The 62,547-nt window shown below is 49.7% G+C and overlaps 2 protein-coding genes across 2 annotated transcripts; both read left to right on the top strand.

Moving 5' to 3' along the window:
* The first annotated feature begins 26,462 nt into the window (after positions 1–26,462).
* On the top strand, positions 26,463–29,111 carry LOC119462416 (endothelin-converting enzyme 2). Its single transcript, XM_037723764.2, has one exon. The coding sequence runs from the start codon at positions 26,463–26,465 to the stop codon at positions 29,109–29,111; it is 2,649 nt and encodes an 882-aa protein (XP_037579692.2).
* A 12,186-nt stretch (positions 29,112–41,297) lies between these two features.
* On the top strand, positions 41,298–42,054 carry LOC125947785 (uncharacterized). The gene has a single exon (XM_049673080.1). The coding sequence runs from the start codon at positions 41,358–41,360 to the stop codon at positions 42,030–42,032; it is 675 nt and encodes a 224-aa protein (XP_049529037.1). The 5' UTR covers positions 41,298–41,357; the 3' UTR covers positions 42,033–42,054.
* Positions 42,055–62,547: the final 20,493 nt, after the last annotated feature.

Genomic DNA, 62,547 nt, shown 5'->3' with positions numbered 1-62,547 from the left:
GCGTGAAGGAAAGGTACAATACACATTGCAGAATGACCAGTTCCCTTAAACCAGCTTTGCCGCAGTGAGGCCTTGTTATGCGGTGAAAAATATTAGGAGCGGAAAGGGGCCACTGTCACGGGACATGTAGTACGTGTTCATTACGCATGTACGTGTACAAGCGTGCATGCACCGTCTCCGGTCACAATACAAGCACCAATACGTCTAATAACTGTACTGGCAGCCATTCAGAGCTGTTTCTGACATTGCTGTGGCCCAGAATAAAAAAAATGGAATGTTTTTATCCTATTGTCATCGTCTTCTCGTGTTCAGGCCAATTTTGGAGGAAGGTGGCAGCTAAGTAGCTAGCTTGGGTTTTGTTAACTTCATCCTCCTGCAGGATATGTCCCCAGAGTGGTCTAGTCTCGCGCAATTATGGCTTGCGTTCGAGTGCATTCACTTGCGATAATGCGTGACCATATTAGCGTGTCCGCAAAACCGTGTTGTGTTTTGTGGAGGACCCATGAGTTGCATATTATTACAAAGTTAATAAACAACCTTGCCGAACGATGGTCTCTCTTTGAAGGGGCTAACAACCTATTTCTATGGTATCCATATTTTTTTTTGTGTAGTGAAAAGCTTTACCGGTCAGTGACCAATCGTGCAGTGGTAATGCGGAAAACGGCGCGGAACAGTGATTAGAACATGTGGTAAACCTCAGCAGAGATTTTATCTCTGCTGCAACGTAACTGGCTTGATGCTTTTATAAACTTAAAGAGTGCATTCTTAATTGCCCTGTGGCTGCGGCCAAACTGCACAGCTTCAAATTATAATAAATTTGCAACGGTTAATGAGAATGCAAAATGAGGAAGTTAAAGGAAAGTTTTGCGCTAGGAGGTGAAACAGCGGCAAGAAAGTAAATGATGTATGGTTTTGTCTTCAGTACAATAGAAGCAAAGTTTAGGAGTTGAGAGCCCAGACCAACAATGATAAAAATTAAGGGCGGGGCTCTGCATAGGAAGCTGGTTAACGTAACCTCACAATGACGCGAGAGGCATCGAATCGCATTCCATTGATATTATAAAAGCGGGAAGTCAGCCTTTGACAGAAGTGTGGAAGATGTCTCACTTGGCATCTTATTTGGCATTTGCGCACAAAACAGAATAAATAAGGCAGAATTCTTAAGGGAGCTAAGCTCGTACAAACTTAAAGGGATTCAGTCACAATGATTGTATTAACATGCTGCGGACTCTACTCTTTTAAAGCCAAGACAATTGCCAGGAATTCAGCTTTGAAATTCAGCGTATAGTCAGGCAAGCGAAGGGCAAAAGCCCAGTCGAGCTGAGCAGAAAGAATGCCAACTCCAGCTTTTTTTCCTTATGTTGCATCTATGGCAATCACTACAGTCGGGTGGAAATTCATTAAGGTGATATTGCAGAAGGCTATTCAAAATACGTAACGGGAGCGAATTGGTGTTCTTAGCATATATATGCTGTCGAAAATGACATCAATGCATGTTTACTTGAAGTAAGGCCAACAGCGTATGTGTACCATACCAAGACAACCTGCGGGAGCCGATGACGGGGCCAATGAACAAAGTAGAATGAACTTGGGTTAGATATGAACACTGCTTGGGCCCTAGATAATCTTGTGTCGTATAATCTAAGGCAAGTCCTAAATGTAAACGATTGGAATCTTGACTGTAATGGAAGAATTCTGGAATCAAGGTATAACACCAAGTTATATCTCGGAAGACCGTCGAGGCAGCTTTAGGTGCCGGTTTTATTAAAACTGTGTTTTCCAAACCTTCTCGTGGTTCAGTTCTTTGCTGGAAACGGTCGCTTTTTTGTTGGCCCTCTAATAGCTGCGGAGCGAAGCATGCTTAGCTTGCTCTGCAGCCGTTAGAGGGCTGACAAGACATTGCACCGTAGCAGGCTGGATGGAGTGCCGTAGCGCCATCTTGCGGATTGCTTCAAGCGGACAAAGAACTTGGAAGTATTGTGACGACTCATCGCATTTGGTGAGCCTTCTGTAAAACTGCTTGCCAAAATTTCTGTTGTTAGTTAGCAAGGTGAAGCTGGGAACAGTGGCCGCATAGGCGACGAAAAATGGCTGGAACAGTTGCGTTCATATCTTAGCAGTGCTACCGCAATGCAATCTATATGACTTTATATTGACTTAAGCTGTCATTTATGTTGTTAAATTGCTAATACCTGAAGTAGACATCGGCCGTTGCGGGGGAAGCTGTGCAATTTCAACACGAATTGTGTAGATTTTGCTGCCGATGGCCACATTTTATAGCTTCCCGGAAATGAATGCTCTTGCCTGGCTGTGCTTGTGGCCTGGTGCAACCGTTCTGTTGACCTACGTCAGATGTCCTCATAGTCGGAGAGAAGGGGAAGGGGCTTCGCTCAGGGGCACTAGCACACACACAGACGCCGATAGGCGCAGACACGGCCGTTCCCGCTTCCTGTAAGCACTGGGTTTTTGACGCATTTCACCGTCAGAATTGTCGCCGCTGTCCGAGCGATAGCTTGGTGAATTGGCCATAGCGCCGCGCCTGCAAGTAGAACCCCACGCGAGCGACGACTTTCAGCGACGTCTCCCCGGTGTTGCCTGTATGAGAACAGCAAATGCGCGTCGAAACTGGCGTGACACATGCTTTATTAATTTAAGTTGATGTGTTTTTACTGTTAAGAGCAGTACAAAACATTTCTGAAGGTCTCGCAGTAAGTTCCTATTCTTGCACGTGTCAAAATTTAGTCGTTAGTTGCTCGTTCTGTGCGACAACGGCCCACATACTCAATGACCCAAGTTCATCCGATGCATGACGTTTAACAGCGCGAACTAAAGGACGGCGAAAGAGACTGACATAGACAAGCGCTTACTTCCAACTGAATTTTTATTCCAGAAAAAGCAAACATATTTACGGGGTGCACAAGCGCGATTTTACACCATCGCTGGCTCATATCTATAACAAAAGAAATCGAAACATCAGAGCATGGCACCAGTCATTGTCAAGGAGCATTGTCAAGATTTGTTTTGTGATTGTGTGAGTCAGCGCTGGTGTAAAAAAGCTTGCATCTGCACCCTGTGTATGTGTTTTTTTTTCTGGAATAAAAATTCACTTGGAAGTTAGCGCTTGTCTATGTCTGCCTCTTTCACTAAGGTCACTGTTTGGGCATGTTGGTATAAGACATGAAAGAACCTGAACCGTGTGTCATCTTTGTCCTCGTCCTTGTCTTTGTCCAAGTTTGCGCTGTTAAACGTCATGGACGAACACCAACTAGCCCTGTCGCATACCTTACTTCGTCCGATGGTTGGATTCAAACCCTGTTCCCTCAGCACAGCAACCTGATGCGCTACCCATTCGACCGCGGACTATTCAGCGACTCGGGCAGGCGGGAAGTGGTTAGATACAAACGTTAGACAGATAGCCCCAGAAAGTCCGTGAAGTACCCCAAGAATGATAATGCATTAAAAAGGAAAAGAGGCCTAGTTGTTGAGGAATTCAGCAGGTTGTGTTGAAACTCTAGTTACTGATTTAAGCGTTATTACAAGAGCGTTGCAAGAGCTCGTAAATACAACGAGGAACATGCTTATTCACAGTGAAAAATAGACATCTATGTATATGCTGAGACTGCAATTTTACACTCTTACAAATCTGGGATGAACACACACACACACGCAAAAAGAAAGGGTCATGGCATCACTTGGTGAAGGCAGCACACAGCTTAGGGCAAATGCGATTCACCTGGCAACATAGCAAAATTTATGACTTACACATTCCTTTGCCCAATTGCAAAGAAAATCGTGCACACTGATCGCGATCAAGTAAAATAGATAAGCAGGGCGTTAGAACTGAATTCAGGAATTGACCTCACGTAAAGGAGTTCCAGCAATTTTAACGCAACAATGTTAAAAGACCCCCGCCGCAGAAATTCCGGTGTCAGTGTCGGCGGCGTTGTCCACTAGAAAAAAATTAAATTATGGGGTTTTACGTGCCAAAACCACGATCTGATTATGAGGCACGCCGTAGTGGGGGACTCCGGAAATTTAGACCACCTGGGGTTCTTTAACGTGCACCTAACTAGAGAAAAATAATGCCGAACCACGCATCCCGAACTGCGCAGGCCCTCCTCGTGGCGCATAGGCGTTACTGAATTAATTAAATTTCTCGAAGTAAGATGCGTGAGAAAATTCTTAAAGTACGACTTACACGCAACCTACAGACATTGTATAGCGTCGGATTGCAATTTGAATATACGAGAAAACATAATTCTGTTACGGCGGAAACTCAAACACAAACCCCCTTTCCAGCTGCCGTTTGAGGTCTGTCTTAGTCATGGTGTAAGAATACCGTGGTCTTAGTTAAGGTCCCTGTATGTTCCAAAGGTAGCGCAAACCATTGTTCAAATAGGAAAGGAGAATTTCCTCCCCGCCCTCTACCATTCTCCCGACTTCTTTGCCGTTTTCCGCTCTCCCATTGGACGAGGCTTGACACATGACGAATAACCCGCGCGGCTTTCGTTATCGCGGTAGGTAGGTAGGTACAACTTTATTCGACAATAGGTGTCGTTCAAGGGGGGAGGTAGTCTGTCAGGTCATGCCTGACAGCCACCTCCCCGGCTCTGTCCACGGCCCGCAGCTGATCCTCCAGGCTGGTCCCGGCGAGGATATTATTCCATGTCCGGGATGAGGGAGTGGCCATGAGAGAGTGGGGGGGAGGGTCCTTCCGGCAGTCCCAGATAATGTGGTTGAGAGTGGCGATCTCTCCACATAGCTTACAGTGGGGGTCTATTAGCTCCGGGTATATGTAGGAGAGGATCTGGGGGCAAGGAAACGAATGCGTCTGTAGGCGACGCCAGGTCATTTCTTGACACTTGGTCAATTTAGGGTGAGGTGGTGGTCTCGATCGTCTCGTGATTCTATAGTAGGTGGTGATGTCACTGTAGGAGGTCAAAGGTTCCCTATTCGAGTCCTCCAGGTCGGAGGCCTGTCCCGCCGCTCGGTGGACGAATCCTCGAGCAGCATGTTGGTGGGCAGCCTCGTTCCCCGGGTTCCCCGAATGGGCCGGGACCCATACAAGTTCGATGGGGCAAGCGAAAACCTCTGCGTCGTCATCGTCCTCCCCGCTTCCATACTCGGGGGGAAATTGAGAACGAGAAGAGAGAAGGGGGTGAAGTTGTCGTAGCGTTGTAGGAGCTACGATGCCACGAGTGAAGTTGTTGATGGCGGCCTTGGAGTCGCTCAGAATTGTGGTGAAGCCTGCCGCTGCTGCAAGTGCGATGGCGACCTCTTCGGCTTCAACTGCGTTGGGGGCTCTCAGCGAGCATGCTGTGCGTAGACGGGACTCGCAGTCCCGGTTGTTGGGAAGAGAGACCACACTGATGGCGAAGTTGTTATTGGTTGGGTATTTGGCGGCATCTACGTAAGCCGCTTCCGGGTTAGACCCGTGAGTTTTATGGAGAGTCCTTGCTCTCGCTTTTCTTCTTTCATCGTGGTGGCCGGCCAACATGTTCTTTGGCATTGGCTTGATGAGGAATTTCCTCCTAATTTCTGGCGGAATCGTGGCAGGGTCATTGCGCGTGGGAGAAACCCTGTGGCCAATGCGGTCCAGGATCCAACGACCCGTCCTGCTTCCTTGAAGCCGGTATACTTGCGCAGTCCTTTGCGCTTCTAGGAGTTCCTCCAGGGTGTTGTGTAGGCCCAAACTGAGGAGGCGTTCTGTTGAGGTATTACGGGGAAGTCCCAGAGCGGTCTTATAAGCCTTGCGTATCAGGCGGTCTAGGCGATCGCGTTCGGTTTGTCGGAGTTGTAGGTATGGCAAAGCGTACGTGAAACGCGGCACGACAAAGGCCTGAATGATCTGGAGTAATTCCTTCTCCTTCATGCCCTGCCTGCGTGCGCTTACCCTGTGTATCAAGCGAGCCGTCTGATTTACCGATATGGCAAGGCGGTCTAGTGTGATATTGTTGGAGTGGTTTTTCTGCACGATGAGGCCAAGTATCCTAATGTGCTCCACTTGGGGTATTGGTGTACCATTAACCAGTACGTTGATAATCGGTAGCGGAGATTTCATTCTTCGTAGGTCGGGAGGTCGGAGGATCATCAATTCAGACTTGCTTTGTGAACACTTGAGGCCTGCGTCACCCACATGTTGGACGACAACGTCCGCGGCCCTCTGGAGGGTCTCCTCTATCTGCCCGTCGGAACCGGTGGTCGTCCATAGCGCGATGTCGTCCGCATAAAGTGTGTGGCGCAGGCCCGGGATTGCATCCAGCTTGTGGAGTAGTGACCTCATTGCGAGGTTGAAGAGAAATGGTGAGAGAACGGCTCCCTGAGGGGTGCCACGGTCGCCGAGTTTGATCAGCTGGGAAGTGAGGCAGCCCACCGATAGCTCAACCGTTCTGTCGGAGAGAAAGGTACTAATATAATTGTATGTGCGCTCTCCAGGTTGTAGCGCGGCTAGACTGCTGACAATGGAGGAGTGCTTCACGTTGTCGAAGGCCTTGTGAAGGTCGAGTCCCAATAGAGCTTTGGTGTTTTTGCCACTGTCTGGTTTGATGATGTCATAGTGCAGCTGGATGAGGGCATCCTGGGTAGAAAGATGTGCACGGAAGCCCAGCATCGTGGGGGGAAGAAGGTTGTGCTCTTCTGCGTAATTTTGTAGGCGACAGAGCACAACGTGCTCCATCAGCTTACCCAGGCAAGAGGTAAGGGAGATGGGTCGGAGGTTGCCGAGCTCGAGTTTCTTGCCCGGTTTCGGAATGAAGGAGACCCTGGCGTGCTTCCACTCTGCAGGTATTTGGCCGGATCTCCAGCATTTATTCATGTATTTGGTGATAGCCCCCACTGATTTCGAGTCGAGGTTGCGGAGCATTTTGTTGGTCACTCCATCTGGACCTGGTGCCGATGTTGTGCGCAGCCTATGGAGTGCCGCGCAAACCTCGGTCTCTGAAAAATCAGCATCGAGTTGGGGGTTAGGGTTTCCCCGGTATTCTGGTAGCGTTGTTCTGGTGTTACTACCGCCATTTAAATTGGCTTGGGTATTGATATAGATATTGGCCAGTTCGTCAAGCAACTCCTCGTCCGAGCCCGGGTATTGGTGAATGATGCGTTCAAGACGTTTTCGGGTCTCGGATTTGGTGCTGTTAGGGTCGAGGAGATGGCGTAATAGATGCCACGTTTTTTTGGCGCCCATTTGACCATTCAGACTGCTACATGTTTGTTCCCACTGCTGACGTTCAAGCGTGGTACCATGAGTTTCAATGTCGCGTTCTAACTTCGCGATTCGTCGTCGGAGTTTCTTATTGTGCCGTTGCCGCCTCCACCTTCGCATGAGGCCTTCTCGTGCCTCCCACATATGTAGGAGACGAGAATCTGTAGACGCCAGATTCTCCACACTCATTTCCTGCGTTGAGGTTGTGACGTCGCTCTTTAGGGTCTTAATCCATTCTCCGAGGTCAAGAATTGTGTCGGGGGCTGTTTCCCCCCGATACTGGCGGAAATGATCCCATTTGGTTATGCGTGCCGCCGTGCGGGTTCGTTTGTTAGGTGAGGTGAACACTGTTGTGACCAGGATGTTATGGTCACTGCCTACCGTTAATCCAATATTTTCCCACTTGGCTCCCGTCACATTTCTGACCAGGGTAAGATCAGGGGATGTGTCCTTACATACGCTGTTTCCGACCCTTGTCGGAGGTTGCTGTGGATCGTTGAGGATAGTAAACCTTGTATCTTGAATGATTCCCCATAGTCTGGTCCCTTTAGGGTCCGACTTGGGGTAACCCCAATCGGGATGTTTGGCATTAAAATCTGCGGTGACGAGTAGTTGAGCGTCTTTGGCCATGCAAGATGCTTTCTTTCCTATGGGAGAGAAGTCGGCTCCCCTGTCTCTGGGTGAGCTGTAAATGTTAAGGATGAAGAGAGCCATGTCCCCTCGTTTCTTGGGCAGGATTTCAACGAGAGTGTGTTGAATGCTGGTACATTCAATTTCATGCTGCACAGCTGTCAGTTTACGATGCACCAAGATGGCTGTGCAGGGGGGGGAAGAGGCTCCCAGCTGGTTATATTCTTTGTAGCCAGGGAGCTTTACGTTGCAATTTGTCTCTTGTAGCGCTATGATATCAGGAAAATGTGTGGGTTGGTTGTTGCCCACGTGTTGAATAAGTAGCTGCAGATGGCCTTTCTTTTTTTGGAAGCCTCTGCAGTTCCACTGCCACACCATAAGTTTGGTATGTTCAGTATCCATGATGGTTATTTCTCTTGTATGGGCTGGGAGCCCGGCTGAGCCGAGGCGGTCCGGCTAGGTTGAGTGTCTGGCATTCTGGCCAGCAGAGTTTCTTGTAAACCATTAATTTGGGCTACTATCTTGGCTTCCAGCCTTTTTTCAAGGGAGATAATAGCCTCCTGCACCGCCTCGTGTACCGCGGTGGTGATGTCGGCTTCTGCATGTAGTGACGCTGTGGTAGAGGCGGCTTTGCGTTTACTGGCCGCTTTCTGCGCCGACCCTGACTCGCTATTGCTGGTCGAGGGAATGGTGCAGGTTTCAGTTTGCATCGGGGTAGGGGGGGGGGGTGCATTGAAAGAGGGGGATGTGGGGGACATAGCGTTATTAACTTTTGTTTCTAGTGTTTGAATATAGCCTGTTAATCGCGCTATCTGGGACTGCAAGGAGGTGATATTGCTCTTAAGAAGGGCATTCTCTTTGGCCAGCTCCCTCACCTGGGGGTCCGTTGATGGGGCCGCTGGTTGTCCCGTCGGTTTGGTAGAGCCCGGGGACCCCTGGTCCCAGGCCACTCTCTTGGGCTGCTGTTGGCTGCTGGACGACTGCGGCTGTGTCGTAGTGGCTGGCCTCCCGGTGGAACGAGATCTTCGACGTCGGGCCGAGCGGGATCTCGAACGTCTCTCGGAAGGAGAACGCGAGCTTCTCCGCGAGTCCCGGGATCTTGATCTGGATCTGCTGGCGTGTGCTTGGTGTCGGTCCCCTCCTCCATCTCCCGTATTTGGCAGTGGCGGAAAGGAGATTGACCGGTCCTTGGAGATCGAGCGGTTACCACAACCACTCTGTTGAGACCCGGTGTTGGTAGAGGTGGGCGTAGAGGTGGTGATGGAGTTGGCCGATGTCAATGAAACGCGGGCTTGTCCTGCGGTGTGCTTACTGGTTGCGTTGTTTGCAGAGGGGTTCTTGCGCTTCTTAACGAAACGATATTTGCAGTTAGAGCTGTACGTGGAGTGCTGTCCGTTGCAAATTATGCAATGGGGAGTGCAGGTGGGTGTTGATCCTTCGGGTGGTGGGGGATGGTCACCTCCGCAGCGTTGGCAGCGGTCTTGTCGTGGTTTGGGGCAGACATCAGTCCGGTGGCCTGTTGAACGGCAGTTGAAGCAGGCCTCAACCTTGTTGTGAAAGGGTAGAAGGCGAAGTTGGACCCCGTGATAGCATATCCATCGAGGTAGTTTAGTGTCGATGAGGGTGACCAAAATATGGGGCGTTTTTCCCATGCGTCGACCGTTCACGACGGATAGCGTGGGATTGCTTGCCTGGAGATCTTCCAGAATGGCTTGGTCCGTGAAGTCGTCAAAGGCATGGTATAGTATGCCCCACAGAGCATCATCCGGAGGCGGGGCGTAGATATGGACGGCGAAGGCTTTGCCGGAGACTGTGAGAGAAGTGATCCGCAGATAGGCTTGTGCACGAGCCGACTCCGCTACGCTGAGCGTGAAGGTGTTGTTGGTTGGGTGAATACGCACCATGTCACGCGATGCAGGTGGGAGATCTTGTAGGTTCGCTGCTTGTAATAGTGCGGTGTAAAGATGCCAAGGTTGAGACTTGGTGAGGTCCACGGGGGCTTTTGGACGACCCACAATGTGAATCGTATCGGCTGGAAGGCGCGGGAGTGGAACATGACGCCGTAGTGATGGAGGCGAAGCCTTTGTTTGCTTCGGTGGCCGTGCCGACGAAGGTGAGGAAGCCGCCGCGTCGTTTGGCGTTGCTGCGGCGGCAGCGGCGAGACGCAACGCTGCGCGGCGTTTCTCTTGGGCGCGAAGGCCTGGTGATTGCCAGGATTCCTCCAAGAGCTCTTCCTGGGTGGCCTTTCGTCCTTCGACAACGTACGCCATGTAGGGTAGGCGGCCGAAAGGTAGGAAGGCAGGGCGGCGGCAGGTAGCCGAGTGCTTCTCCGTCAGCGGGTTAGCGTGCAGGCAGGCGCACTCCAACTAAGCCTGGTCGGCCTAGGTTGGCGCGCGGCGTGGACGCTGGCGTCCGAAAACTCTCCTGAGGCTTCCCGGGCAGGTATCGGGTTGAGGTTGGTGTCAAAATGAACCTGACGATTTGCTGCATCCACTAGTAGCACAAACATCAAGGTGTGGCCTAAAGGACCGGCACAGAAAGGGGAAATCAACGGAGCCGATGTGATCTGCGACCATTCGCGTCGGCGACCGCAGCGCCTCCTCGTTATCGCGGGAAAACGGCACCATTAGTGAGCGTAGAAACACCGGGACACATGCGCGCTGTGCGTGAGCGTAGGCATTTTACATTTTTGAAAACGCGCTCGGCTGCAGCACGATGCCAACTTGCTGTGCTGTTGGATGTTCGAATAGCATTGCCAAGGGGGGCAAGCTTTTTGCGGTTCCTCGTGGCAAACGAAATCTCAAACGGCGAGCGATATGGCTCCACCATATGCGACTGACTGGCTTCAAAAAAGTCTGGTAGCAGGAGTACTGCAATGAGGGACGCCGTTACAAATGTGCAATAGTTTTGTTTCAAGTTTTCACTATAATAATGTGCAAGTATGTAATGTGCAACGATTGCTGTGTTGCAATGTCTCTATCTTATTATCTATATATCAGGATTTCATAAAGGTGATCTTATCTCTATGTAATGCTGATATTATGTGCAATAATTGTTTTGTTTGAATGTTTCGTCTTATTATGAATATATTTATGTTGTGAAAGAGTGCCTTTATCTTTATGTATACGCTTAGAAATGCGCGAAGATGCAATGTGCAATGATTGCTTTGTTTCAATGTGTTATCATATTTGGAAAATTGTGAACGAGAAAGAGTGCTCTTTATTCGCTAAAATAATCGGGTTTATGCGTTTCAGCTACGTGTAAATGGTTGTTCATTTGAAATATTAACAAGTTCTTGGCATTTCGAGGCGTTTCTAAGGGAGGTTCTGATCGCTGTTCTCACCCAGTTAGTGATGAACGCGGGAAGGTGGGTGCGTTCGCGAGTTCACCATCAGCCAACGACTGAGTAAAAAAGAATCAGTTCCGATTTATGCTCTGCGGCGAACAAAAGGGCGCATTCTGGCAATATGAATACCAGCACGACTTCTCATAAATGAGCATAATGGAAGAGCCGCCAATTAAAGAGCAAAAACGCAGAAAGCGCGCGCACACACCCGGGAACCAAGGCCTGAGGGGGAAAGAAAGTGCGTGGATGCATTTTGGAAAAAATAAAAAAAAACACGTTGAGGGTATTTAGCACATAAATGTCTCCGCCGTGGTGTGTTTGCATAGTTTGATGTAGCTATTTGTTTTCGTAAACGCGTCAGGTGAACAGAACACCATTCGATTCTGAGAAACAATCCGCAGTAGTAAAGACTGCATAGGATTGTGTTTTATTGCGATAGCAATTATATGGACACTCCAAAGCAGATTTCTGCCGTCGGCGTCGCCGTCGTCGTCGCCGTCGCCGTCGCCGTTACGTGAGGTTCCGTATGACGTCAGTGGAGATGAAATCGTCGCCGCGCGCCGAACGCTGTATGTGCGAGTGAAAGGGCGCGAGGGACGCGCGCTTTCACGGGGAGTGAACGCACGGCGGAGAAAAAACGCGCGTTCTGCGCCGTGCTCCCTTAAGGGCTGCAGAAGTAGGCGTCTCTTTCCTCCTTTACAATCACCATATATGTAGAACAAACTCGCCTTCTTCCGACGCGCGAAAGGCCGTGGCGGGTAGGGGGGGGAGGGGGAGGGAAGGGAGGCGACGTTTAGCTGCGGCATCAAGTGCCTATTTATATCAGAGGCTCCGGCAACAGTCACCAACGCCGTACGCATTTTGTGCGAACGCGGGCAAAACGCCGACGGCGTCGACAACAGTTCTGCGTGTTGCCGGTGCTGCTGCATGTCCAAGATAGCGTCAACCTTTCCCTTTCCTCATGAACCACTTACTACTACTACTGTCCAAGGTTATACACCTGATAAAGCTACTATCATTACTCCGTATAGCTCTCTACAAATTTGCTATCGCAATTGATGCTTCGCCTTTCAGGTGAAACTGCGACAACTTTTTCTTCTACCTTTCGTTTTCCTCGTCTGAGCGACGCAGATTCTACTAATAATTGAAGGTACTACATATCTTACGCAGATATCTTACGTACGAAGAGCCTTGTGAAAATGCGCCCAGAAGAGTCGCCTTTCAAGCAAGCGCTTCAACGCGCCGCATGCGATGAAGCGGGCGGTAGCGGCCGCGCGCTTCGCTCGCCAAGAGGGAGGGGCGAGGAGGAAACGGCGCGAAGAGGAGTTTGCGCTACCTTTGAAAAATACTGGGACCTTAACAGTGGGAGCGGCGCGCCCCGCTCGGTTCCTTGAAACACCATCCAGATGGCGCTCGCCTCCGCGCATGTGCGGAGCGGCGGCGCCCGCCGTGTGGGGGAAAGAACAAAAAATGTAAGCAGCTTGCACTAGTGGTGTAAGGCTGGAGTAAACAGCGGAGCTGGTGATCGACCTAGCTTCTTCCAGGTTTCACTAGGCTTGGCTAAGTTTTGCTAGAAAATGCAAAGTGCTGCTGGCACGGTATTCCGAATCGGCTCGCCGCCGACGCGGAGATTCTCGCTTGGCCGCGCGACGTGCTTCAAGATGAGTGGCTTTTTCTTCGGGTGTCCGGATCTTCTTTGGTCGTTCCATGTCAAGGCTACATGTGCTCGCCACAGAGTCAACGCGAGTTCTGCCGCCGTCGCGGCGACTCCGAGCTTTATCTGCCCGGTGACGTCACGGCCAAGCTGCGCCTCCACACTTGCCGCAGCGTGGCTTGTCGAAACCTGCCGAGCCGCCGCCAGAGGCGCCGGCTGCAGTCACGGACACCGCACGCGTTCAGCGCAAACGCGGGGAAACGCGGTCGGCGTCGGCAGCAGCTCTGCGCGTTGCCTCGTTGGTGCTGCTACAATTTCTTTCTCGCTCTCATTTTCTCTTTCTCTCTCCCGAGCATTGCGCGCGCCGCGCGCATGCTCTCCTTCCCTCTCCTTAACGTCCCATGTCAAGGCAACATGTGCACGGCACGGAGAGGAGGTGAAGCACACGGTGCTCCGCGAGGTGGTTTCTAGGCAACGCGCGGTGACGTCATCGCCAGGTGCAGTTTTTTGTTCGCACTACGCGGCCTAACCAAGAGCTTAAAGAGCTCTGCTGTTAAAAAGAACCAGAAAGCTCGCCTTCGTGCATGTTGTTCGCCACCAGCGTTTCCAGGTAAACAAAACGGTAAAGCTGTAGTTGCCGGGAAGCGTGACAAGCAGTTAGGTATCTTTGAATGCTGTCGCATTTCACTCTTAAAGGCGAAGCTTAAGCGTCCTCCAAGTCTTTTTTCATGAATTTTCAGCAGTTTCAAGGATTTCAAGCATGAGACACAACTATGCTACATCTATCATTTCTACACCGAATGAAAATTTTGCACTGCAGCTGATTCCTGTAGTCTGAGATGATAGGAGTGAAAAGTAAATATTTCATACGCATGCTGACAAATGATTGGAAGATGCCTATAGGCTTAGAAGGCAGCTCATACACGGAGAAAGAACTTGCACTTGGCCCGGAAAAAAGTGAAAACATGACTTCAAAACAAGGAAGGAAGGAAGGAAAGAGTGGAGAAGGAAAGGCAGGGAGGTTAACCAGTTCAGCACAACCGGTTTGCTACCCTACACATGGGAGCGGGATGAGGGGGAATGAAAGATGGGGAGGAGAGAGAGAGAGAGCACATAACACAGCACACTCATCATCAGTCACAGTCCGTCATTGTTGCGTAGTACGTGACATCACTGTCACAGCCGCTTGTCCAAGCCCGTTTCCTTTAAAAAGCTGCGATGACTTCAAAAGAAAACTAAAAGCATCAGTTACGAGGGCACATCTATATATCCGCTTGGGTTATCCTGTTTTCTGCACCAAGTAGTACCATGCAGCCATGCTTACTTTCGCGCCTTTTGGTTCTACTGACAGTTCCTGTACATGGATTTAGATCTCAGTCTATCACGACAGTGCGTTTTCATCAGGTTGGGTTGTCTGCAGTACTTTCCCTGCGTTATGCATCAATTTAATTTGATATTCAATTTTCAGTGTTCACCCTGGTTAGTGGAATAGTCATCAACACCCTAATATCTACGTCTTGAATCCAAATTTACAAAGGCCATTAAAGTTTCAAGATGCAGGGCCAATGACTATACTACCTTGCACTTCATATATTGTGTTGATTTCCGCCAAACTCATTTACCCTATCTTGGCATTGTATTGAGGTTGAGGAACTGGAGGTTCTAAAAACCTGATGAATCTTTTAATAGACAGCCGCACGTACACCGCATGCGCTATGGTTGCAAACTCTAGTTTGATTGATCAAAAGTAATATCCAGAAACACGGATGAAGTGACTAGGAAGTTTGTCGAGGTGCTCGAAATGAATAGAAGCAATAACTCTGTAAGCTGCCCATCTGTTTCACTGTCGAAAAAAAAAAAAAAAACACTGTTACTATTGTGGCGGCGGCCTGTGACAGATGATTATGCCAGAAAGTAATCTATGTAGGGACGGTGACCTTTTTCTCCTGTTTTCTTCCTGTTGTACTGTGCTATATAATGTATTAACCATGTGCAAAAAAAAAAAAAAAAAACAATCGGTTGTTAGCAGCGCTGCCTTCGTCACCTCTGTCGTCCTGCGTGCTCTTTTGCGCTTCACCTCAAGTTATGCAAGACCAACTAGCCCACCAGTCTGATCTTTTGGGCTGTATTTGTATAGCTCCTTTCTGACAAGAGCAAGTGCACTTACCATGCGAATGAATTTCCTTCATTCTCCTGATTCTAGACATCACATGAAGCAGTCAAATGGAGAATGAAAGCCTCATCAGACGGCTTGCGTTCTTGAATTATCGCAGCGTTAACATTTCAAGCTTGACTATAGACCGTCACCCAAGCATTAAACATAAATGAGATTGTACCAAGGAAGCATAAAACACTATTGACCCTCTTCGCGCCGCTCCCGTGGGCACTGCCATGTCTGATCACGTGGCGATGCGTTTTTTTTTTGTTGCTTGCGTCCATTGCTTGCCTCAGCTGCCTCCACTGCCTCTGCGTTTACAATGCAAGCGCGTGACGCCGGTGCGGCCCAGCAAACCTCCGTTTCGATGCATATCGTAGACGGTGACTTTGTGCACGACACGAAGCTTTGGCCACAGCTTTAGAGGACATGTAAGTGTTTTCAGAGCTAATTACGCCTTGTCCAAACGTTGCAAGTAGCCTATACGGTGCTTGTACCAAAAGCGGGTCTAGAAGTGTATTTCAAGCGGTCCTAACTTTCCGCTTATGAATTAAATCGGGATCAGTGTGTTCTTCGTTCTTTATTTGGCAAACATTTTGAAGCAGAGGCTTGTCATGTTTCTGACTCAGTAAAGTTCCTCGATTCCTCGGTGGATACCAGGCCATTGCGGTATCATTGGAAATGATGACGCAGATAAGGCAACCAAGAAGACCGCCGCGTCCCCATTCCTCTCTCAACGACCGACGCTGCGAGACAGCTTCACATTCTAGCACTCACACTCTCGTTAGCTGAGTGGAATACTGCACACACAAGGCGCACCAGACTGCACAGACTGAACCGTTCGCTGCAACTCGGACCTCCGACCGGACTGCACCGACGTGAGGCGTCTCTTCTGTGTCGCTTGTGGTGGGGAGTTGCCTTTACGAAAGCTTATTCAACACTAATTGGAATGGCTGCCAGTCCTGCATGTGATGTCTGCGGTGGCGAGGAGAACATTGACACTTATTGTGCCGCTGCCCTCAATTTTAAGCAGAAAGACAGTCTATGATTAACGCATTCAGGAAACTAGATGTTCGTTGTCTGAGTGAACTAATTATACTAAGCACCGTCCCCACCGATCATCGCCTCAGAAGGCAGTGAAGGCGCTTTTGTGCTTTCTGAGAACGTCTGGTTTGCATGAGCGCCTTTGACTCTGTAGTACGGTCCGTGCCAGTGTTGCCAGGTTTGGCTATATATAGCCAAATTGCGCTACGGGAAAATTTTTTGGCGTCGACTCGGATGAGTTGGCTATGTGGCTATATTTGGGCTACTGAAAATCTGCGACTTGGCTGTGTTTGGGCTGTAAGCGGCGCCCTAATCCACACTCCAGAGGTGGCTCGGATCGGGTAGAAGCAAATCTCGAAGGCTGTGTTTTAGCTGGCTGAGCCGGCCGCGTGGCTGTGCGTGTGTGCGTGCGCGAAATGACCCCTTCCCCCGCCTTTCCTCCCCTCTCTGCGCCGTTGTCGGAGCCGGTGGTTTAATCTTTGATGCACTTAAACTTAGACCCTGCTTGACCGTTAGGCACCCGATTCCTGGGCATCGGGATGAACCTGGGAGTGGTGGGTTTTTCACAGTACACTGTATTAACATGGCTATGCTCAGGAAGGGAGACCAATAACATAGGGTCGGGGCCGTCGGGCGATCGTGGCGCCGACATGAAAGAAGGGAAGCACGGGTGGATGACACGCTCCAGTGTGTTCATCGCCATGTCTTCCGGATGAAGTATCGCGCCGGGCACAGCTTTCGACCTACTCCACGTCACTGGCGCGAAGCTTTACTGTCATTTTCCTTTTCCTGCAAGATGAAGTTTTCCTCCTGCTTAAATTCGAGGTTAATTTTGACAGGTTGGCCAAGTATGCGACAACGTATAAAAAAGAATGGGAGCAAGACCCCGCGCCAAAGGTGGGTTCTGGTGCTTTTACTTCTAGATGGTTTCCCGTAACGTCATGGAAGCAGATACCCATTCTGCTAATGTTGAAACATGTTTGCCACGATGACATCAGTGCACCACGTCACATGAACTTCACCCACCGTGATAGCTTAACTTGTGAGGTGTCGTGCTGCTGGCTCCAGGACGCGGGTTTGATTCCCGGCCACGGCGGCCGCACTTCTTAGGTGTACGTTAAAGAACCCAAGGTTGCCAAAATTAATCTGGAGTCCCCCACTGCGTCATGCCTCCCAATCATATCTTGACCCGTAAAACCCTAGAAATTAGTAGAGTTTTAGAATAGGGGCCTCAAACGTATTGGGGCCCAGAAGAAATAGCGTCGAAGCCACTGCGCATGCGCAAGACGGAAACTGTGTTTGGGTTTTGCGTCAGACACGCTATTTCATTGATTTAGTGGGAGCCACAAAAGCTGCCCCAAAAGCTTTCGTCAACAAACATGGCGGCGCCCATCGAAGCGACGGCTCTAACCTAGCACAAAACTGGGCTCGATTCGTGGTAATGCGTGTTCGTAAGCTAGAAGAAGTGATTGCGGTTATCGCTTTCTCTCAACTAACATGTGTAATGAAGATTGATTCATTATACGCCGATGATTCCAAATTCAATTGTCGATTTCATGGCTCGTAGGCCTATCACGGATAGACTTGGCTGTGTGAAGGTGCGTAAAGTTGGTTAATCAAAACTAAGCGCAACAAGTTTCATGCTGCTAATAGAACAAGTTCTAAATTGTAATTAAAGGCGAAAACACGAAAGTGCGCATTACTTTTCTTATCATACAATGGTATATTTTATTTTAATATTTATAACAGCTTTTCTTTGACGCCGTAGTGATGCTGCAAACGCAAAACGCCTATTCCAAAACTCTTCATTCCTGCATGCCCCAACGCTAACACCCGCAAAGCTCTTTGGGGCCCCAAACTTTAGGGGACCCTATTCTAAAACTTTATTAGCCATAAACATGGCTTGCTTTTTCACAGTAACCCGTTTTCACAACATTACCACTGTTATCAATTTGTTGTTTACCATTGCTCTTTGTGCGCCGTCGCGGCTTTTACCATTTCGAGCGAGTTAGTTCGGGACGTGCTCGTCGCCGAAAACGACTGCGCGCTTTTACACTAGTGTGCCGGTTTGCGCAGTAATCTTTTAAAGCTCCGCTTACACAGATTCAGACAGTGAGTGGCACCTGTTGCCTGTCCCTTTTCTTAACGCGTGTTCTTGGCGTGCGAGAGACCTAAGATGGCGGTCAGGTTGATGTAAATTGACACTATATAGGTAGTGTGTGTCCCAGCTAATCCGGCCCAAGCTAATCATAGCACGAAAGACTTGTTTTAGCTCATCAAAAAAGAAGCCGTGAGCACGTCGCCGTCGCAGATCGCTGGACAGCTGAACTTCTACGCCGTAGGCAGAGATAACGTGAGAGATCGATGACGCTGAACATTATTTTGTGTTCACGACAGCTAAAAAGCAGAGTTCGTGGTTAATATCACTGTAAATAACTAAAAATAATAACTTAGTACTATCTGTCATAAAAAAGCACTGATTTCGCCTTCTGCAGCGATTCGCGGGAACTTAAGAGCTTCTGGGGCCAATCAAAAAGTGTTCTGTGCAAGCATGATGTCGCTGTTGTTGATGTAAAGGGCCGATCGTCACGGAGGCACGGACATTTTGTTACGACGGGTTGTGCAAAAAAGGATTGCCGTAGTCGAATGTGAAAATGTATACACAAATAAAATTGCAAGTAGAAATGGCTATATTTGGCTACGAAATATTTTGCACTTTTTTTCTGTTTGGCTACATTTGGGCTACAACTTCTCTAGCTTTTGACTACGCCGCCTCGTCGGACCTGGCAACACTGGTCCGTGCACGTCTCCATACCCCCCACCCTCTCTCGCTTTCCCTTCTTTCTCTTCTCCTTCTCCCTTCCCCCAGCATAAGGTAGCCAACCGGACTCTTGACTGTTTAACATCCCTACCTTCCTTATATCCATCTCTCTGTCTCGGTGCGGCCACTATCTGATTGCTTATTTTCAGCCTAATCGCTCGCGGATGTGCTCTGCTGCGATAGATTTGTTCTTGCTGCGCACAAAGCTTGGAGTGTAAATGTTCTGTACTTTGCTGTAACTTGTAGCAAAGGCGTATTATCGCTAGTCCCTCGCTTACTCTGTGGACCGTCACGAAACGTTTAGCTTCAAACATTCGTGTCTTGTCGGTGTAGTCGCCGTCACTCATGCCTCGGCACATTGATTCAAGTGTGCGCCCATTCACTTATTATTGATACGTTGGCGATAAGGTGGGCGTAAGACGGACGGACGGACGGACGGATGGACGGACGGACGGACGGACAGACAGACAGGCGGACGGACGGACGGACGGACGGACGGACGGACAGACAGACAGACAGACAGACGGACGGACGGACGGACGGACGGACGGACGGACGGACGGACAGACGGACAGACAGACAGACAGACAGACAGACAGACGGACAGACGGACAGACAGACAGACAGACAGACAGACAGACAGACAGACAGACAGACAGACAGACAGACAGACAGACAGACAGACAGACAGACAGACAGACAGACAGACAGACAGACTTTATTAAAGACCGAACTTTATTTGATCCTGAGGAGCTACTGTCAGGACCCCCTAACGGGAGGCCGTTGTAACCGCTGGCCGCGCCCACGTAGAGGACAGAACGCCGTGACGCTCCGCCCTTTCCTGGGCCCTCTGGATAGCTTGGACTTGCTTTCGGAGTACCGTGCTTCTGATGGCCTCCTCCCATTCGACCTCGCTGGAGAGTAGGTAGTTAGGTAACGCGGGACATCACCAGAGCATGTGAGCCGTAGAGCAAAAGGTTTCATTACCGTCGGGACAACCAGGGTTCACGTCTGAGTATATCCTACTAAGGAAGCCCCGCGACGGGAAAGATCCCGTCTGCAACTTTCTAAGATTAGCTGACTGACCTCTGCTGAGCTTCGGGTGAGGAAGAGGATAAACTCTCCTGCCAAGTTGGTAATGTTTAGTAATTTCATTAAATGTGAGAAGTGGATTGTTCTGCTGAGTCCCTTCCTGCCCCTCCGGAGCCTCCAGACCGTCGCGGCGTGTGCGTTCTCGCGCACGGTCGTGGGCCACCTCGTTGAGGTTTGGGAAGCCCTCGAGGACGTTCGTCCCCATGTGTGCGGGGAACCACGTAATATAATGAGAACCGGGGCAAGCCCTCTTCTCTAGAATAGAGGCCGCCTCTCGTGCGAGGTTACCCGATTCGAAAGCTCTGATGGCGTCTCTCGAGTCGGTGTAAATTTAGAAATGCTCTGGGTCACACAAGGCCAGCGCAACCGCGATTTGCTCTGCTATACCCGGGGTGGCGGCCCTTACCGAGGCGGACGAGCGAAGCACTCCCCGCCCGTCTATAACCGACAACGCGAACATTCTCCTGTTGCCGTATTGCGCCGCGTCGACAAAGAGCGAAGAGTCTATGTGATCCCTAACTCTCTTCAAGATGGCTCGTGCACGGGCTTTACGTCTACCCTCGTTATGATGTGGATGTACATTACGCGGGAAGGGCCCCACCATGTAGGTCTCTCTCGTTTCCCTTGTCAGTGTTATCCGCCGTTCCTCCATTATCCTAGGAGCCATGCCAACCTCGTCAAGGATTCGCCTGCCAGCCTTGGTCGACGACAGCCTAACCACCTGGGCAGTGACCTGCGCCTCTATGATCTCGTCTGTGTTATTGTGCATTCCGAGTTGATCTAGCCTGTCGGAGCTCGTGGCAATCGGCAAGCCTAGCACTCTCTTGATGCTCTTGCGCATGAGGGTATTTAACTTGGTCTTTTCCATTTTGGTCCATACTAGAGCTGACGCCACATAGTTAATATGGCTCATCAGAAACGCGGGGTACACCCGAAGGAGGTTGTCCTCACCTAACCCCTTCTTTCGGTTGGACACCCTAGCGGTCAACCTCAACATGTTCTCCGTCTTGGCTGTAACGTGGGTAATTGTTCTGGCATTACAGCCCCTCGCGTCTATGAGCAGGCCTAGGATCTTGACTGAGTCGACTCTAGGAATTTTCTGCCCATTATTCGCGTATAATACCACGGGTAGCTGGTTGAGCGGTGTCAGACCCCTTGCCTTGCCGGTCTGTAAAGTAACAGCTCCAACTTACTCGGAGACAGCTTAAGACCTGTGTCCGCGAGGTAAGCCTTTGTCTCGTCCAAGGCCGCTTGTAGAGCTTGCTCCATTTCCGCTAGGGAGTCCCCTGGGCACCAGATAGTGATGTCATCTGCGTACAGAGCGTGACCTATGCCCGGGAGGCCGCCAAGCCTTTCCGAAAGACCCTTCATGACTATATTGAAGAGCAGTGGTGAGATGACTGATACCTGGGGGGTACCCCGAGCCCCCAGTTCATACACGCTCGACCGAATCTGCCTCACCTGAATAGTAGCGGTTCTATTCATGATAAAGGACCTGACAAAGGCTTGGAATTTGATTCCCAGGACTATCCCGGCCGTGGCCTGCAGTATGTATCGATGTAATACTGTGTCAAAGGCCTTAGTGTGATCCAGGGCGAAAATCCCTCTCACGTACCGAGTGCCGCTATCAAAGATTTGCTTCTTCAGCATTAGCATAACCTCCTGCGTCGATAGGCCGGACCGCAAACCCACCATATTATGTTGGAAGAGGTCCATGCGCTCTATGTACCCGGAAACCGTGTTCAAAATCGCGTGCTCCGCTACCTTGCCTATGCACGAGGTCAGTGATATTGGTCTCATGTTGTCCAAATCAAGGGGCTTTCCAGGTTTTGGGATGAGTATCACCGATGCCTCCTTCCATCCGTCGGGCACCTGTCCTGCCTCCCATACCCTGGTGATCTCCTTAGTTAGTAGTTCCACTGTCTTATCGTCCAGGTTACGTAATAGCCTGTTAGAAACCTTATCCGGACCCGGAGCCGATCTGCTGTTCAAATTGTGGAGCACCGCCCTGATCTCCGATTCTGTGAAGGGTGCGTCCAGCTCCTCCACCGTCGCACACTCGATCTGCGGATAATCCTCTTCCGGCGTCGGCCCTATGGGGAGGTATCTATCCGCGACCGCATTCAAAAGCGACTGTTCACTACCTCCCTCCTGTTTGTGCCTGTGTATGAGTTTACTAAGTGTTTGCCTTTGATTCCCCTTAGCCTACGCGTCACCCGGGAGGTGCTTGAGGAGGTTCCACTTCCCTCCTGAGCGCATGGACCCGTCTACTGCCGCACAGACCTCGTCCCATTGTAACCTATTGAGCGCTGGCGGATGAATTATTTTTTTTGATCCTCGAGGAAAGTCGTGCCTTGCGAAGGGCGGCAACACAGGCAGTCCTTATGTAGCAGCGGCGACACAGGCTGATTGCATTCCTTAATATGTGAATCACTATTTTTTCAGCGAACTACCGCACGCGTCTTCCCTTTATCTTAATACATTTTGCAGCATGAATTGGGCACAGTCCATTAGCGAACACCCAGTGTACATTTCCGACAGCTGATCGCACAGTAGCAGGCCAGAAGCAGTGGTGGTGCTTTCAGTAAAGACAGTTTTGAAAGAAAAGTTTTTTTTTTGTACCGTGGGGAACACATTGCCTAATCTGTAAACAACCCGAGACAATTGACCACGTTTTCCTGCATTGTTGGGAAGGAGTGTTCTTTTGGGATGTTTTACAAAGAGCAGTTAAAAAAGAACTCCCTCTAGACCTCCACGGTATCAGATATCTATAGTGATAGAAAACGAAGATGGGCTTCCTCTTGATCTGGTAATGCTCGTTACCCTTCACAGCCTCTGGCGCGCCAGAATGGCTGGGTATTATTATTGTGACCCAGATGGGCACGGCCTGCGCGAATTTACTTCCGAGAGAGTATGAACGCCTTTCTGGAGGTGTAGAAAGCGCATGAATGCCCCCCGGAATGGTTGTCGAGGTTAGAACCCTTGACAACATTAATAGAATTTTGATGTGATTGCAATCATGCTGGTTGGTAAATGTTACATATGCTTTTCACGTGCTAGTTATTTGAACGCGGGTGTTGATGAATGAGTGAATTTTTTCAAATGAGACAATAAAAAGAAAAGCTTGCGTGGCTCAGTGGTAGAGCATCTGATTCCCTCGCAGTGGGCGTGGGTTCGATCCCGGCGGGAAACGCGTACTTTTTTCTCATTTCCAGCGATAGCGGTTACGACGGCTAAACGCCGGCGTCGACATCATCGCGAACCGAAACGGCTAATGGAATGAGCCCATAACAGCTTACGCTGTAGAAAAAATTGCTGCTGCATCAAGATGCGCTGGCTGCAGTGCAATAAGGGAGTGGACGCAGGCATTTGACAGCCACCTCTACTGGGGTGTCTGCGCTTGTGGTGGCGATGAGGACCTGCAGATGGTGGCTGCATGGGAAAGCATACTCAAACACGCTCGCAGCATTCGTGATGGTCACAGTGAGCTTTTCCCAAAGTGTCTTCACGGACCCCTTAGCCGCCTTGCATGGCTCAATGCAGGTAAGCAATAGCAACTGAACAGATGGAATGCATTGCAGATCATATTGCTATACGTTGTAAGCCAGCATGGCGATGTCTCACAGAAGGTGGCACTGTCTACGCAATATGGCGGTGCGACCTTTTCATCGGGCGAAAAGGAAAGGGGGCGTCGGGAGCCTTTCCTTCTCTCTGGCTTGTGCGAGCCGGCGAGGCATTGCTTGAATATGTGGCCGGTCGCGTGTTGCGCGACGATTTGGAGATGTTTTAGCTCGTTCTCGTAGAAGTTTGCGTGATTACAATTCACACAAGGTCGCTGCGGAACCATTGTGTAGGCTTTGAATGCAGCACTAAGTACCGTATATGCGGAAATTTATCTTGCCTTTGGAAACATGCGGCGGTCAAGGCCTTCTTGAAGTTTTTGCGTTCGAGTGGCCTATTAGAGATTCTATAGTTCTCATGGACGTTGCCCACCTCCTCTATTGATTTTTTTTCGTGCATTTGCTTTATATCTCAGCTATTCCTTCCGCCTTTCATTTCCCTTTACCCTACCCCCAGTACAGGGTAGCAAACCAGAATCTCTTCCGGTTAACCTCCTTGCGTTTCACACCCCGTTTCTCTTTCTCTCTCTGTGACTTGTCCTTTCCTTCGACGATTTATTGGTGAACATTCGACTACAAACTATCCTAGTTGCCATCATTTAGCGCAAAATTGTATTTGAGAATGGGCGCTTAAGTACAGCGTGCTTAAAATATTAGCTTATAATCAAGAAGACACGCGAAGTTAAGGTAACGTCAACGTTCAAGGCCTGTAAAGCTTGCAGGGAACTGCAGGTCGCTCAGTAGACGGTATACAACACTTGACTTTAATAATTATTCCGTCTAAGCCTTCTCACGAATAGAAAAAAAAATATGACGTACAGAAATGAAATAGCCGCATAATTTCAGCTGAGTCAAGAGTATTTACAAAAAGACCTGGTTGAAAGTATGAGGAAATCGAATCAAGAAGGAAGAAGAAGAATTGCCTCCGTTCTTGGACGTCGCAAGGTGCCAAGTCTGTCTTCAAAGAAGGCAAGTGGACGCATCCGTAGTGCGGGTAAGCACCTAATCTGTTTCCCATCCGCATAATTATCTCCAAACTTCCGCTAGTACACTTGCCAGTAATGGTTGTCAACAAAATATGATGCCCGGCTTAAGTGACTGGCAGTTCCTGGTTTGGTAAGCCTCGATCGCTCTCTTAGAAAAAGAAGCATCATCTCTATACAGGATGTGTAGCAACGTCCTCATTCAGTGGGCATTTCCAGCCCTCTTTTACCTAGGGGCCTCGTACAAAACAATTTTTTTCTTGGAAGTTCCGTCCGTAGATGGCTTATCAACTCGCTTATGTAAAAGGCGTTTCGCGAATACAAGCCAGATCTTCTGTAGATGTTCTAAATGGCATCAACAAAACTTTAGTGATTTTTATGGCATCTTAACACTTGGCGTACCGATTCTCTGGCTGCGCCCAGATTTTATTGAGTTGGTGGGTTTTCTTATCGTTGATATATCCTTTTTTGTAGGTTGTTAGCATTTGCTCGGTAACCATATCTCCCGCTTTTTTAAATCCTATTCCCGCGTCTATATAATGCACTATTTGTCACTTAACAGTGCATATGGTGCCTGGGCTTATTTTATGCATTAATGCAATTAGCATTATTAGCCTACTTCAGCATCTATCTATCTATCTATCTATCTATCTATCTATCTATCTATCTATCTATCTATCTATCTATCTATCTATCTATCTATCTATCTATCTATCTATCTATCTATCTATCTATCTATCTATCTATCTATCTATCTATCTATCTATCTATCTATCTATCTATCTATCTATCTATCTATCTATCTATCTATCTATCTATCTATCTATCTATCTATCTATCTACGTTGTTTACGGCGCTAATCCAAGTTAGATCTATATTAGGTTGGTACATGGTGTGTCCTGGTTATGTGGTGGCTGCTATATTGGCAAGCGAAGCTTTAGCTCAGGGGATCCTATCTGAATAGGCGGGAAAGGAGAAAATGTTTTATTGGCAACAATTGCACCAAGGTTAATGAGGTTTCTTGCATTAAAAAAAAGTTAGAATCTAGTGACTTTTTCAAACGAATTTCAGATTTAGACCGGTGCTTTTCATTAAATATTGCTGAGCATTCCGAATTCGCAGGAAAGAAACTATGAAGTTAACAACTTTGTATCTGAGTAATTAAACACTGAATCGCAATTCCGTAAACTTCACCTAATACTATATCTGAAGCGGACAAAACTGGTGTATTATGCGTGGCTCTCAAATACACCATTCGTATGTGAGATGGACGGTTGTCAAAGCCTGGTAAACATTGTATGAAACTCACGTAAAATACAGTTATATATATATATATATATATATATATATATATATATATACAATTTATCCGATTTAGTTGCTCTCATGGATCGATTTACAGAAATACGATATCTGTTTTCGGTGAAGAGTTACGCATTCGTAAACTTTGTGCTTCCATTTATTTAGACCTGCCGATTTCTGGCAATTTTTGTAAAAAAAAATCCTAGGGCTTAAATCAAACTTTTGGTTCCTACAGTCACTGAAATTTCTATTTTTTTCTCAAACGCTACAAATCTCATTCGAATCGGTTAAGAGGTTGCCTCATAAAAGCATTTCTGTGTTTTACATGTATCTGAATAGGCGCAGCGAAGTCGGCCCCAAGCTAAAGCCTACACTTAAATACGTTTAATGGTTGTTGAAGCCTGAGAGCGTCAGTGTGTAATGTTCCATCACTGTCTTAGATGCTTCCACGAACAGCATCGGCGATGAAATAATCAGTCTTTTCCACTCCACATTTAGTGGCCGAGTAAAAAGAAAAACCGACATTCTTATTAAGCTCTGTATGTTTGCTTCTTCTACTCTGCTAAATTTGCACTAAACCTAAATTGTAATAGATTTCGGCTATTGTGACTTTCATGCACCAACAGCGCAACTGTGTTTTCCTCTCGCAGAACAAAGGCAGCTCCCCTGCTCCCGACGGCACTGAAGAGCACGAGTTGCCTCTCACCTGCAAGTCAAGCGAGTGTCTTCCTTATGCTTCTCCAAAAGCGATGACTGGGGGCGCCAAAGCGAGGAAGGACGGGCATTCGAGGCATACCCGCAGGGGTAGCTCCAACGCTAAGTCGTCTTCGGCTGTTGCGTCAGTCCCCGAAAAAGACACATCGCAAGGAAGCGCGTCTCCTCCTCTGGCACCGCATCACTCGCATCCCCAGAAATTCGGACTGTTGGCGCAGGGCAAACCGCCTCCTCGTCGTGACACTGAATGTTCAGCGCCTGTGAGCTTGGGTAGCGGCGCTACTCGTGGGCGAGATCTTGGATTCTCACCCACAACCACGCCACCTGCAGCTTCGATCGACGCCATGTCTCCTATGAACGGTTCCATGCCACCAGCTGGCCAATCGGTGGGCTCTCGCGAGGCAATGTCGCCTGCCCCGACTACCGAAGATCGGCTCACCCGACCAGTTGCAGGTATCATGTCGCCCGATGGTCACCGCAGGCACTCTTCGCGAGTGTCCCCCTCGGAACCGTTTTCAGACGCGGCAATGCGAATCAAGCCCTTCGACTCTCGCTCCTTCCTCGCTTACATCGCGGACGAGCAGCGGGAGCTGCTGTTCACCTACGTGGCCGTCGCGCTCACGGTGCTTGCTCTGTGCGCGCTACTCACCGCCATACTGCTGCTCGCTGTGCCCGTCGGCCCACAGGACACCGTCTGTACGACAGCCTCGTGCACGGCGCTGGACTCCATGCTGGCAGCTAGCGTGGACCAGACTCGAGATCCGTGTGTCAACTTCTACGCGCACGTGTGCAGCGGCTGGGCGCAGACTCGGAACCAGTCTGTCTACCGGAGTCACCTTCGAGAGTTCCTGGCGGACATGCACTGGATCTTGGCGCGCGTGCTCGTTCCTTCCCAGGCGCAGACGGCACAGCAGGTGGTTGCCGCTTTCTACCAGACGTGCACGGCCGTGCTGGTGGACGGCGCCGACGAGCTGCCCTCCTTCCGGCGCCAGCTCCACCTGGCGGGAGTGAAATGGCCTCACCTGTCCGCCGAGCCGAACGTCATCGCCACAGCGGCCTCAGTGTACGCTACCTTTCAAGTAACTGCGATGCTGCGTATACGGGCCTCTAGGCGCAACACGAGAAACGTGCTCGAAGTAGCGCCAGACGTGACGTTCCTGCGCGGATGGCAGGACACGCGCGATCACCTCATACATGCTGGCTCCTACGCACGTTTCTTCGAGGAGACAAAGAACAAGTACGCCGGAAACGAGAAGCCCGCAAACACGGCCTTGACCTACGAAATATTTTTCAAAGTCGAGAACGCCGTTCTCCAGGCATTGGTACACTGGGGAAAATCCGGCGGCGAAGTCGAATTTAGCCGCATTGATAGCCTCATTCAAATCACCAGGAATGTTCCCACGACAACATGGCGTGCGGTCGTTGATAAACTAGGACTCCCAGAAACTGCGCACGTCGCCATAGCCAACTTGGAGCTCATCAGGAAGGTGGATGAGTTGTTCTCTACGCTTGGCGAACAACTCCTCCATTACTACTTGGGATGGTGCGTGGTGCAACAGGTGATGCGCTACATGAGCAAGGATATCGCCAGCAGCTGGTACGACTACGAAGGTATCAGCCCCGCAACGGACATGGCGAGCGAATGGCGCGGGCAAGCAGAGTGCATGCAGCTCAGCGAGAAGCTTGTGGGGCAATTCACCTTCGGTCGTTTTATCCTCTGGAAATCAGACGCCGAAGACTACTGGTACGTGTACTCCGTGGTAAGCGCCCTCTCGGCTCAACTGATGCTCGCGATCCAGAGTTCGCCGTGGAGTGGCCACAGCGGCCGACTAAACAGAGCCGACTTCCACGTTGACTTCCACGTGGACGCCATGCGAGTCGTAGACGAGGCGCTCGGGAAATATGGCCTGTCCAACCGTTCATCGCTGCTCAGCAATTGGATGGACATCGCCGCTGCCGTGAGCACTATCAACGCGACGTTCAGAGACCGTATCTCGACCACCTACACAAGGGACCTTGTAGCGGAACAGCGGTACAACCTGTATGACAACCAAAGCGGAGCGCTCACCCTTCCTCCATTCTACGCGATGCTCCCAGTCTACAGGCGCCACTTGAGCGAAACGACCAAGTTTGGCGCTCTCGGCACGCTCTTCGCCACCGCCATTTTCCGGCTCTTTCTTGCCAGGCTCACGGGCTATTCTGTCGAGTCTCAAGAGGCCCTCGAAAGGCTGCGCTGCTTCGCCGAGTCTGCCGAATACCGCAGCGACCGCCTAGACCTCTACCACCACGCCGCGTCTGTCAAGCTCGCACTGGATGCACTGCGGTTGCTTCCCGGCAGCAGTCACCAGCGACTCCGAATGTTCGACAGCCTGCAGGTGTTTTTCGTCGTCATGTGCTACCTGTTCTGCACTCCCAACACTTCCGAGGACACCATCATCGCAGAAACCATCTGCAACGAGGCTGTCAAGAACAGCCGGGAGTTCGCCATGGCATTCCAGTGTTCTTCGGGAGCGCTAATGAATCCGGAGCGGAGGTGCAGTTTCTTCTAGAATCGCCTGGCATTAACAACGTGCTACGTGTACTCCTACGTCACAGATTTACAACTTTCTCTTGCGCAATGGACTTGAGCTCTCGAATCTAGATCATGGATCGCTTACGTGAATAGCTGCAATTTTATTAGGTGCGGTATCGCGTGCGATAACTGCTGCTTCCGTGCGCCAACTGCGCATTCTGACAAGTTTACCTTCCAGCCTCAAGCTGCCATTGCTGCTTGTGTATAAGTTTGGACACCTGCTGACTCATGGTACGCCTACTCCCTTTGGAAAAAGCGAGCTTCAAGAACAAGCTTGCATCATCGCTAACATAAATAATCGATTCATAACTAATGTCACACCAGCTAATCGAGGAACACGAGTCCTGTTATTCCTTTCTTCAGACACACCGACAGTCTTAAGAATGACATGACCAGTATGTTGCTGTTTATGGTACGAAGCAGGGGTGCACGAATATTCGAAAGTTTCAAATAATGAATCGGATATTCTTCAATTTAATTCGATGTTCGAATCGAACTCGTAAATACGAATACTTCTGGAATATTTTTCAAATATTTGCAATCGTCAAATGAGCTCTATCAAACAAAGTCGGAGCAAAAGTGCCTTAAATTTCAATTTGACATCCATAATAGACGTAAAACATAACAGTTTACGTAATTTCCACGTTGCTGAGAAAGCCGGGCGTTTTCGGCTAAACCGCAAACGTTTGTAGTCACCGAGAATTCTGAATACGCGAACAGACAGTCTATTTGTTTATAATGCTCAATTTGTGCTTTTTTAAACAATGCCTCACAATAGGCACTGTAATGACAACACTGTGATGGCGCAGCGCGAGTGACGAAGACACAATGAAGGAAAAATACAGGAAAGTGCCGACTCGAAACTAACTTTTAATTGAAAACACACCCATACTTAAAAATTCAGTGCCATTCCACTCTGTGAAGGTGCATGAGCAGCGAAACTGTGCATGTGGTGATTGACTGTTGCTCCGGTGAAACGTTCCAAGTTTGCGGGATCGGGACCACATGGACGGTGCGCATTTCTTTTTGCCTCGCTGTCCTGGTGGGCAGCACGCCTACGCTTGGCGTCCGCAGCCCGCTCATCATCGGTGGTCTCCTTCCGCCGCCGCCGCGCCCATTTCTTTTATTGCGATAGCAATCATATGGACACTTAAACCGGATTTCTGCCGTCGTCGTCGCCGTCGCCGTGAGGTTCCGTATAGATTCCAAGGGCGATGAAATCGTCGCCGCGCGCCGTATGCGCGAGTGAAAGCGCGCGGGGGGGGGGGGGAGCGCGCTATCACGGAGAGCGAACGCACGGCCGAAAGCAAACGCGACCGTCGCGCGAAAGGCCGTGGGGGTATGGGAGGGAGGGAGGCGGGGCGACGCTGTGCTCTGACACCAAAGGCGTGTCTTGCAATCGGGCGTAAGGGGAACTTGCCACTCTATCTCCCACGCGAAAGCAACAAAGCGGTAATGCAGCGCGGGAGGGAGGGGCGCAGCTTCTACTCTGCCAACAACTCCGTTCGTACTTTGCCCGGCTGTGGCCGTCGCCCGCACGGTCTCTTATCTCCACACACCCACTGCTAGACAAAAAAACTGAAAGTACAGGTGATTCCTGAGCACAGAAATTAGCTACGAATTGGCTCGCAATTAGCTACGAATTGGCACGAAATAGGAGAACGCTCGAGAAAAAAAAAAAAAAAAAAACGTCTGCCACTTGCGGCCGCAAATCCTCAGGTTAAAGGCGTACGACGTGTTAAAAAGGGTCCTGGTGAAGCTGCAATCATTGTGACGTCACGTGATGCGTCACATTGATCTGTGGGGTCCTCAAACGTCCGCATAAAATGGAGGCTGCGCGCAGCTTTCGTCGATGTGCACAGTTGCGGCGCCAAGGGCGTTAATTTTTTCCCAGAGTAGCAGAAGACAGGAAGGACCTTTTTCACATCATCGCTATATTGCCTCCCCATCAAGCTTCATGCAAAGCGTAACAAGCAATATTTCTCATTGAATCATTGTGACAATTATACCCTCATTGTGACAATTATACCTTCTTCTGTACAAACCCAGCCCATAGGTAATATACCTTCGGGAGTCTTTAAGGAAATAAAACTGAATGAATAAACGAATTAATGGGTGGAAGGGGTAGGTAGCGCAGGAAAACCTTCTTCGTTATAAAACAGGAGAAGGTACACATCAGCCATCTGCCACTTTTGGCCGCAAATCCCGGTCCGAAATCACAATTGCAGTCCAGGGGTTTGTGAATAGAGATTTTGCGTTGAAAGTAATCGGTAATGGCACGCAGTCCCGTATATGTACGTCCCATATAAATTGTCCCAGGAGTGATCTGACCCTCGTAGATGCATAATTGTGTAAAAAATTCACCAAAGATTACGATACTCCATAACGTTAAATTGGAGGGCAGCTTGTTTGTATTTTTACTTTTTTTATTTCGCGGTATATTGGCTGGCGCGCACAATCTGTCTCGTGCGGCACGTTGCAAATGGAGCGAAGTGGTGGCGTGAATGCCTCGCTAATCGTGAGATCGCGAGAAGCAGCACGTGGGTGACGCGTGGGCGCGAGTCACAGCAGCCTCCGCAGACAGACTTCCGCTCATGCACCGCTTTCTTTCCATACAGACGACGCGCTCTACTCTGGCGCCCTCTCGTAGCCATCGTCGCCGCAAAGCCCGTCTTGTGCGGCACTACGCTTTTCTTACGCTTCTCCGCTTTCCGCCGCACCCTGCGCCTTCGATTTCCTCCTCGCGCTCTCTTCGCTACCGTCGTCTTTCATCTCCCGCTCCGCCGCGCGTTCGCTTTCATCCTTCGCTGTGCTCGTTCGCTCGGTTACCAGGTACAACGCCGACACTAGCCTCAGGAACAGGCGCCTAACAGCTGCGCTCTAAAAATGTTAGCGACGGTACCCTCTTAACGAGGGCTGCTATCTGCTCTACTTCAGCGAGCCACTCATTGACGTTCTGATGAAAGTGGCCCTAACTTCCGCGTATCGCCGAGGTAGTGTCGCCAGACGAGTACACACGAAGTAGCTGCGAGCTTTGGTTCACGTCTTGGCCGAGCTGGCGTTACGTGCCTTCGATGACGCTGAGGACTGTGCTAAAGGCGAAGCGATGTAGCTTGGTGACTGTGTGGCTTGCGCTCACGGACTCCTGTATTGTGCTGTCGTTGTTCCCTGGCTAATCCGAATTGTACATGCTTGTGCCTTCCGTGTGTATAACGCCGAATGAGGTTGTAATCATTGCTGAAAATCATGGGGTTGAAGAGAATCAGCGCGTACTTTTGCACTCACGCCGCTTGTTGCTTGCTTTTCGCAGGTGTAAGCCATGTTAACATTCAACAACAATATTGCATTTTCACGATATATAGCACTGAACAACCATCAACCGCGGTGTCGGCACGAACCTTGCGCCAGAAAAATATTCCAATCATAATGGAACTATTCTTCGATAAAGCATATTATGAAGGCGTTGCATTTTTATTACACGTATTGCGATTTCCAAAATGATCGCTACACATATTTATATGATTTATCGATGTAGTAAGGAGAGTAGCGCGAGGTTGTTTCAGCGAAAAGGTGTCATCTGTCGCTGATCTTATTTTTTTTATCGCTCTGATATTAGCGAGCGTTAACCCGCGAGGAATTTAATGGCCATTTCCCAATTATCTTTTCTCAAAGCACCTTTCAGTGGCACGTAACGTTGTACAATCGCGGAGCCAGTATATGCTCATTGCTCTAGAGAAATTCAGACTGCCCGTTGTTTCATGGCTTTATAACACATAACTTCATAATGAACTGTTTAATTATCCGTGATTCTAATAGGTGGATGCTGCCTTAAGCTATGCACGGCTTCAGCCTCCTCATTTTGTTTACTTGCTGCTTGGTTCAACCCCTTAAAAAGGAAATTAATCCGTGTGGAAAAAAAAAAGAAACTTAACAACTGATGAGGTTGCTTCTGTGCAGTGCTTCACAGCCAATTGGTGGCACGCTGCTGCCTGCATTACGTAGGCTGCTTACAATCTTTGAATGCATGCACATTGTTCTAAAGATGTATATTAGCCTTCTTTTGACAGTATGGATCAAGGGGTACAGTGACTATGACGGCTACAGGAAACAGAAGCCCTCCAACCTTGAATCTCGTCAGTCGGCACGATCCGCTGCAGCCCTGTCTGTCCCTTGGCACATTGCAGTCATCCTTGCATAATTTACATTTTGTTGGGAGAACCCCCTTTCTTGTCACGTTGCCTGAAATATAGTACACAAGGCGAGCATTGGTACGTTTCCCTCTGTAATCAGCGTATGTTCCACGGCCACTTCTGCTGCGTCCATAAGAACTGTAGCATTATACTTTCCTGTTGAGTTTTATTTTGCTGTAGAACCTCCTCTACAGTGTACAGACTGCGGAATTATCTTGAAGAGCTTTGTCCGCCCTCTTAATAGCCACCTCCCAAGCCGCAAATGGCTGTTTGCATGCCAGCGCACGGGAAAGAGGCACGTTTTACAATGACGATTCGTGCCCCGAATTGCATTCAGGCACAACACACTGTCGCTGAGCTTCTGTTTATTTGTTTGTAATGGCATACTTCTAATCAAGACGCGCTAAGACGAAGCAGCTCTGCACTATCACTTGGAATGGTAACTTATGAATGTAACGATTCCGGTTCTTTCAACCTCTTCCTTGTTCCTTTTTTTTTTCATGAATATAAGAACGCCTCTTGCGCATCTCTACTGCTGGCCATTCCCCGTCGCCCACGACGGCTGCGCCCTATCTCAACCTAGCGGAGGGAGCGAGCAGGGCGACATCTCTGGGCAAGGGAAATGTTCCGCGCTCTTCACACCTCCCAGTTCAAGCTACCCTAACTTGGCTGAATGGTTGGCTATCTCGATGCGGCTTCTCTCCGCGAGCACTGATGATGCATTTGATGACTCGAGTACCTATTGTACAACGAGTCGCGTGAAAAGCTCTGAACAGCTGTGCGCAACTCGTCTGAAATATTTGTTTGCCTAACTTTTTTTCGGAACGATATATTCCTAGTGTGTGCTAGTAACATCACCAGTAGTCCAATCATGAGTAAGAAAACGACTCACTGAATCGAAATATGTACACGGTAAATGGTTGCAAGAAGAAGAAGAAGAAGAAGAAGAAGAAGAAGAAGAAAGAAGAAGAAGAAGAAGAAGTTTTGATCCTATAGTGCGAAGTCTCAGGGTCAGCCACGGCTATATTCTTCAAAAAAGTAAGTTGCCTGGTAGCTTGCAGTTACGATTGTGAACCAGTGTTGCGCAGAAAGCCGGTGCCTATGCATGCGGGTTTGTGTACCCGCTCTAGGTTAAGTGTGCGGCAGCAAGACCCTTTCTCTGTTCACAAACAGAGCTCCCCAAACATTTCCGGTCAAGCGACCTGCAACAACTTAACTTACACTAGTGTAGAACTCTCCTGCTGGCCCAAGTTTTGCTGCAGAGTAATAATTATTTATAAGCGAATTTTACTGCTAAGGACAACTAGAAAGCTGCATACATGAGCTCGATGCATGGGGCACTTTCCTTATATTGGAACCCATCAAGAACACCTGTCTATATATTATGAGACAAAGTGCATCTTTTTCCTTGACTAACTTGCACGTCAAAAATACATGACCGGAAGTTTTCTGGGATGATGGATGCACTGCTGCCACAGCGCGGATACAAAGGCCCAAAAAGAAAGAGTGTCCAGACCTCAACGAAATGTGGTCCAACCTGCCCGTGAAATATAAGGGTGGTGTAAAATGAAGGTGGTGCCGATTACCGATTTCTGCTACCTCTGATTGACGATACGCATAATCACTTTAGCCGATATGGGGTCAGGAGAGAGTGCGGCGAATCCTAATTTTATGCCAACCTTCAGGGTCGCAGAGGGGTTGGACAGGAGCTGAACGGGCTGAATATTTTGAGAGTATGGTTATTTCAGTTTACATGGCATTTGCCAGTCCCGACTCCCAACTGTAGAAACAAATAACTACACCTTCACGACTATTCTCTGCAAGTTTCCAAAATAATCATGTCTCGTAAAAATGGTAATCGAGAAAAATAATGTAATCAGTTTATTAGTGGATGAATTGTATCTTTTTTTTGCATGGTGTTCATCTTCATGGGAGCTTAGACATAGGATGATGTCGTATATTGATACACCAAGTACAACACTTCCAGCGATTATAATAACCAGATGGTATCTAGAATAGCCCAAACACGCCGATTCTCATATATATTATTGCGAGAAAGATGAGCGGGCATATATTGCAGTATATTTTGACAGTTTTTCGTTCGCATTGCGCAATCTTTTTGCTCATGAAGCTGCACCCCGAAATTGCCGATATCTGAGATTGTTACCTACATATGGTGTAGAAAAGTCGCAGTTTCGCCGGAATGACGAAGCATCGGTTGTGATAGCAAATTAGCAAACAGCTATACGAAGTAAGGATAGTAGTTTAATAGGCCATATGAACTTGGAAACATTTGCTGACTAACTAAATTAACAAGCATAGTGTCATGCGCGCACAAGCAAACGTGAACAAACTTGACTCGATGGGCGCGCACACTCACTGTAAAAACGCTGGAGTGAGGAAGCGCGACAGTGGCAGCGACAAAATTGACCTTCGTCGTGCCTTTCGCTTCAAAGCGAACTAAGGGGCGAGAACACAGCGCACACGAAGTTATCATCACTCGGCTCTATCTGTCCTCATCGCAGATCGCTTTAAAGATTGGGCCCCCGCGGCAGCGCGCGGCCGCCCCATACGCAACCGCCGCTAGAGTAGAACGCCCCCCTCCCTCCCTCCCTCCCTCCCTCCCTCCCTCCCCACCCCCCGATGCCTTGCGCGCGATAGAAGACGGCCTTTGCGCGCGCGAGATTGCGCCATCATTGTCGGCTCACCGTCGCATGCTCTCACTCGCACATTTAGCATGAGGTGCGCGGCGACGATGCTATCGCAGTTGGACTTTATACGGAACATCACACCAACGTCGACGGCAGAAACGCGCCTGAAGTGTCTGTATAATTGCTATCGCAATAAAATAATAGAATAAGAAGGAAGAAATTCATCCGTAAGACGGACACAAGACTCATTATTTTTATATTTAACACTATCTTCTTTATCTGGTGTTCAAAATAACCCACCCTTGCTATGTAAAATGATGGTACAACTGTCGCGTTTTTTCAGGTTGAATCAGTGGTTTGTGTAAACGCGCGGTTGCCTCAGCCGCGCACCTTAAAGGGGCCCTGAAGCAATTATATGGACACTCCGGGCACATATTTGCCGTCGCCGTGAGGTTCCGTATAAAGTCCAAGCGCGATAGCCCTGTCACCGCGCTCCGTATGCTGCATGTACGAGTGAAAGCGCGCGAGGGGAGTCGACGATCGCGGTTCAATCTGGCGCGCCAAAGAGAGGAAAGGTGACAGGAAACGGGCCGTCTTTCGTCGCGCGAAAGGCCATGAGGGGATGGGAGAGAGGCAAGGGGGGCGGCGTTCAACAGCAGCAACTATGTATTTCGCAACCTCGCGCAAGGGGAACCCACGAACGCGGCTCAATCTCACGCGCGCGGAGAAGCAGCGCGAAAGAGAGGGGGGCGGCGTTCTACCCCGGCACCAACTGTGTACTTTGCGCGGCCGCGAGTGGTCGTGCGCGCCTTACTTTGAAAGCGATCTCCAGACAGCTCATACCTTTGCGCGTGCTGTGTTCTCGCCGCTCAGTTTGCGTTGAAGCGATAGACAGCACGAAGGTCACTTCGCTCGCTGCTGGCGCCACGCTTTCTCACGCCAGCGTTTTGACAGCGAGTGTGCACGATCATCGAGTGTGATGTGTTCATGTTTGCCTGTGCGCACTGAGACTATGCTTGTTAATTTAGTTATTAAGCGAATGTTTCCAAACATCGTTTAAATGCGCGAACAAACGGACCACAGAGACAGCATGGAACAAGGACAGGTGCAGACTTACAACTAATGCTTATTCCACAAAGACCTCATAAGTACATCCCATGGCCCGTAAAACCCCATAATTTAATCAATTCTTCTATAAACTACGAGTGTTTCCAAGTTGATACGGCCGATAAACCTACTATCCTTACTTCGTATAGCTGTCTGCTAATTTGCCATCGCAATCGATGCTTCGCCTTTCGGGCAGACCGCGCGCAGCGCTTGCTTTGTGCACTACAGCGCTTGAGTTCGCGCTCATACGCTCTAGTCTGGCCGTGCTACGTGGTGCGGACCGGCTTTGCCCTGCGCCAGCTTGACCGACGGATAGTAGCCACATTCAACTTGCGCATTTTGAAGCGCTATCAATAGCTCAATAAGAAGCGAAGTCTGCGAAGGCGTTTAACTAGGAGCGGCCTGGAGTGAGCGCGCGCTGGCAAGCATCCGTGTGGTCTGACGTTGTTTCGCGTGGTTCGAGGCTAGTTCAGTGTCCAAACTAGTCGAAATTAGTGAGACCTGACGGCTGCTACACCGATAAGCTGGGTGGCCAAAGTTTTAATTCCTACGCGGGCGGCCGAGCGTGAGCAGACGATAGTTGGCTTCTCTCGGAAGCACGCGTAATTATTTTCGAAATGCGAAAGCAGATTTTCACTTACTTCAGCCCGTTTATTATACTGCGTTCATAAATTTACACAGTAACAGTGAGAAGAGGCGCACTGATCTGAACATTCTTCTTAATTGATATCAGCTATTGGCCAAAAGCAGCCGCTTATGGGAATCTCCTATATTACGAAATAAAGCGTCCAGAAAAAGAGTGAGGAGCATGCTTCTGTTGAAAAGAGAGCGTTGAAGAAAACGGTGAAAAAGGAGAAATGGTACACCTGCTGCCGCGCTGGCGCGCCACGTGTTGCGTAAGGAAAAATGTCGCAGTTTCGCCCGAAAGGCGAAGCATCAATTGCGACAGCAAGTTAGTAGAGAGTTATACGGAGTAGGGATAGTAGTTTTATCGGCTGCATAAACTTGGACACATTAGCTTACTAACTGAATTAACAAGCGTGGTGTCAGCGCGCACAAGCAAACATGAATAGATCACACTGAATGACCGCAGACAACGACTGTCAGAACGCTGGCAGCAAGCACAGCCGCCACAGCGGGCGAAGGTTCGTGCTGACTATCGCTTCAACGGAAACTGAGCGGCGAATGCACAGCGCATACAAAGGTCAGAGCCGTGTGGAGATAAGAGACGGTGCGGGCGACCGCCACAGCTGGGCAAAGTACGAGCGCAGTTGTTGGCAGAGTAGAAGCTGCGCCCCCCCCTCCCTCCCGCGCTGCCTTCCCGCTTTCTTGCTTTCGCGTGGGAGATTGAGTGGCAAGTTCCCCTTGCCCCCGGTTGCAAGATACGCCTTTGGTGCCGCAGCACAGCGTCACCCTGCCTCCCTCCCTCCCATACCCCCACGGCCTTTCATGCGACGGTCACGTTTGCTTTCCGCCGTGCGTTCGCTCTCCGTGATAGCGCGCGTCCCCTGCGCGCTTTCGCTCGCGCAGACGGCGCGCGGCGACGATTTTATCGCCTCTGGACTTTATACGGAAGCTCACGGCGACGGCGACGCCGACGGCAGAAATCCGGTTGAAGTGTCCATATAATTGCTATCGCAATAAAAGGGCATCGCCGCGGTGCCATATCACTCTCGCTCTCAGAGGCCTATGTTATCCGCGCGTTCCTTTGGCCGCGAAAGCTATGGCCTGCGTTTTAACTTCGCCTCGGTAATCGCTATAAAGAAACTAATGTATAAAGAAACATAATAAATTCGAATGGAAAAACGTTGGCGGTAGTGAGTTTCAAACCTACGACACCACGCTCAGAAGCCGAGTGCATTACCCACTGAGCCATCGGCCATACCATGCTGGATACGCCGGTTCTCGTCCGGTCTGAGGGCTAAACCAGGCCAAGTGTCTCAATGCGCTCACTCGCCCGTGAGGAGCTCATAACTCGAAGGACCACTCAGCGGCGTTCAACTGGACATTAATGCTTTCGCATTCACAACTCATAAGAAGTGCTTAGGTGTTCTCGAATTTTTTTTTCACCAAGCCCGAGGGGTGGTGGTTCAGGGCCCCTTTAAATACGTAAGGACAAGCACGTACATTTTTGTCTGTGAACGGCTATAATTAGTCTGACTGATTTTTCCCTCTTTCTTATAGATGGACAACTCGGAGGGCGCAAAGAAACGTGAAAGCAATCGTACCAGCGAGGCCATGAGATTGCCTCCTGAGAAGCCGGTGTGCGACGAAAGGTTGCGAGAGCAAGCAGATGACGCTGGGAGGTCTGAAGTCTTCGATTCACCTGTGTCTCAGCTATCCTCTACCGATTGGGCGTCAGTGCCTGGCAGCGCGGCAGTGTCGAATGTTCGTACCGGTTCTCGGGACAACCAAACGACCACAGATGCTGTTGAACCAAGACCATCTGCAGGTTGTACCGGTTCTCGGGACAACCAAACGACCACAGATGCTGTTGAACCAAGACCATCTGCAGGTAGTCACCATCTCGGAAACACCATAGACGCTTCGGCAAAGGACCACGTTGAAGCTCCCAGAGTGTCAGGTTTGCGGCGCTCGATTCGCCAGCTCACTGTCAAGAATCGCCGCTCTAGCAGCCTCGAAAACCTCTTAGACACTTCGGCTGTGTCGCTCCATTCGCCCAGCTATACCGAATCCTCTGTAACCTCGATTTCGGCCGTGACAATTCCCTCGTTTCTCGCCAAAGTTTTACCACCTACGGCGGAGCAAACTCCGGCGTACATGGGTATCGCGTCGCCCGCCGACCCGCTGTCTGCTGAGCGTCGCGACAGGAGGCAGCCACGACTAGCAGCGGCCGCGCCAGATTTTTCCGCCAGGGAACTTTCGGTGGCGTCGACGACTCCTTGCAAGCTAACCGACCTGCACTCGCTCACGGCTAGCGCAGAAGAGTCGCGATCGAACGTGCGTGCGTACATCGCCACGATGCTTGTTGTACTCGGGTTCTGCGCACTGCTCGTCGCACTCCTGCTCATCGCGGTGCCTTCGGATGGCCTCCGGACGGTCTGCACGTCGAGCTCGTGCGCGGCACTCGAGGCCCTGTTGGCGGACAGCGTGGACCAGAGCAGAGAGCCGTGCAGCAACTTCTACGCCTACGTTTGCCATGGTTGGGGCCACTCGCACAACCTGTCGGTCTACCACAGCCACGTGCGGAGGTTCCTGGAAGAAGTGGAAGAACTGATGATAGCGTGGCCCGAGGCGCGGTCCGCGGACCGAGCGGTGGTCTCCTTGTACCAGGCGTGTGTGAGCGTGCTCGTGGGTGGCGCGGAGGAGCTGTTAGCCTTCCGCGACCAGCTGCAGCTATGCGGAGTGAGCTGGCCCGGCTTGTCTGGCGATCCCGACGTCGTGCTCACGGCGGCACGCGTGTACGACAACTTCCGCGTGGCGGCCTTGCTGCGTATCCGCACACTGTCGCGGAGGGGCGTCAGCGACCTGCTCGAGGTGTCACCGGACGAAGGCTTCTTGCTCGCCTGGCAGAGAAAGCGCACGCAGCTTCTGCGAGACGGCGTCTACGAGCGCCTGTTCGAAGAAACCAGAAACATATATGTCGGCTACAGCGGCCTCGCGGAGGAATTCCTGCCGTACGATCAGTTCGTTAAGTTGGAAAGTTCTATTCTCGCCAACTTGGTGCACGAGGAACGTCATACGTACGCGAGAAATGCCACGTTCAAAGGGACGGTCGACAGTCTTACCACGGTCACCAAGAATATTGGGAGCAAAGCGTGGCGCACGACTGCCAACAAACTGGGTCTCTCGAACAGTGCGCGAGTACTTGTGACCAATTTGGACTACTTAACAGCCGTCGACCAGCTCTTGCGCGTAGTGGACGAGCAGCGCCTCCATTACTACGTGGGCTGGTGCGTGGTGCAGCAAATGAGGCGCTACATCGACAAAGCATTTGCCAGCGCCTGGTACGAGTACGAGGCTACCAGCAACGCGGTGAGCGACTCGTCAGAGCGCAGGGCGCAGGCCTACTGCGTCCAGCTTGTCGAGAACCTCGTGGGACCGCTCGCTTTTCGGCGGTTTGCGCTAGTGTACGGTGACTTCGACTGGACCTTCGTTTCATCCATGGAGACTGCTATAGTGGCCCAGTTGTTCAAAAAAGTGATGGGAGCCTTGGGTCAGGACAGCGGCATACATTATTTCCAACCGGCCGACTTAAACACCGCATCTTCACCAGCACGTGTTGGTAACGCCAGTCGCCACGAGGACGCGTTGATGGCCTTGGACAAGGCCCTCGAGAAATGGGAGATCACAAACAAGTCGTCGCTCTTCGGCAATTGGATGTACATTGCCGCGGCCGTAAGCAAAGTCGACGCATCCTTCGGATATCTCATTCGCACAGCCCACGTGAGAAACCTCCTGCAGAACCAGTGGTATGACTTGTTGGACGATTGGAGCGGAACACTCTCACTGCAACCGCTTCTCGCGACGCTACCGGTGTACAGGAGCCAGCTGAACGACGCGGCCAAATACGGCACTCTGGGAACGCTCGTCGCCACGGCCTCACTTCGTGGGCTTCTCGCCAAGATCGCTGGCGATTTGCCGGTGAATGAAGAAGCCGCGCGCAAGCTTCACTGCTTCGCCCAGTCGGCCCAGTTCCAAAGCAACGAGCTGGAGCTCTTCCATACCGCCGTCTCTGTGGACATTGCCATCGACGCGTTTCGCAGTATGCGCAGCACCGACCGACTGCGCCTGCACATGTTCGATGAGCTGCAGACGTTCTTCGTTCTCGTCTGTTACCTCCTCTGCACACCGTACGCATCAACGAACGTCGAGGCTGCGGAAGCCAGTTGCAACGAAGCAGTGAAGAATAGCGCCAATTTTCCGGCTGCCTTCAACTGCGCTCCCGGTTCGCCCATGAACCCTGAAAGGAAATGCAGTTTCTTCTAGAATCCATGTTGCGTAGATGAAATCAAGTTTTTCCTTTCTTCAACGCATCTCCCATTTCTCACCATGTTTAGTGTCCGATTTCAGCAAACGGACCGTATAACTGCTGTTTATAACTGCGCTACATGGACCGCAATACTGCCTTGTGTTACTCGGCTAGAAACACATCCTGTGTGTCCTCTTAGTTTAACAGAAGCCGCTGAAAAGAGACTGACGTAGACTCACGCTGGCAGCATTAATAACTCTCCTTGCGCCTTCATGAAGTAGGGGTCCGTCAATGGTGAACATTTAATTCTATATGGAAGCGTTTTATTTTCTTCTTGCTTTTTGCAGGTCTACAGCCCTCATTTTTCAGTATTGTTGCCTTGTAGTTTAATGACCTCGCACTCTGACCGCCTTTTGTATGGTGCTGAAGACGAGTTGTTTATGTTGCGGATTTTCCGTGCTATGTCTAATTGTCTCGTCTCCTAGCTTTCTCACGATCATAACTAGCCCCATCAGTCACGGCGTACGCATTTATGTACACAACTTATTTTCGCCGTTTATGGGCACTGATGGCAAGAAATAGACCACGAACACTAAGCCTATGGTAAATTGAACATTCTGCTTACCTAAGGTACATCCATTTTTCTTCTGAGTGCAATGTATCGCTATAGACAACCATTTTGCTTAAGGCACTCGTTTGACGGGGTGTTCGGCGTGCCATGTTCCGTTAAGCAGTGGTGAAACAGTAATTTTTCCTCTCTCGGGACATGAATGACTGTAAATCAAGAGATAATTACTCTGTCATTATTATGTCTCACTATAAGATACACAAAAAGCCATTCTACCACCTTGATCTGTTTTTAATGAAGTCTCCAGCACTTTGGCACAAAATTACGTGAATTCGTGCTTTAATCGACAGTTTATCGTAATTCATGACTTAAGAGGTCGCTGGACGTCACCCTGAACGAACTGTTTTGTCCAAACGGCAGGTGTTGCTCTCTCTGTGTTTGCTACTTTACAAGGAATGAACCTGAACCGTTCGATATATTCTTAAAAGCTGTATGTTGGGCTGTTAGCCGACGTCGCTGGATCGAATCCCGGCCACGGCTGGTGGCATTTCGATGGGGGCGAAATGCGAAAACACCCGTGCACTTAGATTTAGGTGCACGTTAAAGAACCCCAGGTGGTCAAAATTATGCCGGAGCCCCCCGCTTAGGCGTGCCTCATAATCAAATCGTGGTTTTGGCACGTAAAACCGCATAATTAAATTTTTTTTCTTAAAAGCTACCTAACCGCGCCACACCTCTATTGGACTCCTGGACTGAGGGGAGGGGCCAATAAAGAGGGGAGGAGCTAAAGATCACCCGTGCTGTTTTGGATAGAGATTATCTCTCTCTCGCTGCCTCCCCCCCTCCCCCCCCCCAAAAAAAAAAGAAAAAAGAATTGAAGCCAGTTATACGCTTGTGGTGAGACCTGGTGAAACAGCGGCGCTCTGCAAGCGTGGGTGTATAGCGTAGGGGGTATGACGCTCGCCTTCGGACCGTGAGTATCCGCGTTCAAATGCCGCCTCTCTCTCTATCCCTTTCTTTTTCTCTCTCTCTCGCTCTCATTTGCTCATACTCTCGCACATAGCAAGTTGTGTTACAATAGACGGTACAACGCAATCATATGGTTCCCATAAATGCACCTAGGCTATACACCTACGCTTGCAGAAGATGCATTTATGGGAACCATATGATTGCGTTGTACCGACGATTGTAACAGAACTATACACCCACGCTTGCAGAACATGCATTTATGGGAGTCTTATGATTGCGTTGTACTTGATTAGTGGTTATGACGCTCGCCTTCGGACCATGGGTACCCGGGTTCGAATCCTGCCTCGCCAAGAAAGTTTATTTTGTTTTCTTTATTTCTCTCGCTCTCTGTCTTTGTCTCTCTGTGCCCCCTCCACTTCGCTAGAAACTGCCAACACCATCGCTCCGTAGGGATCAACCTCGACCTTAAACAGCGCCGTTGTTAAAAAAAAATTGATTGCTGCTTCAGCACCAAATGCTTCTAGCAAAGCTGATGATATGGGAGTTAAAAAATAGGTGGATACCGCGCTTATGTAGGAATCGATGTTCAGCACCAAGCACCACCGTTTGCGGAAGCACGGTGGTGCTTGCGCAAACGGTGAAGCACATTTTATGCAAACGTGACTGTAGTGACGAAACGCTTGCAGAAAATGACGTAAGTGAAGCGTTATCTTACGCAAATACAATGTTTATACGGCAAGGCCAATCCAATGTTTAAACAAACGTAAAGTGGTCACGCGAGTGTAGCGTAATGACGCAAATGTTTAGATGCAGGCGTGGCGTCTAAGGGCGATATAAATGCACAATAAATGTGCACATCCATTACAACAATGGCTTATGTTGCCAACTTGTCGTTTGCCGATCTGTTAAAAAATTAAATTAAATTATGGGGTTTTAATTACGTGCCAAAACCACTATCTGATTATGAGGCACGCCATAGTGAGGGACACCGGAAAATTTTGACCACCTGCACTAAAAAACACGTTTTTAGTGCGTTTAAAAAGCAGCCCGCCTCCACCTACTCCTCTATTGTAGGTGAAGTTTTATCTTTTTCTTTTTTAGCAAACATGGACGTGGGCTGCGTTTCACCCATGAACTACCGGACTCTTCAATTTTACAGTTTTTAGACCTTAAAATCACGTTCTGTGATGGACACGTTTGCTGGGGATACTACCCACGGGCTAAGAAGGAGTTGCTTCCCTATGACTCGGCACATTCCAAGACAATTAAGAGAGGAATAGCGGTGATGTGTACGGAATCGGCTCTCCAGAAATCGTTCCTACAACAGATGACGCCCAGTTTTAATAATCAGGTAAGCCGTCTTTTGGCTGCCGGGTTCCCCGTCTCGGTCTTGACTGCTATTTCTGAAACCCTCCTTCAAAAATTCAAGCGTGGAACGGGAAGTACAACGGCGGAGGATCACCGGAAGGCACATAGACCTGAGGTTGTCCCCTACATCCATAAACTCTCCCGCAATGTTAAGAAGGTGGCGAGTAGGCAGGGCGTGCAAATTTGTTTTTCTGCCCCAAATAAGCTGAGAAAGTTGTGCCTACGTATCTGCAACACCAGTAAACGTGGATGCCAGAAGAACCACCAGCCGCCGTTCATTAAATGTTCCACTGGAGTGGTGTATTGCATTCCCATGTCTCGTGGGATGTTTTACGTCGGCGAAACTGGTCGCTGTGTCAATGACCGTTTAGGGGAACACGCTCTAAAACTGAAAAAAAAAAAACCGAGATGATAAATACGCACATATAGTTGCGCACGTTAGCAAGTGTACTGATTGTGTGGCCCGGTTAAAAGAGACGACGATTCTAGGAAAGAGTAGTGACAAGACCGCGCGCATCAGTTTGGAAGCCTACCACATTAGAAAGTTCGGTAGCACGTGCTTCAGCACTCCTTCCCTTGCTCTCTCTGATGCTGAATTTTATCTTCTGGATGCGACTATCGGGAGTTCAGATTGGAAAGAAAAATAATTGTTTGCGTCTTGATGCGCTTGGTTGGCTGCATTGCGCTTGCGTTGTTTGCACGAGTTTACCCTTGTTTTGCTTTTCCCCTTTCCCTTTCTATTCTCTGGAATATATAAGGTGTGCTATCCTTGACAATAAAACCAGTTGTTAGTCAGCGCTTGTGTGTACGTGTCTCCCTTCTTGTGGTTGTCTGTTTACGCTGTTACCCAAAAGACCTCGTGCTTAGCAGCCCAACACCATAGCCACTAAGGAACCACGGCGGGTTTGCCTCTCTGTTGCCGACTTATTTAATTCTTGCCTCTATTAATGCGTAGCGGGTATCGAGTGCAGTGGGGATGGCAACGTCATAATGACGACGGAATGGTCGCTATGGAACCAGGATGGACTGGCGACCATCGGCACGACTTCGGAGTGACCACAGCTGTACAACGACGATGGTAGACCGACGACTGCATAATTACGAAGGCATGAATATTACATGTGAATATGTAACGATGACAATCGAATTATGACCAAGGAATGACGACGACTGAGTGGCTACGACAGAATTAGTGAAGACGACAGAATAATGAAGGCGAAACGTTGATGATCCAACCGCGAGAGTCACGAGTACAGAGTGGCGGTGACTGAGTGACCAAGGCGGAACCATCACGATGTGAAGACGGAGGCCCGAGGGCCACTGCGTGACTACGGCGGAATGACGACGACTGAGTGACGACAACAGAGTGAGTAACATGTGCACGACGGCGGAACGATGGCGAATGTAACCACGGTGGCTTGAGGACTACGGTGTGACCAAGATGGAATGCCGATAGCAGCAAGGCATGCTGCCGTGGCCCAATGGTAGAGTAGCTGACTGCCGCTGCAGCGGGCCCGGGTTCGATCACGGCGTGAACAGGCCATTTTTTTCGCATTCCCGGCGATAGCTGCGACGGACACCATCAGCAACCTAAACGGCTGTTAGAATAAGCCCATAACAGCTTACGCTGCAAAATGAGGTAGTCGCTTAGTGTATCTGCAGATAACAATTTGAACGCTTGCCGCATGAACAACACAGCTTATTCCATAAGAAAAGGGGGTTTATTCGGGTCGTATAGCAGCAGCGACAAACGAAGCACCAGAAGGTAGGGCGTAGCCGGAGAGCGAACTGGGTACGAGCCACACGATGGCGACGGCGCTTTGCCGATCTTATTCCTCACAATCACCCCCGGAGTGGAAGATTTGCCATCCTGGCGACCTAGGGAGAGTTCAGCGGATCGTAGTACGGCTTGAGCCGGTCCATGTGCAATGTGCCGGTCAATGTGCGATCTCCGTCGTCGCCCGCGACGACGGAGATCGGAAGATGGCGACACGTATTAAACCACGTAATTTATTTATTTATTTTTATTTTCACATACTGCAGCCCCTGGTGGGGCTATAGCAGGAGTGGGTAGTACAGTATAATACAAAAAAAAGAAGTACAACAGGCAACAAAGAAAGAAAGTTAAGCGCAATGTTGAGGGAGCACAGACAAGAATTCGTTTAATGGGAGAGAACGGTTGGTTCCTGGTAGCGAATTCCAAGTTTCAATTGTTTGAGCGAAAAAGCTATACTTAAATGTATTAGTGTGCGCAAAAAAGTGTGTAATGTTACGCGCTTGATGTCTCCTACTAGAAGGGAATTTTGCATGTGATGTTTGCGCAATCACGCGGTAGGGCCCGTGGTACTTTGGAAGGAGCTTCGACGAAAGGCCAGGAGCAGCAACAGGCGGGACCCAAAGCCACACAAGGGAGCCGATGGCGAAAGGGCGAGGAGGTGGTTGGAGGTCATGACGCTGTTTTTGGCGACACTGGCGCTGCCGTATGTCTGTAGTACAGGTCTCGTAGCGACTTCGGCGTACGTCAGGGCAGCGGCAGACGGAGCCTGATGGCGAGAAGGTGGAACGTGGTCGGCTACCTACTCCTTGATGACATATTGGAGAGCGCGCGCCAGTGGAGAACTCGATTGGCCGTGTGTAAGCGGCATCAGTGAAAACTGACGAGCAACTTCCTCACGGACGAACTCCTTGATCCGTAGCACCAGCGAAGTGTTATCCGGAGCAACAGCCAAGCTCGACATTGAAGTGGCCTGTGGAAGAGATTGACGGGTTGCTACGCGTTGTTTGCGTAGTTAGTCATAGCTTTGACAGAGACTGACGAGTTCCGACACTGTTGCCGGATTTTTCGCCAACAGCACCTTGAAGGCGTCGTCTTCAATGCCGTTTAAGATATGTCGGATCTTCTCGGCATCAACCATTGTGACGTTAACGCGGTTGCAGAGGTCCACAACATCTTCTATATAACATGGTGAATGTCTCTCCGCTCTGTTGCGCACGACCACGCAAACGTTGCTCGGCACGAAGCTTGCGAACGGCAAGGCGCCCGAATAGCTCCGTTACGCTAACTTTGAAGGCCGCCCACGTCGCGAGATCACGTTCGTGGTTTCGGTGCCACACGTTGGCGACACCGCTCAAGTAAAGCGACACGTAATTCAGTTTTTAGGTGTCATCCCAGTGGTTGTGGATGCTCACCCGGTCGTAGTGCAGCGAGCCAGTCTTCCACGTCATGATCTTCTGTACCGCTGAAGGTGGGTGGGTCGCTTTGACGTAACGGGCCAGGGCAAACCACGGTAGTCACCGGGGCAGCAGGTTGTGGTTGTGGTGGTCCTTCTTCCGGCATAATGAAGATGGGCTGTAGTGTCCGGTTGCGAAGTTCCAGATTTATATTACGTTGTGGATGACCGGAGGTTCGGACGGGCACATCCAAGACACCCTCCAAGCAGCCATTGACCAGATCGAACGAGTAGGTCATGACTTGAATCTTAGGTGCTCCCCCAGCCAAATCAGAGCTTCTCCTTCTGCCTCCCACGAGACGCTTCAGGACATCGCCCCCGAATATCGAACTCACGGTTGAAGGGCACTCCATACCCCAGGTAGACAGGATAAGGGTGCTAGGACTTCACCTTCAAGGCAACCGAGCAAATCAGCGTACCTTGCAAGCACTACAAACAACAGTAGATAACACGCTACGCCTCATAGGAAGGATCTCCAATAAACACGGAGGGCTTCGAGCGAAGGAACTGATTCAGCTCATGCAAGCTTTTGTCCTAAGCAAAATCACCTTCGCACTATCATATCTCTCACTCTCTAGGAAGGAAGCGGATACTGTAAACTGCTTGATCCGCAAGATACACAAAGTCGCTCTTGGTGTTCCGATTAGAGCATACACACAAAGGGTGATGGCCACAGCCACAATTAATACCGTTGAAGAATTAACCGAAGCACATCTATCATCGCAATATCACAAACTCTCCACCACTGAAGCTGGGCGTGACATCCTGAGGCAACTTCACTACGCTCTACCACTCAACGAGAACAAGCGACATCAACTTCCTCGGAACATACACGGCCAATACCACATCCAACCCCTACCCAGAAACATGCACCCCGAATTTCACATCGAACGCCGAAAAATTCGAGCCAAGGCACTACAACGCCGCTATGGACAGGCGGAAGGAGTCTACTATGTGGATGCCGCAGCCTATAACACTAAACATCGTTATGCTCTAGCGGTCGTAGACAAGCAGGGCAACACTGTTCGTTCAGCATCAGTCAAGACCACCTCAGCGGGCGACGCAGAAGAGGCCGCCATTGCACTCGCATCGGGGCTACCTGACTGCGATGTCATCATCAGTGACTCGAAGACTGCTATCCGGAACTTCAGTAGTGGCTACATTACAAACCTCGCGCACTCTCTACTAGTCGCTCACCCGCCGAAAAATTACATCGCTCTCATCTGGACTCCAGCACATCAAGGACTACCAGGCAACGAAATGGCTCATGCCGCTGCTCGAGGGTTCACGGACCGAGTGGACGGAAATGTGGGCCTTACCCCAGAACCCAATGACTCCCAACAACAGACCAATAAAGACGCACTCATCACATTCCATGAAATTTGCACACATTACAAACACCAACGCCTAACGTATCCACCTCTCTCTGTGTCGAGCACGCGCCAGAGAGAAATATTGTGGCGCCAACTACAAACTCGCACTTTTCTTACCCCACGCACTTTGCACTTATTCTTTCCCGACACATACCCGACACCCAAGTGTCGCTTCTGCCCTGTCCAGACAGCAGATCTCTCCCATATCATGTGGAAATGCCCAATCAAATATAGTAGCAGCGACAAACAAAGCACCAGCAGGTAGGGCATAGCCAGAGAGCGAACTGGGTACAAGCCACACGATGGCGACAGGGCTTTTCGGCGTGACGATCTACTTCCTCGCACATAGCAGAACGGTACCCCCGTTGTTACGATTGTCGCGTATGTTTATTAACTAATCAGTGGTACTAATTACACACATTCATTAATTAACCTCTTTTTAGCGCTGTGTCTAACTGGCAAATTCGGAGGCAGTTAAATTTTTATGCGTACCCATATTTAAGAATCTTAAAAACCGTACCTAATTCGAAATATTCATTATCAAAAGTTTGAATTAGCATGCCGCGGCAAATCCTGACCCGACGCACTGCCCGACACACTTGCCAGGCAAAGCGTGACGTATCAGTAGCAACCGGGACTGGCCGAACTTCCTCGCGCTTGTCGTCACGGGGCGTTTTGGCCTGATATGATAGCGGGGCCGCATTTTCTGTGCTGCCGCGGCACTCCTTTTCGATATTGCCTGACTTCACTGTTTACATTTGGTGATAAATACATCGAATTCCATGCGGCTTTCAAGAATAAAAAAATGAGGGCGCATTAATATGTGACTGCTTTCAAATTCGTCATTAAAAAAAACTGGCCCTAAGGCAATAATAATAAAAAAGTGAATAGTTTTTTTAATTAGTCTTCTGTAGCTCACGTTATTAGCGGCAATAGAAACTCCTTTCCATGTTTTCTGCGCTTATAGCCTTTTAAAAAATTGGTATTGTTAAAAAAATGTCGCAGTTTCGCCCGAAAGAGCATCGAGTGCGATAGCAAATTAGTAGACAGCTGTACAAAGTAAGAGCAGTAGTTTTGTTGGCCGTATTAAGTTGTAAAAATTCGCTTACTAACTAAATTAGCAAACACGGTGTCACGCGCGCGCAGGTAAACATGAAGACATCTCACTCGGTGACCATGGAAACCAGTGTTGTACACGTTCCTCTGAAACAGGAACGAAAGCTCGTTCGTTCCCGATATTGAAACGAGTTCCCGTTACAAGTTCCTTTAATGCGAAAGGAACGCGTTCCAGTTACACTTCGAACATTGGAACGTGTCGTTACATTAACGTTACATTTTATGATTATTTAATTAAAATATAGTGTCGGATAATCCTGAGGCGAAATAAAATGATCAATTTAAAACTCACATCGAACTACGTATATTAAGCGAATTTCAACATCGCCAGTGGCAGAATTTCTGGAAATAAAAAGAATCCAAAAAAGCACTCCTATAAGAATTTTTTCAGGGAGCACCGGACATACTCAGACATGTCTAACTGCAACTTTGGTGCTCGTCTATTACAAGTGCAACAGATATGACATTTTCCACTTCGGTCTTCAAATGCGCAGTCAGGATACTGCGCTTCAGATGTGCAAATGGAAAGTTACTCACATGCACCAATATAATTAAATTTCTTGCGCAAGAAACCACATCGAAAGAAACCATACATAGGAGTTTAATGAACGCTAATTCAATATTGCAGTATGAGTGGGAAAAAGAGATGTCCAGAACACATATTCGCAACTTAGTTAAGTCCCTTGTTTGAACTCAGCAAGAGCTGCATCTCGATGTTGGTGCCTGACAGACGAACCCGTTTTTCAAGTGAAGCTTGTATTGCCTCACAAGTGTTGGCGGTGGTGGTGGTGTCACGCTAAAACCCCATCGAAAACATGTCGAAGACTCGCGTCTCGTTCCCTTGGTATATACCAAAATTGGCATGAAAGGGTACGAATGTATGACTAACATGACTGATAGGTCATGACATCAATAACGTCACATGCTCCTCAGTTACGTCACGATTAACGATAATAAAATCACGTGTGGCGCATACCCGCATTGGATATGCGCATATGAGCCAGGGACAAGAAAGAAAGGAAGGAAGGAAGGAAAAGAGAGAGAAAAAGAAACAAACAAAGAAGGATACAAACAAAGAAAGAAAGGAAGAAAGAAAGAAAGAACGAAATAAAGAGAGAAAGGAATCACTTGTGGCTCATACAGGGGCCGTACATTTCAGCTCCTCTCCCAGAGTAGAGCTGGTGCGGGGAAATCTGCGCCGGCGCCGAATCACGTGACGCGTTCGCCCAATTAGGGTCGTTTGGTGTGTCACGGGGAGGGAAAGGAAAGGGTTGGCGCACGCTCCGCCGTGCTTCCCTCGCCTCAGATCAGTTTCGGCGTCCGCGCGTACGTTGCGTTCCGCCGAGGAGCAGGCTGCGTTTGAGCGACCGCGCCGCGAACTCGCTCGTGAAAGGACTCGTCGTCGACGCGCCGATTTTAGCGAGAGGGCTTCCGAAGCCCAGGCGAAACGTTAGCGAAGAGTCGTTTACCCAGAGTTGCGAAAGCGCGATGTTGAGGCCAAATGTCAGCGAAGAGCCGCCGACCCTGAGTTTAGGGCAAACGAAGCGGAACGCCTGCGACAGTGTGGTCTTGCCACAAGTTTCGCTTACCCCCATTTTCTCGACAGGGCAGTAGCGCACCCATGATCTCTGCCAGGTGGGTGGGGGGGGGGGGTTGACAGTTGGCCAATACCATATAAACAGCACTAATTTCGATTTCTTTACAGGAAATTGTCAAAAAATGCGCTTTTTGCGAATGTGCAGACGATTGCGCGTCTTACATCTTAGTTGCAGTACTCAAATTCGCAAGGAAAGAAAAGGGGTTAAACAAAAGGGGGGGGGGTTAAGTCGGCCTCAAGGGGGGAGGGGGAGCTTACAATCCCTGACCCCCCCCCCTCCCCTGTCGGTGCGCCACTGCGACAGGGGAAGGGCTGGTGATTTTTTTCGTCAGCACTTCCTTGGCAATGTTGAAGAGCCGTTCCACCGAAGCGCTTGAGGGTACTGCCGTGTTGTACTTGAGGAAAAGTTGGTTCAATCCCTATAAGTTCTTCATTTTCGACAGCTGGTAGTCAACTGGTACTAGCGAGTACCGCGACAGCTCATCCTGTGCCTCGGCTTGAAGGGTTCGGTGTCCGTGAGGACTGGGAACTTTCCATCCGCCGCGAAGTTTCTCGAGTGGTGCTGTTATCGTGACGTCATGGTTCCTTTGCGGCAGGCCGGCATGGAGGAAAGAAACTACAGAAGGGAGCGTCACGTGACCATCTTGAGGCCTAGTAATAAAAAATACAACGGAGAACTCACGAAAAAATGCCCCACAATCACCTGACAGGCAAGCGGTAGTTCCTTGCGCCTCACGTGGTCGCCCATCCGCCCTGCGTGATGTGCTGCGTACGTGCGTGCGTCTGTTCAATGCCATGGAACGTTTACAGAAGGAATGCCGTTCCCTCCGCCGTTACTTCATAAACCTAACGAATTACCGTTACAGTTCCACCTACCCTTAACGGAACGGTGGCGTTCCTTCGTTCCTCCCAAAAGGAACTAGTTCCAGGAACGCCGTTCCGCACAACACTGGTGGAAACTCGCTGTCAGCTCGCTGGAGTGAGGAAGCGCGGCTGCGATCGAATTGACCTTCGTGCTGTCTCTCGCTTCAACGCGAACTTCGAAAGCACACCGCATACGAAGCTACTGGCACTGGGCGCACTTTGTCCACATCGCAGGTCTCTTTCAAGATACGGAGCCCACGCGATCACGCTGTAAGCAGCAGCCGCCGGAGTAGAACGCCCACCCACACTCTCCCTCACGTCCACCCGCGCCTCGCGTGCGAAAGAAGACAGCGCGCTTCTGCCCCGCCTTCCTCCCTCGTGCTCGCGAGATTGAGCCGCGATCGTCGGCTGACCCTCGCAAGCTTTCACTCGCACAAACAGCGTACGGCACGCGGCGACGATGTTATCGTGTTTGGACTTTATACGGGACATCACGGCGACGGCAGAAATGCGCTTGGAGTGTCCATATAATTGCTATCGCAATAAAGTCACTCTGTACACATCTGGGCCATGAACCAACTTTGTATATAGCAACAAGGTACTGATATAATCTCGACCGGGTGAGGTGGGTCGTCACCGCAGGAATCAGGAGACGACGATGAAGGCGGGCATCGTGATGATGAAAAATAGAAAAAAAGATTGTATTCACTTCATTGGTACATGGTTTTGACTCTATCCGAGTCTCGAGCGGTTCTGATTAACACGGGGGCCAGGACGGCCTTAAATCCCCTCGTGGTGGCCGATGTTTCCTTCGGGGAAGTCCTCTCTCCGGTGGTCAAGTTGACGACCTCCTCTCCCTCGGGTCCTCCTTCTTGGTAGCTCGCCGTTTTCGTCTACTCCGTAGAGGTGAGACGCTCTCTCGGGGATGAAGGGGATTATCTCGTCACGGGAAAAGCACTGGGGCTTGCTTCCCACATTGGAGAGATACAGATTCCAGGAAGATCATAACCTGCCGATGACTCCTTCGGAGAACTTGTGGAAGTGTCAGACCTCGGTCGGGCGGTCAAGTTGACGTCCTCCTCTCCCTCGGGTCCTCCCTCTTGGCAGCTCGCCGTTTTCGTCTGCTCCGTTGAGGTCAGACGCTCTCTCGGGGATGAAATAGGGTTATCTAGTCACGGGAAAGGCGCTCGAGCTTGATTCCCACATTTGACAGGTGCAGTTCCAAGCCGATCATAACAGCCCGTCCACCGCCACAGGAGGTCTCGAAGGGGTTGCAGCATCCAAGTACCTCGAAGAGACCGTAGACCCCGTGCCTCTGCTTTGTTTCGCCGTTCGTTCCAAGGCAGGCCAGGTGACACCCTCTGGAAATAGACCACGCCAAGCCTAAGGCACAACAAACAGAGAGCACCCAACTAACCATGAGAACTGCCAGGTTCACACATTCTTCACACAAAACCTTATCAGAATTAAACCTGCAGCCCTCGTTCGAGCTTCCCCGAAAATTAACAAAAGGAAGAAAACTAGACTGAAGTGCATATTTCAATTAACCTAATACCTAACGTTTTTCTTTCTCCTGCCCGGGAAAGCCACATTTATTGAGAGACTGAGAGTGCATTGAAAATGATCAGACGGATAAATGCTGCGCAGTGAGTTAGTTACTCGTTGGGTCAATAGTATCTGCCAGTACCAGCGCTTCTAAGGCAAAATGTACTGCGCTCTGATGACCGCTTGAACTCCTAATTAAGCTGATTCATAAAGTGGCATTTAAAGCCAGAAAACCAAAAGCCATACTCTATCTGCAATGGTAGCCGATAAACGCACCTACCCTGTAAGCATTGAATTAACCAAAATGGTTTGTTTCTTCAAACCTCCAATGTCAATGCCTATCTACAAAAACAGCGCGTTCACGAGCCACCGCCGTCGCAAAACCTGCTTCGCAGTTTTATTCGCGTAACTGGTGCGCATAACAATCATCACAACGAATCACCGAGATTAACGCGGAACCTTTGAAATTAAAAGAAATAAGGTCTTAATAACTAACAAATGAAAAAAAAATGCAACGTGCTCTATTTACAAATTTACGAACGGGAACCTTATGGAGGCGCCCAATTCGACAATTACTACCTCCTAATGCGCCCTCGACTAGGTCGCAATCTGAAAGTCATTGGGCCTCGCCATGGGCAATAAAGGGTGCCAGACATACACTGCCCCCTCCCGTCACCTGTCAATTCGTGTGGCCGCAGCTTTCTTTCGCGTCTCGGAGAGGGAGGCCGTAAACGCGAGGAGAATCGCCATTCTTCCTTTGCTCTCCCTCTCGCGGCGCATTCCCCCTCATTGACTGTTTGACTGGCCCTGTGCGGGCGCACGTACCTCAGCCAGGTTACCCCTTTCAGCCGCAGTCCTACTCGCGGAGACGCGCCCTGTTCTGTTGTCATCCGCCTTTGGCGACGTCTCCGTTTTCTTAACCACCATAACGAGCCCTTTGAAGTTCTGCATGATGACCTTTTGTTTACGGGCTGCGGTGTGACTTCTTTCTCGAATTTGCGCTGCGCTAAACACTTCGCTCGTTTGCGCCGTCTGAAAAATTTTTTGCATTGCCAGACGGCCACCGAATGTGCCTCTGCAATCCCCGATCGTCCGGTTCCTGCCCTGTTTAGCCGCCATGTCAGTCTCCTCTCCTTTGGACGATTCCGGACCGTCGTTCAAATGCGAAGGTACAAGGGAGTTTTTCAGCGCCTCCTTGAACTTTTTAGGGCTGCTGAAACAAGCCTTGTCTCCGCAAGGAACGGCCTCCGGAAGAGCCACTGTTTTCACTTTCGTGGCGCAATCGTTCTCTTCTACCGCGATTTCCTGAGCCGTGTTACGCGGGAGAGCTTGGACCGTAGGGTCGCCAAAACTCAGGCCCTTTTTCTTTAGCAGCATCTCCGAGCGATTTGAAAATAAGTAGGGGTATTGCTTGGACAGATTTTGTGATACCGCGGCTTCAGTCATCAATAGACCGAACGGCCCCTCGATCTTTACGCTGGCTATGGGCAAGCAAACACTATCCTCCTCAACTACCTGCCGGATCCACGCATGCTCCCCGGTGAAATCCTCAGGTTGCACATACGCAGGGTGGACGATGTCCATTGTCGCAGCCGAGTCCCTAAGTACCCTGCATGGCGTTCCGTTCACTGCGAGGTCGCGAAGGTAGGGTTCTAAGAGCGCCAAGTTGTCGTCGTCATTCACGAAAGAAAAAAAACAATTCTAGGCTTTCTACAGCCGATCGCAAGGTGTCCAGGCTCCTGGCAACGGAAACAGACGACCGGTTTTCTAGCCTCAAACGCCTTTTTTGTTTTTCTTTCGTCTTTCATTGTGGTTTCATTCTCTCCGGAATTATCGGTCGGCGCGTCATTGGTCCCACCTCCAGCTTTCTCGTTGTGAAAGGGGCGCTTGTTTTCTTCTTTGCTGAATTTAGTGAACGGCCTGACGCGTGTTTTCTCGGATTCGCGACGTGCGGAGAATTCATCTGCTACCACTGCAGCCCGTTCCAAGCCCTTTTCGCCCGACCTATCTTGAATCCAAAGGCGCATCTCTTCGCTCAAGGACCCATAGAACTGCTCCTTGCAGATTAGCTCCACAACCTTGTCGTGACAACCGAACGCGTCTTCCCCTTTTAGCCACTCAATTAAATTGGCTTTCAATTTATAAGTGAAATCTTGATAAGACTTGCCCGGTGTCCTAGCTGCCTCCCGAAAACGGCGGCGGAAAGCCTCCGCTGAGAGCCGATATTTTCTTAGCAGCACAGCTTTTACTTTCTGATAGGCCTCTGACCTTGCAATTATTTCGGTTGCTTCGCCAGGAAGAACGGTCAGAATCTGTTGCGGCCAACTCTCTAGTGCCAACCCGTTTCTCTCGCAGGTTCGTTCAAAAATAACGAGAAACAATCCCATGTCATCGTTAACCTTGTACGATGGCATGAGATCCCTTAGTTTCACTCTTGCTTCGCCTGAATGCCTTTCATCAATTGAGAGGTTATTTGCTGATTGCCTGGCCAGATCCCGCTGCACGTCTAGTTCTTTTAGCTTTAGTTCGTGAGCTCTCTGTTCCTCGCGTTCCTTTTTTTCTGCAGCTTCCTTTTGATCAGCTCTCTCAGCTCTTTGCCTTTCCCTCTCCTCTGTAGAGTTTTGTTCAGCTTTCTCAGCTCTTTGCCTCAGCGTTTTGCTCAGCTTTCTCAGCTCGTTTCTCTATCTCATCCCATGCTTCTGAAATTTCGTCCTCAAGAGCCCCGCACTTCTCAATCGCCTCAATACGCTGTGGCTTGCTCTGACTTTTCCCGACCTCAATTCCCAGCTCTTCACAAAGTAATAACAACTCTGGCTTTTCCCGTTTGCCCAAATCCATGGTCAATCCCAAACGAGGACTTTCTTACTCTGCTGTGACGTAAGGAAGCTTTCAACAGGAGCCTGCACGTACAGAAACTAATTCACTGTTTTAGAAAACACACAAGCTAAAACCTGGCAAATTCTCAAAGAAAGTCAAGCGCTCACCAGTCTCTTCGGAGGCGTGGGTTCGAATCCCACCGCTGCCACCAGCTGATATAATCTCGACCGGGTGAGGTGGGTCGTCCCCGCAGGAATCAGGAGACGACGATGAAGGCGGGCATCGCGATGATGAAAAGTAGAAAAAAAGATTGTATTCACTTCATTGGTACATGGTTTTGACTCTATCCGAGTCTCGAGCGGTTCTGATTAACATGGGGGCCAGGACGGCCTTAAATCCCCTCGTGGTGGCCGATGTTTCCTTCGGGGAAGTCCTCTCTCCGGTGGTCAAGTTGACGACCTCCTCTCCCTCGGGTCCTCCTTCTTGGTAGCTCGCCGTTTTCGTCTGCTCCGTAGAGGTCATACGCTCTCTCGGGGATGAAAGAGGATTATCTCGTTACGGGAAAGGCGCTCGAGCTTGATTCCCACATTTGACAGGTGCAGTTCCAAGCCGATCATAACAGTACTACCGAAAAAGAACTTGAGTACATAGTTGAATTGTAGCTGATTTTACTCGTTGTTTTAGGAAATGCGCGGCTTACACAAATGGGAAGAACACGTATAACGTAATTGCTGCCCGCATTCGGCACCTACTTTCCAGGGACGAAAATGGAAGCTTTGGTAGATCAGTTTTCCTCGGCGCGCACATCCCACCATTAATTCATCAATGACCGCGCTGAAGAAGAAACCACTATCACTGACCCTGTTTCTCTAATACGTATGTAAAGATGATGAAACACGTAGTTCTTAAGGCCTCTCCTAAACCACCAATCTGAATGTTATCATCCATTTAAACATTGTGCGTAATGTTGGTGAACTCTGAGGGCATATCCAAACTACAGGCTACCTTAACCCATTAGTGCCCAGTGTACTCATCAGCAGGTTGTGACAACATTACAGTAAACTCCTAAAAAATAACGTTACATGGTCGAGTAAAATTACTGTTTAATGTTTAACCAATCCATCGAAAACGTTGTTCCCAACCATTGGAAACAACTAAAATTGCCCCCATCCTTGAAACAGGAAACGGAGAACTTGCCACCAATTATAGACCAATTTCTCTGTCAAGTATTCCATCTGAACTGCTTGTAAACTTGATTGCTTCTAAGCTAGTGGCACATATCGAATAGTTTAACATATTTTACCCTCTACAACATGGTTTCAAAAAACAATGCTCCTGCGAAACTCAACTGACAGAGATTGCACACGATCTACTGCATTATATCGATGAGAACCGTCATATAGGTGCCATATTTCCATACTTTCGGTCGGGTATCTCATCTATTCAATAAACTATTCTCTCTGAGTATCAGTCGTAGTCTAAGCCGCTGGCCGGAACACTTTTTGAATGGTTGAGTTCAATACATCCCCCACGAATAATATTGTTAGCAATAGTATCTCTGATTTCACTAGTCACCCGCCGTGGTGGCTTGTGACTATGGCATTGCGCTGTTAAGCACGAGGTCGCGGTATAAAAACACTGCCGTGGCGGCAGCATTTCGATGGGGCTGAAATAAAAAAAAATGGCCGCATATCTGCTTGCTTCGCTGCAAATGACGTCGAAAGCCGAGTCTTCTGCCGCCCCTGAAACGTAACACCCTCTCTTCTCCTCTCTCACACCCCTCATGCTCTTCCCCTCCCCTCTCACTCCTCTCATGACGGATGCAATGGAGGTTTTGCTGAAGTCAATTCAAATTTCCCGCGTTCGCCCAACTCTCGCGCCTTCTGTTAGGAAATTTTATTACTGTTGGCTTAAAGCCGGCTACAGAGCCGCCGCTTCAGTCGGCTTGTTTTTAACGCGTAGCGTCTCTTCGACACCTTTTCTAACGCGTTGATTTTTCATTCACTAACGTAAAAACCAGTCCAACGTGTATTCTTAATTAAATGAACCCTGCGGATCACGGTTATGTACACATATCTTGCATCAAATAGGCCTAAGGTTTCTTTTGCGCTGTACAATGTTGACGTGTATGACCCCGTGCCACCTGTGCTAGTAGCTAGCTTGGTTTTGGCCGGGCGGCTGAATCGAGTGACAGACAGACAGACAAAGTTTGTCGTCGCGTTTAGGTAGCCCAAGAAAGACTATCGTCTTTACAAAATTGCAGCAGAACCCATCTCACGATGACTGCATGTCAACGGTAATGCGAGTTATGCATGAGGCGTGTATTACGATGGGACTCCTCTTTCATGCTTCCCCAAGGAAGGCTCCATCTAGCATTGCCGCCGCGAAGCCTGAGCGTGGCCTCCGAAATGCGTGACGCGCCAGTGCGTGGGAACGCTGAGAAACACGTCATCCAGCAACGAGGCTCCTCTCTCGTGCTTCTTTTTGGACACGCTACGTCATCTAGCGGCACCGCCGAGAAGGTCATGCGTGGCCTCGGAGACGAGAAGCGTGGCGCCCCGGGGCCTGCGAACGCTGAGAAGTGTCCTTTCGCTTGTCGCACGCTCAGCGGAACATATTCAGTGACAAATTTGCGAGAGGTTCATTTAAGAGCGGCAGATACAAAGTGCATTCATGGCGCAGCTCACTAAAGCGCAGGCGCGAAAGATGTTCACTGAAAAGCGGCACATAACCAGTGCACTTGTGATGTAGCCTGCTAAAGCAACGGGTTGCTGTCCATGGGGAGCCCTTGTGGCGTAGGTTTGATTCCGCTCAGCATCGGATAGTTTTAAGGAATCTTTGTCATTGTAGAGCGGAACATCCCCAGTGGCACTCACCTAGCTACTGAAGTTGGCGTCAAAAGGCTGTTTCACGTGGCGCGATTTTTCACTCGGCGACACAGCGAATTCCGTCGCTCAGGGACCGCCGCGACGTCGCGGGCGCTCCGCGACGGGATTCCAACCTGTGCGGGGCAACGTGTGACGTAACAGCAAGCGCCGTCGAAATAGGCGCTTTCCTGTTTTACCACGTCTTGGAAGCTCAGCGGAGCAATGCGGCGCGCCAGTTTCAATAGCGTTTTGACAGGGTGTACGCACCAGCGCATGTGCCTCAGGAGCTTCATGAACAATTTTTGTTTTCTACAGCTCACATAATTCGTTTAAAAGCAGACGCTGCGCGATATCCAATTCGGGAGCAGACGCCGCCTTCAACATACGGCACGTACCAACTTGATCGTCGCCGTCGTGAACTTCTTCATCGCTACAAATTTCGCCAGGTGCTTGGACACTCAATGGTCGCTTCTGCTTCTGCAGAAGAAAATACTCCTCCAGGAGAAGAGTTATGGCTTCGATATATTACCGTAACAACGAAACTAGGGTTCACTAAACGAAACCACTCCACCGATGCCGCACCAGCCGCACGCTCATACTTGCGGTGTTGTGCAGCGTTTCACTCGCCGCGGCTGCGGACTAGGCGATCGTAAAGTCTCAACGCTTTTAAACGTTAAAAAAAGGTGTACTCATTCTATCTTCAAATAATAATAGGAAAGTTTTAATAATTGACTAGTTTCCTAGTCGTTTTTATTTAGCGATGTAGGCTTGAATGCTGCGTGATCAGCGGGCGACCTTCGGCGTCGCTACGACGGAAATCGCGCTGTCACAGACGCATGTGAAAGCTGTCAGCGAAAATCGCTGTGCGACGTACGCGGCAGAACGATTTTTTTTCGCCCCAATCGCGCCATGTGAAACATCCTAAAGATACTCACTGAAGAGCGGCATGCATGCACCTACTGGCGTATACGCAGTTACCCAAGCTGGTATCAAATAGGTTCGTTGAAGAGCTGCGCGGATGTAGTTACACATTGGCACATACTTAATGACCCAAGTTGGTCCGACGTTTTTTTTCGAACCCTGTTCGAGTTCGAAACAGGTAGCCCGACGCGCTACCTGTTCGACAACGGTCTACCCAGTGACGCAGTTCGGCGGGAAAGCGGTTCGATACAAACAAACAGATAGCCCGCTGAAAGAGCGTGAACTACCCTAACAATGCTAACGATCGAAGTAAAAGACATCCGTTGTATCGTGCATTTGGGGCCCGTTAACGAACACCCGGTGGTCAAAATGAATCCGGTGTTCGCCACTACGCCGCACCTCATAATTAGATCGTGGTTTGGACACATGAAGCCCAATTACCATTTTTTAAAAATTCGCTAGTGTAACCCCGGGCATTCCTCGGGTTCAGGTTACATGATTTGACGTACACGCAGTTATGTAACGAGGAGAATTATAAGACGCACGAAGGTATGTTCTTCGAGGTAAAAATGCTGGGGAGATGTATGCTAAGAGAAGTACGACGCTAAATACAGAGGTTTCTATATATATATATATATATATATATATATATATATATATTGTAGAGAGGTACTCTAGTTAAATTAATGAGAGCGTAGAGCACTGCAGCGAGAGGTTACACAGCTCAGGCAACACAGGTACACGGCTTCGACCAACTCGTCGTCGTCGTCTTTCTACTTTTTATACGTTTTTTATACGTTTTTATACTGCTCGTTCTTCTTCAGTACAATTATCTCCCCGGAGAAAAGGAGCCGTCCCGGCGACCTACGGGCAGGAGAGCACAGGGGGGTCGAAATAAGGCTTTAGCCGCTGAACGTCCACGATTTCGCGCCCTCGGCGGCGCTTATCCGAAGGTGGCTCAAGGGGTTCTATCATGTAGTTCACAGGAGACGTTTGACTGACCACACGGTAGGGACCCTGGTACTTGGAAACGAGTTTCGCTGAAAGTCCAGGGCTGGTGGCGGGAACCCAAAGCCAGACTGGTGAGTCAGGAGCATAGGGTGCAGGAGAGGCGGAAGTATCCCAACGGTGCTTCTGTCGCTGCTGGTCTTCCGTAGTAAATGTGCGGGCGAGCTGTCGGCACTCTTCCGCGTGTGAAGCAGCTTCGGACAGGGCAGTAGACTCCGTTGTGTCAGGGCGATACGGGAGGATGGTATCCATTGTGCAGGAAGGCTCGCGTCCGTAAAGAAGAAAGAAT

This window comes from Dermacentor silvarum, chromosome 8 (genome assembly GCF_013339745.2).
Source record: "Dermacentor silvarum isolate Dsil-2018 chromosome 8, BIME_Dsil_1.4, whole genome shotgun sequence".
Taxonomy (NCBI): Eukaryota; Metazoa; Arthropoda; class Arachnida; order Ixodida; family Ixodidae; genus Dermacentor; species Dermacentor silvarum.
The sequence above is the reverse complement of the archived record's forward strand: the minus strand, read 5'-3'. Positions and strand labels throughout refer to the sequence as shown.

What these genes read in the sequence shown, in the direction of transcription:
- LOC125947785 (XM_049673080.1), top strand. Translation starts at nt 41,358, where the DNA reads ATGGCCTTGGACAAGGCCCTCGAGAAATGGGAGATCACAAACAAGTCG.
- LOC119462416 (XM_037723764.2), top strand. Translation starts at nt 26,463, where the DNA reads ATGCACCAACAGCGCAACTGTGTTTTCCTCTCGCAGAACAAAGGCAGC.